The sequence below is a fragment of the Schistocerca nitens genome, chromosome 3 (genome assembly GCF_023898315.1).
Source record: "Schistocerca nitens isolate TAMUIC-IGC-003100 chromosome 3, iqSchNite1.1, whole genome shotgun sequence".
NCBI lineage: Eukaryota > Metazoa > Arthropoda > Insecta > Orthoptera > Acrididae > Schistocerca > Schistocerca nitens.
Window position 1 is genome coordinate 306,244,634 of NC_064616.1, and position 72,089 is coordinate 306,316,722.

Consider the following 72,089-nt stretch of genomic DNA (forward strand, 5'->3'; position numbering starts at 1 on the left):
CTCTTCGGTGATACATGGGATCCAACCCGGATCCTCCATGTAGAAGGCAGACAAAGTTTCTGCACAGCCACGTACTACGAAAAGACCTTCTTATTCCGGGACCTGAAATAACGTGCGTCGTCCTGAACATCGACATTACATTCCAATTCTGTGTCACACAGTTTTCGAACCTCTCCCTGATAGGTGAAAGGCGAGAACTATAATTAAGGATAACGAAACTGTCATGTCGGTATCGCAAGATCTGCACAAAGTACCTGTTTGTCTGTGAATTACAAATTATCCCAGGTACAGTTTAGTTGTAGAAATGATCATCGGGACGCCGGAATTTTTTTTTCTTTTTACTCTGGTAACCTGCCGAATATTTCAGAATATGCAATTCCCGGCTGACGAAGATTCAGACAGTCCATTAAATAAGACGGATACCTCAATAAACTGCCTTAACTATGATTGACACAAGTTTTTATTAAGAAGCCAGTTTTGTGTACTCTATTCTTAGTTACCAATAGGAAGAAAAGGAAATGTAGATTAAAATGAGTGATCAGAACAAAATTAGGAGTGAACTTCAATTTCCGTAGGTACCATGTGGAATGGTTGTTTAAAAACTCTCATTATTCATGTGATATGTCCTGCACTTGGCCCTACATTAATTCCAGCACCTTCGCAAGAGGCGTTTTAAACCATCATCATGCAGACTACAGCTCTCGAAAAGACGCTCTGTTCATCTGAGGTTTTGAAGTTGCTTAACCATTTCTACCGATTTCCATACTAGACACCACTATAGCTTCTTGATAGCAGGTAAAATTGTATTAGTTTCTAGCTTTCTCTGCATTATCCTTCATGCTTTACTTATAAATTGACACCCGCAACCTTTTTAAGGCTAACACATGTAGGAAGTGTTATTGAGCTACAGAATATCTCAATTATTTTGAAAGTAAGAATCACGACAAGGAAGAATTCTCTTATTTAATATCAAGCGGTTGTTAGAAATTCCGAAGGCTGCTTTTCTACTACATGGATAAGACTTGCTGCTTTCGCATGTGTCAGACTAGCCCATTAAGGAGGACCTGACCAGACGTCTAATGTTAAAAGCGCCGCACTGTCGATCCTCATAAATAATGCGAAAACCAATTAAAAGCGCCTCTAGCCATGCCTAGGCATGTGCAAGACCTTAATTAGCAGAGATTAGTTTTCTCGATGCGGGATCTACTGGCAGAAACCAAGCGTTTCCAGATAGCAAGACTAACCCTACCACTTTATGCTTCACAGTAAATCACGATCTCGAAATCCTGATTCACAATCTTGTAATGAAAGTTTTACATTTATAGTGTAATTCTGAGTGCCGAATCGCCCATTCAGTGCTACTCACTAATGAACAAGAGACGCTTCCTGTTTGTAATTAATACCGATTTGAACAACTTAATACTTCCCATGAACATACAACAGCTAGCCTACTAATTTAATGAAATATAAGAAGTAGACAGCATTAAGTTTTCGGGACAACAGATGGAGCACAACCTTAATCAGTAAATTCCCCACCCTAGACTTGATAAAGCCCCATCGCTGATACGGGTTCTCTAAAAATGAGGAAACTAAATTATTCCACATATTTCCTTTCACCAATGATTTATGAAACTCAGCACAAATGGAAATTATTGTCAGAGTACAGAAGTATGTTGTAAGAGTTATATGAAGTGGCTGCTCTAGAATACCTGTCGAGACCTGTTCAAAAAACTTTGTATTTTGACAACTGTTTCACAATACATTTATTGCGGTCACCGATGTTTCCTTTTTCTAAAAAGTATAATGCAAATCGAAATGCAGCACTGGGGCCAAAGACTTCGTGAGCTTAAAATTAATACAGAGAGGTGTCAGATACATGGGTAAGCATCTATCCAACAACCTGTCAGAGCAGTACTCTAAGAGTATACGAAATGCTTTATGTGTAATGTAGTGGAGTGTGAAATGGATATTTTAAATCACAATTAATATTAGTAAAGTAATATAATAATATGTCACGAAGTAAGTCATTTCAATGCACTAAAATGTTGTACGTCGTTGTCTTATTACTACATTCGAGAGACCGCTCTCTGCAGGATCCACAGAATACAGAAAAAAACCTATAAAGATTTTCAAAGAAAATGCCGTTGAAACATGATCGTGAATTTAACAAACAGTGTGCTTTCTGTAACGTGGTATCAAAGTTAATATTTCTGAACAGGATGTTTTTCTAGAACGTTTCCCCGGGGTTTGGCTACTGAACGTGAAGAAATTTATGAAGTCTACGTCCCTTAACTTACCAGACGTGTTTTAAAGTATTCAACGAACATCCTAATGATAAAAGACAGCTTGGGAAAGAAGGTGAAAAGGTTTAGTATGACGGTAAAGTGGATGAATCTCAGCCTGAGGGTGAAAAATTATGCTTTTTAAGATCAAAAGTATATAGATCTCTTTTTGGTCAAAGGCCTTACTGTCAGCGTGTCTACAGGCCATAGAGTCCAATTATGAAGTGGAAATCTGGAAGGTCTCATTTTTAGCTGCCATAACGTGTTCTCCAGCCTAACATTTATTTAGGTGGGGGTACAGGAGAAGCAAGAGGGTGTTAAATATGGAGAGTTTCCACTATCTCGTACTTTACATACGTTGGTTGTCATGTCTGTCGAGGCAGTTTTCATTTTGATAATGAAAGGTGATTATTTTTTCCTTCTGCAGTCGAAGTCGCCGCTCGCATAATGATTCAACTGACTGGATCAGAAAAATAGCGTAGTGTTTATCAGTATTTCTCCCATTTAATGGTAATCGATACGAAATATCCCTTTCACATCTCAGAAAACAGTGGCCATAACCTTCCGGAAAGGTAATTTCGACTTGGTCTTTTTTGCTGCAAAGCTTTCGGTTCCAGCACACAGCCTTAATTACCACTTCGTTTCTGATGTGCACCAGTATGAATCGTTTTAAAATTGCCCCAGCATTGTTGAAAATTACAGTTTTGCGTTTGAATTTGGATAACCGTTTCATAGTTACTGAAAATGAAGCAACTTACTGCTTACAAATCTTCACCAACTTTCCTTTGTCGTTAAACCGCCGAAAACCAAGATTTTTATCAACTTCCGCAATGCTGAAATAATTGCTTCCGCTAATCAGTGAAACTAAAAACCAGCAAAAGTTGCAAATTTAACTTTTATTATTAAGTGGATGACCAGTTCCCGGCCAGAACCCATTTGTCAAATCACTGTAAACGGTAGTCAAAACGATATTTCCCAATATGCAAAAACCATGTCAAAAATATATAGGCATTATAAAGTGCAAATGAACGTTACAGCGCATGCATAGTTTCTGCAGTTTCGGAAATATCATTTCTATTATCTGTTGCGATGATCTGAAAATGGGCCCCGGCCCGAAACTAATCATCGAGTAAATGATACTTGATCGCCACGCCTGCTGTCTCTATATGAAGAGCATATCGGACTGCAGTAGCAATTAAGAATATAATTACTACAGGATGGACAAATACAAGCTGCCCGGATGAGTGGCTAACTTCGGAGCGTTACATTGCCAACATTTAGAAATCATTTGTGAAAGTATTAACGAGAAAGAAAAAACCTGTAGTTACTTCCAACAGGATGGAGCAACTGCCTGCACGGCCGGCCGAACCTTGGAGCACATATACATAATCCTTGCGCCTAACAGAGTTACTAGCAGAGGTCAGTCTGGCCATCCAGGTCACGTGATCTGTCAGCGTGTGATTACTTCGTGTGAGGAGCCCTCAAGTCTCACGTGTATCCCAACAGCCCTCATCGTCTTCAAGAACTGCAGCAGAACATTCCGGGTGAGACTGCAGCAATTCCAGCAGTCCAACGTCGATCCGCCTTCAGCAGTTTGCTGACCAGGGCCCAAAAGTGCAAGACATGAATGGTGGTCACTTTCAACATCTACTGTAGAATGGTTAGAACTGTATTTCCTATCCTCTGCTGTGTTCCTTTGAACCCTGGAACTCCGTTCTATGGGTCACTTTTATTTATCGTACCCTGCGTTTCAGTAAGACTCACTTTTAAGTCTTCATTTCGGCTCTATCTATCAATTAACGTGACATTTTGTACAAAACCGTTCTTTAAAAACTTGTGCTAATCGTTGACTTTTATCTGGCATTCTTATTTTCCAGGCATATGGGTATTGTCGGAAACGTAGTTATTTTGCACCATCCAGCTGTTGGTTTCCGACACAATTTTATAAAAATCGAGACACTTGCAATTGGAAAATTTCTTCGTTTATGGTTCCAGTCTGCACTTGTTATTATTTGGAGAGCGGTTGAGTACAGTATACATGTACACTGTACAAATTTTTGATTAATAGAAATTACGAACAGCAGAGCTGAGAGAATAGAAAAAGCGAAGTGTAACTTAAGAAGGATGAGTATTTACTGTTCATTAGCCATGTTTTGGTAGTATTGCACAGAGCACCAAATGTTCTTCTGTACAATGGCGGCACGGGTTTAGCATACAAATATTTTTGGTTTACATTATTTCTGTTATTTAATAGCTACAAAATGTGATTAAATTCTCCAAAATATCTTTCTTCCTTTTTTTTTAATAATAGGTATTCCGAAGTGTGTCATATATTAGCTATATTTTCTCCCGACAATGCCTTTAACACAAGAAATACTTTCTTACATTCAGATTCATTCATCATTTATCGAATCATTGCCTCTCTTATCGTTTAGCGAATGATTGAGTCATGGGGTTAGCAGTTTGTCGCTGTAATGATAAATGAAGAAATGAAGGGAAACAGGAAGTTGTATAGAAGTGCCGAATGACAACAGATAGCTGCGGTACCCAGCGCAGCGTTTATATAAAGATCCCAAGTAACGACATCTCGCCGGCGTCCGTCATATTTATTAGTTGTATAGCTGTTATTAGCGTAGCCGAAGGCTCCGTAAAAAAACTACGCCGGGCGGCACATTAACGTTCCTGGAATCGGAGCCCGACCGTATATTATCGGTCATTACGTCATATCTGCCTGCTCGCGTCGCTTCTGCCTTGCTCCTAATAGAGCTGCTACTACACAGCGAGGAAATACCTCCTGAACAACTGAAGCAGTTACGTGTCAAATCAGTAGCCTCGTTGTTAACCTGATCTACGAGGATCCAAAAGCATTCGCCGCCGAATTCTAAACCGAACTCGAAACAATGCGTGTAAATGTAGTTAAACGTTTATAAGAAGGAGCTACCACATTAGTTCGCTTTAAGACCTTGTATCGTGATATCAGCTTCTCGTCATGTAGAGCTCAATTCCTTTCCTCTGTGTCCACGTCATGTATGTTACTGTTAGACGTACTCGCTTGTAATCTTATATTCGAATTTTTCCAGCTAAGAATTAAATCGCACGAATGCAGTGCCATGTATTCACTGTTTACCAACCCACAGAAGTCACTGGCTTGGTTCAGAAGTCGTTTGACTGTGGGTTTACATGGTCATTTTAAATTCTCGTGGAATTAATTTTATATATAAACGGTTAAATATACATAAAACAACACAAATTATAAACAAAGAAACACACAAAAATTTTATAGTTCAATATCTACGTCTCTAAACCAGTCCTCAGGTTGTTGTGTCACCAGATGCAACTCACTGATTTCACCAGGAAATTTCCGTAGCAAACACTATTCAATCAGATGCTGTGTAGTTTGCACAACAACCCCAGGGTGGCACGTAGGAGCACCTTTGGACTCTCATTCACACAAAGAGGCACCACAAATTCCACGCACTGCACCGCATCGATTCAGAGATGCCCATAATTTCCTGAGATGACCAAATTCATTCACATGTTTAGTAGGATCAGTAATAAGGCGAGAGTTCTCCACAGTAAACTTCTGCCAAACCTCCTTCCATTCTTGGCACGTACAGGGTGTTTCAAAAATGACCGGTATATTTGAAACGGCAACAAAAACTAAACGAACAGCGATAGAAATACACCGTTTGTTGCAATATGCTTGGGACAACAGTATATTTTCAGGCAGACAAACTTTCGAAATTACAGTAGTTACAATTTTCAACAACAGATGGCGCTGCGGTCTGGGAAACTCTATAGTACGATATTTTCCACATATCCACCATGCGTAGAAATAATATGGCGTAGTCTCTGAATGAAATTACCCGAAACCTTTGACAACGTGTCTGGCGGAATGGCTTCACATGCAGATGAGATGTACTGCTTCAGCTGTTCAATTGTTTCTGGATTCTGGCGGTACACCTGGTCTTTCAAGTGTCCCCACAGAAAGAAGTCACAGGGGTTCATGTCTGGCGAATAGGGAGGCCAATCCACGCCGCCTCCTGTATGTTTCGGATAGCCCAAAGCAATCACACGATCATCGAAATATTCATTCAGGAAATTAAAGACGTCGGCCGTGCGATGTGGCCGGGCACCATCTTGCATAAACCACGAGGTGTTCGCAGTGTCGTCTAAGGCAGTTTGTACCGCCACAAATCCACGAAGAATGTCCAGATAGCGTGATGCAGTAATCGTTTCGGATCTGAAAAATGGGCCAATGATTCCTTTGGAAGAAATGGCGGCCCAGACCAGTACTTTTTGAGGATGCAGGGACGATGGGACTGCAACATGGGGCTTTTCGGTTCCCCTTATGCGCCAGTTCTGTTTATTGACGAAGCCGTCCAGGTAAAAATAAGCTTCGTCAGTAAACCAAATGCTGCCCACATGCATATCGCCGTCATCAATCCTGTGCACTATATCGTTAGCGAATGTCTCTCGTGCAGCAATGGTAGCGGCGCTGAGGGGTTGCCGCGTTTGAATTTTGTATGGATAGAGGTGTAAACTCTGGCGCATGAGACGATACGTGGACGTTGGCGTCATTTGGACCGCAGCTGCAACACGGCGAACGGAAACCCGAGGCCGCTGTTGGATCACCTGCTGCACTAGCTGCGCGTTGCCCTCTGTGGTTGCCGTACGCGGTCGCCCTACCTTTCCAGCACGTTCATCCGTCACGTCCCCAGTCCGTTGAAATTTTTCAAACAGATCCTTTATTGTATCGCTTTTCGGTCCTTTGGTTACATTAAACCTCCGTTGAAAACGTCGTCTTGTTGCAACAACACTGTGTTCTAGGCGGTGGAATTCCAACACCAGAAAAATCCTCTGTTCTAAGGAATAAACCATGTTGTCTACAGCACACTTGCACGTTGTGAACAGCACACGCTTACAGCAGAAAGACGACGTACAGAATGGCGCACCCACAGACTGCGTTGTCTTCTATATCTTTCACATCACTTGCAGCGCCATCTGTTGTTGAAAATTGTAACTACTGTAATTTCGAAAGTTTGTCCGCCTGAAAATGTACTGTTGTCCCAAGCATATTGCAACAAACAGCGTATTTCTATCGCTGCTCGTTTAGTTTTTATTGCCGTTTCAAATATACCGGTCATTTTTGAAACACCCTGTATCATATTCAAGAGGCGCATACTACGTTGGCCAGAGTGGTTGTCTGAGTTTAAGTTTTCTGGCAGCTATATTGTGTGGCTGATTGTACGGAAGTTAGTTCTGATGAGTAGGTATACTTACAGCTGCTGCTTCTCGTCTAATTGATGATGGTGCAATAAATATTACATAATACAGACAGCCATGAAAGTGATGTTGGTTTAGTAGTGCCACTTATTATTCTCATTGATTGACTAAACTTTAAAATCAACTTTGAGTGCATGCGAATGTAGTAATACGAAGAATATATCCGTTTGCAACCCATTCTAATAATATCAAGTTTTGGTGTCCACTTTTATGCTATAATTTCTAAATGATTCTTAAAAGCAAGCGCCCATTGAAAATGAACTCCTAGTATTTTGGGAATGGCTTACGTTCCAAAGGAACAATTTCGAAGATTTTGATTTGTGATTAGGCCCACGGTTATTAAGACGGTAAAAATTTACCTCTGCTTTAGATGGTGTGGTTTCACTTTCCAATTCTTCAAGTAATCACGCATTACGCCTAAATCTGTGGTAGAAGAATCTTCATTATCTTCCAGCATTCCTGCTTGATAAGCTAGTGCCACTTCGTCAACAAATTGGATATTTTTAGTATTACTGTTGATCATATCGCCGATCTAAAGATTAAATAGCGTTGGTCATGGGACAGACCCCTGCAGTAGCCCAGCACTCAGCCTTCGTCTCCAAGGAGCACTTGAAATCGAATGATGCTAAGCATCCTATCGATTAAATTAATCAGGATTTTGCACGTTATGATTTCTGCAAATTTAAATAGCAGGTGTAAAATACAGCCGTAAGATCAAGAAATGCTGCTGCAGACTTTAGTTTAAGATGATGACTTGATACTATGAATGAAGGTAATGTCAGTACATGATAACAGCAAGAGCGGTTCTTTCGAAAACCGGCTTGTTGCAATGGAGTTAATTTGTCAATTAAAGGTTCTTCATTCTACCAGTTAATAAACAACAATCCTAGTGAAAGCAAATAATAATGACGTCGAGAACACTTACTCACGTTAGTATGAGCTGTAATTTGATTTTTGGATATAAAAGTACCTGCGGCTTCTCAAATTCATTAGTTTTTTAGACTAGTTTAAAGACCTACAGTAGCGATGGTAGGAAAGGCTGGAAAATGGTGTCGAGACTTTAGAAGTGACCCTACAACTATGCATGATGAGAAACAAAGCGACGATCCCACTTTCCACACCTACGAAATTGCACAATAAGTGGATAAAAAACTGCGATATAATCCATTGTTAACTATTGCTGCTGTGGATTATGAATATCCAAGTTTAAAATGCAGCACTATTTACTCGGGAGTCGAACAGAAGCTACGATATCGTCAATCCTTTCCAAGGAAAAGTGACCAGCAACTGAAGCAAAGAATGTCAATCGAGCGAAAGTTTTTGGTCGACTAATGACGAGGTAGAGCGGATTTTTGTTCCAAGATTGTTAGGGTGACGAGAGATTGGTATCCCACATTAATACAGAATCAAAACAACTATCAATTCAGTGAGACTACTCAACTTCGCCAAAACTGTAAAAAATCGAGCCAACGCCGTACTAGAGTTGGAAATCGGTGCGTACTGCTATCTCGGGCGTAGAAAACGTTGTTTGGGTTGGTTTCATGGAACGTGGGTCATCAGTTACAGCTGACGTGTACTACGAAATGGACACCAAACTGAGACGTACCATCGGAAATGGACGACGTGGGAATCTATCGCCTGGATCAAGGATAAGATTAAGTATTTGCTATGTGACCTTTTTGATCATTCGCCCTCCAGTCCCGACCTTGCACGCAGCTGCTATTACATCTTAATTTACTTCATGCAAGTGCCTAATGGACGATGGTTTTTAAGATGAAGAGGAACTGAATGCCACCGTTTACAAACAGTTCAATCACCAAACGAAGAACTTACGTGCAGAGAGGTTTAACAGCCAATGAAAGGAAAAATACATTCGAAGGAAAAAAAAAGGAGATAGAATTGATGGCCAATTCAATGCTGTCGTTAGACACATACCGGGTGTCCCTCCTAGCAGTCGTCAGGAGCCTTTCCTCTGCTGTTTTAGCAGAATTTTCAGTTTCGTTTATGCAATGTGTAGTTGGAGTCAGCTCAAACAAATACTCCACATAACGTTTTTAATATGACGCCCAGCGCCGACAGAAACGTTGGTTTGTTTCCCGTTACGAACAAATAATTTTTCAAGCGGAAATTTACGTGTCCATTTGATAGAGCGATCTCAGACTGGTCTACTGCAATATGCACTTTAGCAATATGTGGTAACGGAAACACTACAACACGAAGGATAACCAGCTCTCTGGTAGGGACTGGCGTGTCGCTCTGTCCGTGCTGATCCTAACGCCCTGCAGCAGCGCTGCTCGTCGCTGCTGGAGTATTGGTTATTCTTCGAGTCTTACTGTCCTGTTAATACGTATTGACATAATGAATATCACACTACAGTAATGTGGGACTGTTCTATCGAACGGACACGTCGAGTTCTGCTTTAAAAATCATTTTCTGTGTAACGGGAAACGAACTCTTTCCATCAACGCTGTGCGTCGCAAGAAAGACGTGACGAACAGTACTTGTTCGGGCTAACGTCAGCTACGCATTGAAAGAACTATATTCCAAATACCTCTCGAAAAACCAGAGAAAAAGCACTTGATGACTCTTAGGAGGGACATCCTGTATAATTATACACATACTGTACTGGCTTTCAGATGTGTTAGTTCCATTCTCTGGCAGGAGTAAATTCCTTTCTTCCTATCCGGCGGCCTTTATACAACCAACGCCGGTTCGGAACGGTTATGGTATTTCTCCACTTTTGCATAGGAACAATCACGCCTATATATATATATGCTATTATTTCTACGGGATTGTCACCGCCGAAGGCAGTTTAAAGCTACTAACAGCTCTCCCCAGGGGAGGAATCCCTTCTCTCTGTGTCTAGAGCAATCTCAAGATCACATGTGACATCGTTCCTTAGGGTGCTTGCGTATCATATATTTGAGGCGGGACGTCGTAACAAGTCTGGTATTTACCTGAGTGGATGTCGGAAAGCGCCTGAAAACCATATCCATGCTGGCCGCCACAGCAGCTCACGCTGTCAGTCTCGGAGGCGGAATCGATCCGGGATCGACGGTATTACCTGTGTCCTGGAAGCGGACTCTTGAACGCACTCCCTCTTTTCGCCTTGGTTGCCGTTTATTATTATTATTATTATTTTTAAAGGAAGTAGAGCGGTCAGCTTCAGGCCGGTGTACACAGGAGGGCCGGTTTGCGAGGCCTGTCCATGATGCTAGCCCCTTCTCGTCCCGGAACCCCCCCAAATAGTTTTTGTGCAACAGGAAGGAAGGTAAAAAAAACATTTTTAGTCGTACAACTGTGCCCTTCTAGGGGTAAGGACAGTATCTAAAAAGGAAAAACAAAATTAAAGCGTAAATACAAAGTAAAATCCGCCCTACCGGTGGACACTACATCCGCAGCTGGTAGCGACAAACGTCCGCGGATCCTTCTAACCCACCATTGAGGTCGGGCAAGTCTTCACAAAGAAACGTTCCGTATGGATTTGTTACTTCTTAGCGCTCTCAGCTATGTGGATGGGTAATAGGAAAGATTTAAAGTTCAAAAAGGAAGGGCAGATGACTCAGACCCCATGATGAGAGGGATCGATTTGTTGTGAGGATGAGTGAAGGCAACTATGAAGGGCTATTCGGCAAGGAGGGTAGGAGGTCCAAAATAGTACATCGGTAAGCACTGAATCTAGGATACTTTGTGAGTGATTTTATGTGTATCTATCAGGAATACTGAATATTTCGACTACTAAAGGCATTTCTGTTCAGAAATTCACCGAAAGGCTGCTACTTTTCGAATACGTCTCGTACTGTTCGTGTTCGTGAGGAAGTTCCTTTTCTCATTTATCAGTCCGCACTAATAGTGGGATACAACTATTGTAAATGTGTTAGCTCCTACGTGTGAACATGCGACCTTTTCTAACTTTTATATGCATCATTCCCGTTCTAAATACAAAATTGAAGCTGACATATTGAGTAAAAGGTATATGCGAAAACGTGTAGAAGCATGACGATGCTGGTTGTGGGAGTGAGAGGAGTAAGGAAGTAGCTGTGTTGTGTGAACGAGCGCCATCCAGGCCGAAGCACGACAGCGGATGTAGCTCCCATTGTCTGTCTGATTGCTGCCATTCATCTGTAGCATTACCGAGGCCGCACCGGCGTCGCTCCTAAGTGCTCCTACCAGTCTGTGTCACACACTCGCCCTACCGAACCTGCTGGCTACACACTAACATATACCGGATTCTCTACAAACCCCGCAGGGTAGCGTATGTCACATCGTTATGAAAAATAGGTCAAGGATCTGATGAAATCTTCTCAGGCCCTGCTCCGAGAGAAATCGTCTAGGTACCAATATCTTTTGAAAAGTTATCCATTTATAGGTAAGGAGTAAGAAATTCATTTCAATGTATTACAAGCGTGATAGATGGATAATTAGACTAGGAGGGAAATGACGAAGACTTGCTGAGCGTCTTCTTAGGGGGATTCATGAGGAGTCCCCCCCCCCCCCACCCGGAAATTGAAATCAAATGCACATATAAATCGTAATCTCTTTTATGTCCATTCCTAGGTCAAGTGTATCTCGGTTTTAGGCCAACACATTTCTCTGTTGTTGCCTATACACCTTCCTTTAAGTGACGGTCTCTATCTATTTTTGTATCTTACAATCAAGCAAAGGAGTAACTCGATCGCAATTCTCGCTTTATTAAATAACCGTTTTCGTATTGGAATTCCATGACTCATTTCCATACGTCAAACCCCGTAAATACATGAAAATATTTGTTACAGATGCCTAAGAAACTTAATTTTGAACTCCATATTTAGTTAACAACAGCGAACCATCAATTGTTTTTCGCTATTTTTCAAGTCGTTGCGTTCATCTGCCATGTGCATAAAACAGAAGTCATCAGCTGTTCCTACTATTTCGTCGTTGATCTGTACAATTTCCTATACTCTGGATCGATTATGTGGTCTGTGGTAAGATGTCGAAGTTGACAGATTGTAGGAAGATACAAGACGACTTAGACAAAATTTCTAATTGTCGTGATGAATGGCAGCTAGCCCTAAATGTGGAAAAATGTAAGTTAATGCGGATGAGTAGGCAGATCAAACCTGTAATGTCCGGATTCAGTACTACTAGTGTCCTGCTTGACACAGTGAAGTCGTTTAAATATCTGGGCATAACGTTGCAAAGAAATATGAGGTGGAACGAGATTGTGAGAATTGTGATAGGGAAGGCGAATGGTCGACTTCTGTTTATTGGGAGAATTTGAGGAAAGAGTGATCCACCTGTAAAGCACACCGCATATAGGACGCTGGTGCGATCTATTCTTCAGTACTGCTCGAGTCTTTGGGATCTGTACAAGGTCGGACTGAAGGAAGACATCGAAGCAATTCAGAGGGGGGCTACTGGATTTGTTACCGGTAGGTTCGAACAACACGTACAGGTAACTGTTACGGTTATGCTTGGGGAACTTAAATGGGATAGCTGCAGGGAAGGCGACGTCTAATCTAAAAGCCGTAAATTCGACTAAATACCTAGGTATTACAATTACGAACAACTTAAATTGGAAAGAAGACATAGAAAATGTTATGGGGAAAGCTAACCAAAGGCTGCGTTTTATTGGCAGGACATTAAAAAATGTAACAGACCTACTAAGGAGACTGCCTACACTACGCTTGTCCGTCCTCTTTTAGAATACTGCTGCGCGGTGTGGGATCCTTACCAAGTAGGACTGACGGAGTACATCGAAAAAGTTCAAAGAAAGGCAGCCCATTTTGTATTATCGCGAAATATGGGAGAGAGTGTCACAGTAATGATACGGGATTTGGGCTGAAAATCATTAGAAGAAAGGCGTTTTTCGTTGCGACAGAATCTTCTCACGAAATTCCAATCACCAACTTTCTCCTCCGAATGCGAAAATATTTTATTGACACCGACCTACATAGGGCGGAACCATCACCACGATAAAATAAGGGAAATCAGAGCTCGTACGGAAAGATATAGGTGTTCATTCTTTCCGCGCGCTACACGAGATTGGAATAATAGAGAATTGTGAAGCTGGTTCGATGAACCCTCTGCCAGGCACTTAAATATGATTTGCAGAGTATCCATGTAGATGCAGATGTAGACGTTATTTTCAGAACCACAATTAAGACAATTTATAGAACCGGCATTTGAAACCGACTGCCAACCGATTCTACTGCCGGCAACGTACACTGCGCCTAAGGAACATGAAGATAAGGTACGAGAAATTAGGGTTCATACGGAGGCATATAGATAGTCGTTTTTCCCTCGCTCTATTTGCGAGTGGAAAAGGAAAGGGAATGACAAGTAATGGTACAGGGTACCCTCCGCCACGCACCGTACGGTGGTTTGCGGAGCATCTATGTAGATGTAGATGCAGATTATAGCGTATTTTCGTTTTATTAGAACCGATTTCAGCCCTACCTTCTAACTTAGTCTGTTGAGTTAATCCATACGTTGTTGAAGTTCGTCTGCATTGCCATTCTACCGGTGGCCTTTAGCGCAGTCCATACCTAAAGGGTGTTACACAATTCCTATTGTAGGTTTCTTGGGGCTGTAGATTTGACTTAGAAGACAATATATTAGTGAGGAACCCATGTACGGAAACGTACCGTTTGGATGTAAGATATGATTGAAGATAGGATCACTTTCTAACCTCTCATCTCACGGTATGCACACAGACTCAGAAGGAGGCGCCGTCTTCAGTCCCTGTTGTAATTATGACATCACATACCATTATGGTCCGACTGCAACAACGGTTGCAAGAAACCGGTATGTTCGCAAATAGGAGGGTTAACTGTGGTGTCCCACGGACGTGACACGCACTCTGAAGAGGACGTCCTTCACCCGTAGAACAGAATCCGACGAGTGCTGGAAACACTGTCCGTGCCATGGGCTTCTATACAGCACACAGGTCATAACTCTACTCTCCGTTGTGTGCGCACTGTGAAGTGGAGTTTTTAAAAGCGATCCGACAATGAAACTTATTTTACATCCAAACGGTACATTTTCGGATATTGGTTCCTCATGAAAAGTTTATCTACTCAGTCCACTCTACAAAACTACAAGAAGCCTATAATATGAAATGTGAAACACCCAGTATACTTAAATTTCTTGACATTGTACTATTTGTCTCTAGTGTAGTATATAGAAACTTCCTGATTAATGCCACAAAGAATATGCACTGCGTGATCACAACATTTGGATCTCAAGAGGAGTGATAAATTTTCTTAGCAAATGACCGCTAATTTCCTTCACTTGTTACTATTTTTTTCCATTAACCTTTGCAATCCTCGAGAAACTATGGAAACTAGAAAGGGATGTATACGGGCTGTAGAGGCTGGTAGTAAAAACTCCGCAAAGCTCACCACAAACAAAATTCCCGATGTTTTTTTTTCTTTTTGTGGTACTCACCATATACTTTTATTCTACGTGCCTGCTTCAGTTGTTGAGACAACTGTAAGCTGAAGCCGATTTATGCGTCAGTAATAATGCTATGCACGTATAATGACATCATGTCCTGCACAAGTGAAATTTTGGAGAACTGGTAAACAAAAATCGTCAATATGAAATGTCTGCTCCCAAATCGTAGCATCAATCTTGCCTACCGATCCTCTGTTAAATTTGGTAATTTTCTGTCCCGACCACCACTGTTAATTTTCTTGTTAGTGACTGAGGTATTCATACTTAACTTTTTAGGCTCAGAGGTTCTACAGTTAATGCCCACTGATGTAATATTTCAGGTATTTATATTAGGATTAGTGTCTGGACCTCACAGGCGACGACACTTGCTATTCCGTTCAGTTTTATAAATCTATAATTGCCGCCATTCAGTTCGCAAAAAATTTGGAAGTCGTATGTTCCTAACCAAAAACAACGGTTTCGGCGTCACGCAACATACGTTGGCAGTCACGCCGCAATGCTGCCGCGGAACTTTCCTTCGAGGTCACTTACTGTACTATGAGACGCTTGAAGCACTTTCGAATGCATTAAGCTGCGCATCTAAAGAAGTATAAGAACTTCTGCAATGCTCTCTATAAGTCATTACATCGTGCATCGTAGATTCCCCAAAAAAATTGAATAAAAAATAAAAGAGATATTTTCAAAATTTGTTGGCACCGTGATCATATCAGCAACGACCGGTATTAAAATGAAGTCGGAGATGACTGTAGATTATCCACCACCTTTTGATCAAACATCTAAACATTTTCATTCCTTAATTCTTTAACTCGGATCTTGACGTTCGCTGCAAAAGAGTAATTATACACTGAGATCCCACATGTATGCCTGGGCGAGACCTCGGCTTTTCGAGGCAACGACGCAAAATCAAGCTTACGATGTCATTATGAAATACCGCTTATATACTGTTTCATCTGGGAACATTATGCAGAACTCAAGAGAGTGACAGTATTGACTATTCATAGTAAGCAAGGGTACATATCAAGTGTCCCGTTGTTTCACCTCGTGTGAAGTATAGCAGAAAATTAAGTACACTGACATGGAAAATGAGCTTTTCTAAAACTTCAGCATGGCAGTTGACTTTAAGTTTTACAGATTCTACACGAATTTGTATAATACGGTTAATCTTTAATATACATTATTTACTCTGCACATTACGCTTACCTTGCATTCTGTGGTATTCACAGTGATATTGGGAACAGGGAGCATGTCAATACGGCAGTTCTTGTCTGGAATCATTCATAATATCACTTTCAGTAAATGCGGTACATTCTTCCTGGGTCAATACCGACAGTCTCCGCGATCTTGTTACAAACAGGGTTAAACATATTGTGTTGTGGAGGGGATATTGTAGCATCCTGTTCTCTTAGTGTGCACTTGTCAACAAGTTTTTGCCTGAGGGCTAAGAGAGAGGAACTCATGGGAGATATGCGATAGGTTTTGATGTTTCAATCATTTGGATTCAATAATAAATCACAAGAACAAGTTCTAGACATTTTTATATTAAAAATTTACCACACGTTCTCCCCGAATAGTGTTAGGCGCTATTCGAAAAAACAGTCGTAGGTTGCACAACTACAAATGGTAGCAACAGGGTTGCTGTACCACCAAGTCAAGATGTAATGGCATAATTTTTAGCATCAGGTGATATATTTCTGACTTATCGTGACCTATTAGCAATCATGTTTTGCTTTTCGTTTGGAAAGGTAATCGGTGATTATAAGTAGTAAGACAGTAATTGCTTAGCAGTTCGATGTAAGAAAGTAATACTATCGAATCCTCTTAAATACAGTGCTACGGTCGCAGGTTCGAATCCTGCCTCGGGCATGGGTGTGTGTGTGATGTCCTTAGGTTAGTTAGGTTTAAGTAGTTCTAAGTTCTAGGGGACTTATGACCTAAGATGTTGAGTCCCGTAGTGCTCAGAGCCTCTTAAATACAGGCTGATTTTTCCAATTAGGAACGCACTGCGTGGAACGATCCCTGAGAGGATGATAAGCAGAACTGGTCATATGGACATATGACCTGAAATGCGTTCCGATTGAAGTACACCCACTTGAAAGGTGGCGATAAAAGATCTTTGACTGTGACCCCGGTATCAGCATAAGGCAGTTGGCCCGCCAGTACGGTATAAGCCAGACGATCAATGTGTATGTCCATATCACGTTTCTTGCTCCTTATCCTATCTAGCATCTTTTCCTGGAGTTTGTCTCGATTTAGGAAAAAATACCCTTTGTAATATTGCTAAAATCTTTTACAGGGTAACGTATACTAAAGTAATGATTGCTCTCGTTTGGTAATCTAGAGATAGGCTTTTTAGTGAAAAATATTTGAAAAGCACTCGCACGAACCTATGAGAAGCTCACTAAAAATTACATTGATTTAATTGTCGTCAAAACTGGTTGCTATCCTCTGATGGATTTTTTTTTTCACATAAGCAAAACGGGTACCTGCCTTGCAGTGGCCATGACGCGAGATATGAGGGCGCGCTTTTTTCGACTTTCTATCTCTAGAGGACCTTACACGAATTATCACTTAGTACAGAAGCATACTACACGCCAAAATAGAGATCTGATTGCTGAAATGTCATGTAGTTAAGATGAAGTCAATCGAAACTTGATCCCGCAAACGTACCGCATAAGGGTTGGGTTGTTTTGGGGGAGGAGACCAGGCAGCGAGGTCATCGGTCTCATCGGATTAGGGAAGGAAGGGGAAGGAAGGGGAAGGAAGTCGGCCGTGCCATTTCAAAGGAACCATCCCGACATTTACTTGGGGCGATTTAGGGGAATCACGGAAAACCTAAATCAGGATGGCCGGACGCGGGACTGAACCGTCGTGCTAACCATTGCGCCACCTCGCTCGGTACCGCATAAGGAACTTATGTGGAGCTTCCTACGACTCTCTAAGGAAGCCGTTGGTCTCAGCTGCACTGATAGTTAGACAGATCTGTGCAGAAATAAGTGAGTATATCGTAGAATTCCGGCAGGAATAAAATAAAATGAAAGAATATATGAACTTTGCCAAAAATGAGGCATTTCTTCATTTTTTTATCATTTCTGTCTATGAAAGCAAACCACACGACTGAAGAATCGATCTTCACACAGAAAGAAAGGCAAGGATAACATCGATTCCCGTCTTCGACAGGATCATTGTATAATCTGAACTGGTCAAAACTTCTTTACTATACTTCCTATACCTAATTTATTTCATAATCTCTTTTAAAACTAACAGCAATCAATTCTGTAACCCACGTAGGTGTAGATCTAGTGTGTTTTAAAACGTACACCGTTCCCCTGATTTTAACAGCCTATTTATTGTAGCCAATATTAAGATATTTTCAGATAATAGTGGTACTCAGAAACTGGCCGAATAGTTTCTACCTTCAAAACTTCCAGGCTGAGGTGTCGCGTCAGTACATCAAAGTATTTCCTGACGTTTCGTCTCCGACTGCAAGAGGTATCTTCGGAAGTAAAACGGCTTTGTAAATCCGTCACGGCATTACAGCTGGAAACTTTCAACTGTAGTAAACACCGGCTACATTGTATAATTTTCCGAGAAATTGGGTTAAAGTCGGAGTTCAAAGGAAGTGTTAAGAAAAAAATAGATCTTTGACGTAAGGGTTTCCATTGGGTGACTTTTTACGATTTTCGTAAAGATATAACTGTGCAATAAACGCTGGATTAGTTTCGCTCAACTCTGATTTTTCGTTGTAGTCGTGTTTGTTGCGTCAGCGATGAATTTTGTGAAGGTCGACCAAAATCTGTTGTTGATCCAAAAATCATACACGCTGTGGACGCCGTGATTTAAAGGGCTCGGCTTGTGATTTTCCGTGAGGTTGTGGCATCCTTAAGTATTTCGGATACTGCACTGCATTCCAGTCTGGATGAACATCTAGCTCTGAAAAACGTCTCTTCTCGATTGATTCCTTGCCATATCACCGAAATGCAGGCTTGTTTCAGTTGCTGTGAACAAATGCCGAAGAAAATTAACTGAAGAAATGGAAGAACCGTATAAAACAAGTGAAACTTGAATATCTTCATACGAACCGGAAACAGTTCTTTTTGTGTTCCAGCATGAATTGAAGCCCTCAACAGTACTTCGTTCATGAAGCACTTTCAAGAAAATGATCACTTGTTTCTTTGGTTATGCTGGACTTACCTTAGAGGATCGAAAGATAATTATTCATTATGAATGTTTTAAATGGCTCTGAGCACTATGGGACCTAACATCTGAGGTCATCAGTCCCCTAGAACTTAGAACTACTTAAATCTAACTAACCTAAGGACATCACACACATCCATACCCGAGACAGGATTCGAACCCGCGACCATTGCGGTGTCGCGGTTCCAGACTGAAGCGCCTAGAACCGCTCGGCTACACCAGCCGGTTATTCATTATGAATACAACAATTTGTGTACCACAAGTCATCGATGAAATGGGGTAAAACAATCGGACATATGGAACCATTCTTCATCATGACAGTTCTAGTGTTCACACACAACTTCAAAAAGTAAATTACTTGACAGACAAAAACAGCGAATTAATGTCTCACCGACCGTGTTCAGATCCTTCATCGCTTATTGACTTTATTTGCTCACTTATGTGAAAACAAACTCAGTAGACAGCGATTTTCAGCACCACAAGAATCTGTGGAATCCTTCCAAACGGTGTTCTTGAGGTACCAAGCTTAGAGTGAAAAAATATTTCAAGAACTGGTTCTAATGGACACGAAAGTATATGAATTTTAAAGGCTAACGTGTTGAGAAATAAAACGATTTCATACCATAAAACTTTTTCTTTCATTGTTATAGTAAAAATAAAAAAAAAGCTGCGACAGGTCGTGAGTGGTGTCATGAACGTAATCAAAAACTGCTTCCGTGCAGATGAAAGTAGAAAAAAGTTGCTTAATCCCGACATAGCCGATAAATTAAACAGTTTGAATTTTTTACTTCATCTATTGTTGTACCGAATTCTCCACAGCAAACGGACAGTAAACCGAAGGAATAATGACGTTGTTGCATTTCTGGGCAGAGAATAAAGAGTGTTGCGTAACAGAGACGCCAGCCCAGGGACACTGCCACAATCATCCCAGAGACAGCAAGTACCTATTGGACGTATTTCTGCCCGTAGGTTCTCCCAAGTGAATTAGAGCAATGATGAATACTTTTAGTGCCATGTTTTGGTCACAAGTGGTGTGTTATCGTTTCAAGCAGCCGTCGGTGAACTCCTCAAAACACATAAACGCCTAATGGCTGCGTCCTGCCACATTATGCATGACAATAGATACTAATATGTATGCTTGGCGAGATGTGACTAAAGTGCTGCAGCGTGAGTCAAGACAGGAACGGTTTTAAATGCTCCAAGGTGATACTGACTCACACAAAGGCATAGCTGTGTTTGTAGTCTTCTGATTCCGACATCACCTGGCAGACTCCTTATGTGGCTCGAAATCCTTGGTCCTACAGAATAATTTTTTGAATTATGCTGAAAAAAAATTGCCTGTTGGCTTCTACCTCGGGATCCTCGGCCAATGTTTTTCTCATAATTTTTCTGACGTCTGGCCAGCACGAGTGTCGAAGTCCCACTCTCCAATACCGGTGGCGGAAAAACATTATTAAAAAAAATATTAAACCAATCTCGGGAGAAGAACCATAGACAGAAGCCAACAGGCAATTTGACAACAAGCTGCCAGGAAAGCTTTAAAAATTTTGTGTGATGGAAACAGTTAAGCCGGCCGCGGTGGTCTCGCGGTTCTAGGCGCGCAGTCCGGAACCGTGCGACTGCTACGGTCGCAGGTTCGAATCCTGCCTCGGGCATGGATGTGTGTGATGTCCTTAGGTTAGTTAGGTTTAAGTAGTTCTGAGTTCTAGGAGACTGATGACCACAGCAGTTGAGTCCCATAGTGCTCAGAGCCATTTGAAACAGTTAAATGTAATTATTACTAGAACAAACGTATCAGAATGTTTTTTAGATGTGTCGTGTAAGTCTTGCGACATGTGTCGGAAACATTCAATGAAAATAGTACTTTATTTGCTGAGTGTTTTGATAATTTCCGTATGTGTTTGTTCCAGTGCTGAAGTAAAATACTTCATCTCCCTGTTCATTTGATATTTAAAATTATTAATTATAGGTTAACCTAAGTAAATCTGTAAAAATGGACATTCTTGTGAAATATTCTCGACTGTGTCGAAAATTCATTTAAGAGTTTTATCTATGACTGCCGAAAAGTGTAAAATTTATATCAACCAAGTGTGTACAGGTGTGTAAGTCTTCTAGAAACACGTGAAGGCTACGGCAATGCTAATAGATGTTTTTCACCGCTGCAGTAAGTATACTCGGCCCTAAGTTTGAGTTACTTAGCAATATTAGTGGAATCCAAACCAAAAGCAAATAACGGTGTTCCTTAGTGTCATCATTATTGATCTTGTTCAAACGAAACTATTGAAAAGTCGAAGTCTGTCTAATATATCTTTTTTGCTGATATTGATATGTTGAGCTGTTTGTGTGCAGATTTGGACCAAACTAATTTCTTTTCTGTTTTTAAAGAGATATTACTGTAAAGGCTACATTATTGTGAATGATTTACAAGTGAAATAGAAAAAACAACGACAAACGCTTGTGATAAGCCATAATTCAGTGAAGACATCTCTTCAAAATTAGTGAAGTATTTCGTTGTAACATAAATATTGATGGAATCTGTTGGCAACAACCTGTTTAATTATCAGGAAAGGTACAGAAGAGATTGAAATTTTCAGAAAATGGATTACACTGTAGATAACACAGTTTCCAAACCATTATCTCTAAAAAACTGTCACTGCATTGTCAAAGAATTATTTCATGTAATGTAAAAAATGCACATGGATTATTTAGTAATTCAGAAAACTGTCGTCGAAGAAAATCTGTTTATAAAAGAAATTCTACCATCGCCGTTTAGGTACATAATAGAAAACGTTTAGCTGTTATCCACCCAAAACAGGCTTGTTTGGCAAATTTTCTTTCTTTTCGGAAATATGCAAAGAAATCCATTCATTCAGTATTAAAATATAAAGATTCTGATAGGTAAATGATTGCAAGGAACAGAAGTATATCACAATTGATGTTATATTTGTATTTAAACATTTAACACAACTGTCTTCGCAACACTCATATTTTATCGTATTCCTGGAACGATACAGTAAATTATAAATTGTACTCAACATGCATTGCAAACAACTCCATGAAAATGTAACTTCTTTACATGTATTTACATTATACTTAACACATGAATAAGATGGCACTTACATGATAGCGATTGACGTCCTTATGAAGAAAAAAATCGTAAAATTTCACTGATGACATATTTCAATAACAACTAGCGACTATTTTACTAACAACTGTTATGTCGGTTTGGTAACGGACACAGTCGTGTAGATTTTATTACCATAGTATGTGTCTCAATATAAATATCTTAAGCAAGAATACACGTTCTGTACACCAGAGGATGTGTCCTAATAACAGTCTGATACCAACGCTTACAGTCTAGGTAATCGATCAGGCACTTCTGGCGTATGGACGTCATCCAAACACTATTCACGAATACGGAAGCCGAGTCAAATGGAAATTCGCTGTATTTATTAAATTAAATAATGTCTTCTGTGCTGAGAAATTTCCATCTCTCCCTGGCTACCTTTTGTTTCCACTGGCCAGAGTAAACTAGTGAGCTGATGGTGCTTAGGAAAGCGTCTTATTTATTTAACTAAACTTCCAAATAACTTGTAGCATTACTGGGTGAAATAAGAAAGAGGAAACTAACTCCGCTGTCAGTTCCAGAGGACTGCACGATGCCGACGGGCCTCTGAGTGCCTGTGCCGAGGTCAGACATCAGACTGGGGGACTCTGGGGTAGTAAAACACCCGCCGGCCGGAGTGGCCATGCGGTTCTAGGCGATACAGTCTGGAACCGAGCGACCGCTACGGACGCAGGTTCGAATCCTGCCTCGGGCATGGATGTGTGTAATGTCCTTAGGTTAGTTAGGTTTAATTAGTTCTAAGTTCTAGGTGACTGATGACCTCAGAAGTTAAGTCGCATAGTGCTCAGAGCCATTTTGAAGTAAAACACCCTTCCAACCGCTCATATTGGTTTCCAAAATAGGAGTCACTAGTGCTCCTTCAATTAGCTCATCAGTTATCCTTCAATATTTCGCTAAACGTAATCGATAACCAATCATTTCACTGCTTGTCAACCACACGCAGCACACGAAAAAGTCCCGAAAATTGCCATTTTTCTAAATTCAGCTCCAAGCATGGCTCAGGATAATTTTTACTTTCAAGTATAAAGGAATTCTTGGAAACCAGCACTAGTGGAAATTGTTCATTGTACTCAGAGGTAGCTTAGGGCCCGGGCAGCACAAGAGGCCGCTTGGAGTGCCAAGATGAGAGGGGCACCCAAGCGCGAGATCTGTATACGATGGGTATCACATTTAATAACGAGAACTGAAACGGGTAGAAATGAACGACAGACAAAAGGGAGAAGGGGAATGGGTAATCACAAGCCGCTTGAGTGGGAAAAAAATGGTTCAAATGGCTCTGAGCACTATGGGACTCAACATCTGAGGTCACCAGTCCCCTAGAACTTAGAACAACTTAAACCTAACTAACCTAAGGACATCACACACATCCATGCCCGAGGCAGGATTTGAACCTGCGACCGTAGCAGTCACGCGGTTCCGGACTGAAGTGCCTAGAACCGCACGGCCACCGCGGCCGGCGAGTGGAAAAATGTTCTGGAACTGGCCTTACTTCTACTTTAGTAGAATGTTTTACAAATAGTTGAAGTAAGCAGTTAGTACGAGACGAAGAAAGGAAGAAAGATTATAGTTTAAATTACTGTCAACGGCGAGGTCATTTCAGACGGAACACAGGAAGGAGGATAGGGGAAAAATGAGAAAGGAAACCATCTTGTTCTTTTCAAAGGAATCATCGTAGCATTTGCTTTGAGCGATTTAAGAGAACCACGGGAAATCTAAATCTGGATGGCCAGATGAGAACTCGAACCGATGTCCCACCAAATACGAGTCCAGTCACTTATGACTAAGCAACATCACTCTTTCAAACAGAAACCAGTTTCATGTTTCTTGCCTCGCAAACATTGTGTACAACACAGTGGACCTAATACGATTCTTTTCCGAAAAAACAAAGGTCGCCTTAGGCTTTCAACTTTATTATGAAAACAACAGGGCATGTCTTGTTTTTAGGTATTTACGACACGTGTTCGACTTTTCTATTTGACTCGACCGTCCGGGTACTTCATTTTGTAGTGCAGATATGTACAGTATTTATATCAAAGAAATTCTGGCCTTGCTGACTAGTTTGTCACTAACGACGAGAGCGGTGGCGTCGACTACATGGTCATATGCCTCTTCATGTGCAGCGACAGGTGGTCGGAGCGCGAGAAGGCGCGCTCGCACAGGCGGCACTGGAAGGGCCGGTCGCCCGTGTGCTTGCGGTAGTGGCGCGTCAGCTCGTCGGAGCGCGCGAACTTCCAGCCGCAGCCCTTCCAGCCGCACTGGTACGGCTTCTCGCCCGTGTGCGTGCGCAGGTGCGCCTTCAGGTGCGACGACTTGGTGTACGTCTTGCCGCAACCCGGGTGCGAGCACGTGTGCACGATCACCTTGCGCCGGCTCCAGTTGCGTCGGCGCCGCGGCTTGGGAACGGCGCCGCCGGCCGCGGTCGGCGCAGGCGGCTGGGCCGGCGGCGGGGGCGGCGGGGGCGGTGCCAGGGGCTGCCGGCCCAGGAAGGGCAGGTGCGGCGATGACGGCGGCGTCAGGATCTTGAAGTGCGGGTGCGGGTGAGGGTGCCGGCCGTGGTGATACACGTCGCTGTAGCCGGCGGCTGGCGCGTGGTGGTGGTGCAGGTAGAAGCCGGGGCAATTCTCCGGCGTAGCGGGAGGCGAGATCTGGCCGAAGGGCACGTGGCCCGAGGGCACGGCCGCGGCTGCAGCTGCGGGGGAGGGCGCACCGTACTGGCCCGGGTAGGCCGCCGGCTGCGGGAAGTGCTGCCCGGGGCCGGTCCCCGACGACGAGGACGTCGGCGTCGAGTAGGGAAAGGCGGCCACGGGCCGGTGGTACGCGGTCGCGGCCTCCTGGTGGTGGTGGTGGTGGTGGTGATGGTGGTGTGCCGCCTCCAGCTTCACCTTGCCGGACGCGGGGGCGGCAGGCGGGAAATAGAAGGACGCGGTGTCCGGCTTGGCGGCGTCGTCGTCGGCGGGCGACGGGCTGGCGTAGAGCGCGCCCGGGGACACCACCGGCACCTGCTGGTCGCGGCCCGCCTCCGCCGCCCCCGCAGGCGCGTAGCAGTCGGCCAGCGGCGCGCCCACGCCCACGCCCAGGATCACCGTCTCGATGTCTTGCCACATCTGCCCACACATGCACCAGTGTCACCTCACCGTATCACCACAGCACACTAGCAGTTACATGTACACTTAAATACTACTCGAAACCACATTCGATGCGCAGCCTGTAACCGATTACACGATTAGTGGGGAACATCTGGAGCATGTCCTCTGGTGCAAATATTTATGCATAATAGCAAGAAGCGATATCAAATGGGACGAATATACAAGTCCTGTAATGGGGAAGGTGAGTAGAATGCTTAAATCTGTTAGTACGGTACTGGGAAAATGCAGTGCACATGTAAAGTTTATCCCATATATATGCGACCAATTGTAGAATACTGCTCTAACGTTTAGAATCCTTAGCAAGTAGGCATGATAGCAGAGCCGCGCGGGATTAGCCGAGCGGTCTCAGGCGCTGCAGTCATGGGCTGTTCGGCTGGTCCCGGCGGAGGTTCGAGTCCTCCCTCGAGCATGGGTGTGTGTGTTTGTCCTTAGGATAATTTAGGTTAAGTAGTGCGTAAGCTTAGGGACTGATGACCTTAGCAGTTAAGTCCCATAAGATTTCACACACATTTGAATTTGAATTTGAACATGATAGCAGAAATGGCCCGAATTCATGAACGTACTTCTATAATGGAAACGGATTGGTATATAGCCCATAGAAAATTGTAACTGAGATGTTCTGCAAATTCAGATCGGATTCTTTGGAAGAAAGGCGACCCCGTTTTTGTGAAGCCCGTTTGGGTAAATTTAGAGAACTGGCATTCAAGGAAGACACTGCGTCCAACAAGATACAAAATGCGTACGTTTCATGAAAATAAGTTAAGTGGGGCTGTGGCACTTACAGAGATATAAGAAATAAATAGTGCCACACTCAGGAAATGAGCGCAGGGGTAGTAGATGCAGGAATCCTGCACAGCCGCCCATGGTTCACTTCATGAAAGACAAGGGAGTGGTTTGGAATTTAATCCATAACGTCGGCTGAAATATTGGTAATGAGAAACTTCATGCCGCGACCTCTACTCTTCTTGTCGGCCAGATAATGCCAGTGAAAATCTTATCCACCGCCGGGATTACAACTGGCTTCCTTCCGAGTGAGCGCTACGAACAGGCGTGCGTTATCGCCTTCGACTACGAAGGCGGATTACAGGGATTTTCCCACCACTCTCTGAGCGGATGAACAGGACAGAATTTCGCTACTGTTGGTACGTTGCACTCTTCCGGTATGCACTGTCAGAGGCTTGCGGAGTATACGTGGTGAACTGATCTTCACCCTTAAAATTAGGCCTTACAAACGAACCCGAGACATTTTGACGGCAGAGAGGAAAGTGTGCACACTGTTGCCATTAGAATGCACCGTGAGTTAATGCTACAAGTTTGTTTCCAAACAAGATACACAGGTCATATCGTCGACATTTGCAGTGCACTACAGATAAAAAGATAAATGAGAGTAAAAAATCAAACTCAATACAATTACTCTCCAATCAGCCACCAGAGTAGACAGGCTGTCACTTACGACAAAACATTCAGATGATCTCCCTGAAAAACTTACAATATTATGTAGGACGAGCTGCGGTTAACTTTGATGAACTTTCTCATCAGGCAGTAACTAGTTCTCTATTACATGTTATAGGATTTTAGGAAAGCGAATGGTCGAATACGGTTTATCCGGAGACTTCTGGAGAAGTTTAGTACACCTACATAGGGAATCACGTATAGGAATTTGTGCCCCTATTCTTAAGTACTATTCAAGTACTTGGAAACCGCACCAGATCGGATTAAGAGGTCAGAACGAAGCAGCTGAGGTGCCTGCTGCTATTCCGTTACCCGCCGGTTTAATAAGAAGCAGAGCTTAGATGCAAATTCAGGAAGGGAAGAAGAGGACCTTCTCGCAATATCACATTGAGAAAGAATAGCAAACGCAGGCATCGCCTGCAAGGGATACAGTGGTCTTTAAGAATTTTTATACAGGGAAACCGTTCCAGTCCCCGTATTATTTTATTTATTTATTCTTATTTTCTCTCGTCGGACGCGAACATCTTCCTGTATTCATTGCCCTAATGGTAATCCGTTACAGGTTTAAAGCTACGTTCAGCACAGTCGTCAACATGAAGTGGTGTGAGTTGGATGCGCCACTAAGACGCTCGCGAAACTAGTAATGAATTAAGTAATACCCGACCTGTGGCAGTTTATCTGTATATCTATTGAAGAAATTTAGAGAACCAGTGTCTGCGGCGCATTGAAGAACGGTTTTACTGCCTCTACGTTTCATGTAATGTAAGGATTGTAAGGACAAAATGAGCACGTTAAAGGCATACAAGTAATCATTGTTTCCTCGCTACATTTTCGGGAGGTATGGGAAAGAGAATGTCTAGCTTTGGTGTAAATATCCATCACCATTCACTGCATCGTGGTTTGCGGAGCATGTATGTTTACGTAGATTTTTTCTGCTATGGACGTTATAACAACAGTTCATAAGTAAGAGATAGAGCGGTCCTTAGTTCAAAAATTGGTTTGGACACATCATTGCTGTCCTGTTGCATGGCTGTATTGAAGGCAACATTCCCTAGTTTTCTTGGGGGTCTTTAATTGATTTATCCACGTAATTATATGGGAGACTAAAGTTTAACAAAGACTCCGCAATACAGTGCAGCTGGACAGTTTTTGAAATTTTTTTTAGCCTAGCTAATTGAAGCACTAACGGTGGAGCTGTGCTTTGAAAGGTACAATGATGAATAAAATATACTATTGAAAACAAGGTAGGTGGACTTTATAATGAAGTTTTTCATTAGCTTCATTGTTTTGGTTTCTTTCTTAAGAGAGCCGCTGTAACTACCATGAGGAATAGTTTAAAAAACTCATTGGCAGAGGTGAGAGAAAGGATCCAAGGAACGGCTGGAGACTTAAGATATATTTTCTGTACAGATGTATTTATTCTTATTGACAACAACTTTGAGACATCTAACAATCTGAAGATGAGAATATATAACACACGATTGTATAATTTTCGAAATGTGTATTAGAGTTAAAAATTACGTCGACGAAGAATTCATTAAAGATAGTACCTAAGTTTGATCGTTTGGAAAAGAAGTAAGTCGTGTCCCTTTCAAAGGTAACATATTTTTCATAAGCGATTCAACGAAGCCGCTGAAACGAGGACAGCCTGACGGCGATTTGAAGTGCACTGGTACCACAAAAAAGTAACCTTCCGGAACGTAATCAGAACTTCAGAACTCCACTGTCAGTACTAGTGGAAGTGATGTTCACAGAGGAACATTATCGTGAATCAGTAGTGATATCGTGTGAACGGTTATAGGCTTTTTGATCCTGTAACCATAAATCGAAATGGAACGTCATATGTAACTGCCAGATTTTAGAGGGTAATCAGCACTCCGTCTCTTCTAAATGAAAAGTACAGCAATGGCACTAATAGCATCCTTAAAAATGTCTGAGAGGGAAGTGAAACACAGATGCCAGAAACTTATTTAGCCTCTGACTAGAGGATTAAGTATATTTGAAACAAAGCTGGGGCTAGTGACTGCATACAAATGCGTGTAGATATTAGCGGGAATCGTCACACAATTTCTGTAGTATTTACAGAAAGTGGAAGCTTTCACAGGTACGATATATGGGACCAGCACTCGTTCCACGAAAGAAACCTCTTACAATAAATTTGTACGACATAGTCTGAAATAGAGTAAGAGCGTGTAGGACCCGAAAGACGTTAGGCTAATGCACATTATCAAGCGTATAAAAAGAAAAAAAATTAAAGACGTCACTTATGTCACAAGAAGGTTTTCTTTTTTGAGGAACCTTACAGAAATTTTAAAAATCTGGAATGGAGAAGACAGAAGGAAATGTCGATCATTTCATGGAAATCCGATTATGGATTTTGAAGAACCAATTTACAACGAGGAAACCAGAGCTACACTGCGGAAACCTATATGACGCACACTAAAGGGAAAAAAAAAGTTGTAGACTGATACAGCAGCGTAGAAGCAGGCATTACCTACGCGTTACATCCCAGCAATAGCGCGAGAAATCTTTAATATGTCCTAAAACATCAGAAGTACCATCCTTCAGGAACTGCTGATCTACAGTGTATACATCTAAACATCGATGTGGACGTAGATGAACGTTTAAGTGGTTGTACACCGAGTTTCTTTAGGTACGATGAATTCTTTGATCTCTAGTCAGTCTGGACAGTTGTATTGTATTATTATTTACTACAAAAAGTGAAGATATCGTGTATTACACACACACACACACACACACACACACACATACGTGTGTCTCTCCTTAACGTCGTCAGGTGCATTTTCTGTAGTGTTTCGGCAGTTATTAACAATTTCATTATTGCGGTGTATTGCTCCAGTCAGCCCAAACAAACACCGATCATGCGACGCCTCAAACAAAATGGTTTTTAAAGCGGCATTTTATGTGCTCATTCGATAGAGAGGTCTCAAATTACTCCTCTGCGATATTCATTTTATTGATATTTATCAACAGAAACAGTAAAACACGAAGAATAACCAGTACTTTAGTTGCGACAGCCCAACCAGCAACTGCAGGAGTACTGATTATGCATCGTGTTTTACTGTTGCTGTTAGTAGATATCGATGAAAAGAATATCACACTAGGCGAATTTAGGACCTCTCTATCGAATTGTCACGTTAAATTAGTCTTTAAAAATAGCTTTGTTTGTAAAGGGAACAAACTTACGCTTTCCGTTGAAATTGGACGTCGCGTGAAAGACGTGAGGAGTACCATTTGTTTGAGCTGGCTCCAGTTACACATTGCACAAACGAAATTGCAAATACCTGCCAAAATACCAGCTAAAATTCGCCTCACGTCTCTTAGGAGAGACACTCTATATAGCAGTGGTTGTACAGCAGTGTGTGTATTGTACAATACAATTTTATCATTACTTCCCATATCAAAACTCTTATTAATTCTTGGTAACTACGATGTAGAAAAGTATTTTATAAGAGGCTATCGAGACGTTTCTGTTTGAGTGCATTGCTGCAGGGTATATTCAACCCAGCGCGACTCAGATGCCGGTGTATAAGCACCGACATGTAAGCAAGGATTAGTGTCGCCACTGAACGGAAACCTTTTGATCACCTCTTATGTGTGTGAAATCCTGGTCCGATATAAAGTATGGTATGATGGTCAAAGCTGATAAGGTGAAATAAATAATATGTACAAACGAAAACCAGGAATACAATTGTGTGTTACCCAGAATCGGTTTGTTAGCCTGCGAGAAGGCAGAACACAGTGCTCTGTTCATTTTTGTTAACGATTTCTTAGTTTAAAATCTTAGAAGTTAAATAAGCCTTATTAAAATTGATTACATGTATTAAGCTCACGACTTTGAGACACTTATTTGGTGAGGAACTTCCACAGAAGAATATGCTAAACTAGCTTTTTTTAAGGAATGAAAACCAGAGTATTTCTCGCTAATTAATGTAAAGTTCTGATCAAATGGAACAGTGCACATCAGGTTTCCGGACTTAACACTGTAACCAATGTCTCACACAGATAAATCACATTACTCGTCATACGCTTTTTATTTTGAACTTTATTGCAGGTATAACCAATGATTATTTACTTTATTCTCTGAACTTTCTTTCCATGCGATTCTTCATTAGCACATTCTGTTCTGTATAACTAGTCACCTCCCTCTCCTATGTTTCACGAATAGCTTAGTAAGTGTTAACCAGAGAACGTTACTTTTTATGTGTCTCACACCACGGGAAATTCAGAGGACATATATTGCAGTGCACAGATTTGTTGGTTCCGAGTAGCACAGCGAATTATTTGAGGAAATAGACTTGAATGGAATCGATAATGCAGACAGTCCTGCTAAGAAAACCTTATTATAATACAATATGTTTCTCTGCTAGGGATAACACAAGCATCACCAAATGTGCTACCCCTGCGAAGTGACAATTCGTAAGAGAAAATAACACGAAAGGTCTTTCTACCACACAATCTGTGGCAGACTCACAAATTTTCCGCCAGCACGACATACGAGTACAGACGATGTTCAAATGGTTCAAATGGCTCTGAGCACTATGGGACTTAACATCTGAAGTCATCAGTCCCCTACAACATAGAACTACTTAAACCTAACTAACCTAAGGACATCACACACATCCATGCCCGAGGCAGGATTCGAACCTGCAACCGCAGCGGTCGCGCGGTTCCAGACTGAAGCGCCTAGAACCGCTCGGCCCCTGTGGCCAGCACAGACGATGTAGTAAACTATGAAGAAGATTAGCTCGTAGTTGCGGTTCACAGAAAGACAACATGAGCCCATTACAGCGAAGAAAGTTCGTTGAACACCGCACACAAAAAATTTACATTGGGAGGTAGTAAGATACATTAATATTAGGAACAGTAAACATGAGCAGCAATACGGGATAGGAGAGGCGGAAAAATAGTCTTGGCACAGTAAGCGCTGAATCACTCCACTCGTCTGAAATTCAGCTCGCTTGGAGAAGGGCTATCACACCTGTTTCTTTTGAAAACCCTTTGATCTACAGAAGCTTGACAGAAGCTTCAAGTAAGAAGAGTAATGCTTCCGAATATGTGGCTCCTAGATTCCCCCTTTTCAGTGAATCTCTGTCACCCAAATGTTCAGAGCATAAAAGAACTATCACGCCAGCTTGTTGGAAGAACAACTTATATACGGTAGATAGTCGACTGGTTCAGCAAGTGTGAGGGAAACTTCAAGATAATAGCAATAGAGTTCCCTCTTTGGTGAGCCGCAGGTATCAAACTGGACCCGCACCAGAAACAGCTAGGAATAGCCACACAGGGTGCAGAAAGAAATTCTAATACTTTTAATTCATGCTGATTGTGGAATCCAGCAAAAGCTGCCAGAAGAAAAACGCTCGTATATTCATTGTTGTCGAACTGCGGCCAAAAATCCGAAAAAGAAAGCCGAACAGCAACGAGGACACGAAAGTGTGTGCATTTAACCTAACCTTCCCTACCTACTACTTGATATGATAAAATGCGCACATACCGCTTACAGTAGTTGAAGGTGCTAGTTTAAGCTAAACCCTCAAAGCTGGATGAACTTAAAGTTCATATTCGCGGTTGGTTACGTTGGGCCCAATTTTTCTACGCTCTTATCTGGGTAAAGTTTTGCTATTACACCTAAATGAGCTCCGCTAGGAATACCTTAATTCCTTTAACATGTCACAAAAATAAGCAGCACTACAGTACAGTCGCAGCAGTAGAGTAGTCGACATGTGATATTGTAAGATGTTGTGTATTTAAATTATATCTAAAGGCCACGTGTTTTAAATTTCGTGTTGTACATTGAGCCGCAACTCAGTAAATGTAAACTAACATACTGATGAAAATGGAAACAATAATTGAAATGTGAGCACATATCTTTCAAAATACCATTTTATACAATAAATGCTCGTAATACCTGACTACAACATCACTACAAAGTTGACTTCTTCGACAAGTAATTGACTAAACCTCTCGAAAATTCCTTGTCTGTTGCGAATGATTGTTGGGGCCACAAAACGCATTACAACTATCACTTCACGGATGTTGAATTCTGCGTTCTCGTCGCCGATTGGTTGCCATTTGGTGGCAGCAGCTGCACAACAGCGTGTTGCTGACCGGTGGTTATTCCAAAAACTCCGCTCCATTCGACGCCCCCTACTCTGATCTGACATTATCAAAATTTATTTTCTGCACTCTATGTAATCCCCACCACAAGTTTCGATTATGCAGTATGGTAGCAGAAATGTAATGTGACTCTGGTAATGCTAGTCAAACGTGATAACAAGCGGCAGAAAAAAAAAACAATCAAATGACGCAGAAATCGTTGTTAAGAATGTTTGTCAAATACATGACAAAAAACATCGAACGAATTTAGAGACTCGCCGCTAGGTCGGTATAGCCCGTGAAAAGTGTACTAGATATGCTCTGCAAATTTAAATGGGAATCCTTGCCATTCCATGTAGTTCTCGCGAAGTCCAATTGGGTAACAAAACCCGTATTCGAGGAAGACTGGAAGGCCGTTATGTTGTCGAAATCGCATTTCTCACATAGGGATCATGGGAATAACATAAGAGACATTTGGACATGTGCAGAGGCTCATGGACAGAAATTTTTCCTCTGCGCAATACGCAAATGGAAGAGGAAAGGAAATCAGTTATTGTACGATGTACCGCCCGCCATGCACTGTCACTCTGAATGCATTTATTCGAAAGCGATGATATTCCCGTCTCATCGAACTGTAAGGTTACGTCATTAACAGTATCACAAATCTTGTGCGCTCCGAATTACTGCTCGTTGTATGCAAATGATATTACATGTGCTACAGCGGGTGCTCATTCTTTTTTCACATTTCAGTCATGTTAAGTGATACTAAATATTACCTCATGATCAAAATATCATATTCTGAGGTATTGTTATTATTTATTTCTGTTGATTGATGAGTTTATCACCCACACACACGCACACACAAAATCTTTTTTTCCTCTCATATTAGTACTGAGCTGACCGCGACACTGAATGCCACTTGTTGGCGCTGCGCTGCTGTAAGAAATGCACACAAGCGGAGCCGAGATGAAAAGGGAATCATTCTAGTGACGATACGGGCTACAAATGGCGAAATCCACGGAAGTTAGCGACTTTGACACAAGTCAGATCGTTATGGCCAGGCGCTAGAACGAGCATCACGGAAATGGTGGCTCTGGTTGGCTGGTCAAGTGCTACTGTCGTGAGCGTCTATGGAAAGTGGTTTAATAATGGTGGAACCGCGAGTGGGCGGCATTGATCTTTACTCAAAACAGTATGTGGAGGCTTGCCCTCTCTGTAAAGTAGGACAGACGCCGATCTGTGGCAGACGCGACGACAGAGTGCAGCGCTGATACAGGCACAAGTGATCTGGACAACATCGTTCAGCGCGCATTGCTGAGCATGGAACTCCGCAAAAGACAACGCGCACATGTTCCATTTTGATTCAACGATATCGTCGAATATAATTATAGTAGGTGCCGGTTCATCTGGATTAGACTGCAGGTCAATAGACACGTTGCGCATCACGATTCTCTTACACCTGGACGATGGTCATGTGCGATAGATCATCATACAAGCGATAGGCTGGTCGAAACGTGTACCGCGCCAAGGGCGCAGGCCGCTGGGGACAGTATTATGCTGTTAAAGACGTTCACTAGATTTCGTTGGAGGCTGCAGTAATAATCAAAGGCAACACGGCAGCTGTGAGTTCCTGAACATTATTGCGGACCACCTACTTCCCTACATACTTGATCTTTACCCAGACGGCGCTGTCATCTTCCAACATGATAACTTTCCATGTCACAAGACAAGACTCGTGTTACAGTGGTTTGAGGAACATGACAGTGAACTCCCGGTGATGTCTCGTCCACGAAGTTAGCTTGGTTTGAACCAGATGAAATACATTGGGGCAGCAGGGTGCGCCGGCTCCGCGTCAGCGAACCTAAGCCTGTACTTTGAATGACCCGTGTATAGCCATCTGGTGGTACGTACCTCTTGAGACCTACCAAGTACTTTTCGAATCCACGCTACACAGAATCGCTACTGTATTGAGCTCCAAATATGGAGCAAAATGCTACTAAACCGGTGTTCATAATATTTTGGCTCATCAGAGTGTGTAGATCTTGGTATGGAACCCCGAAAAGTAGCCTATAAATGAAAACAGCCTTCATCAGGTTATGAGGAAGCATTCTGCAATGCGGTAGCGTCTTCATAGACCAGTATCTGAGAGTCACGCGTCAGAACCATTTTATGACATACTTAGATCACTCAAAGGAGTATTCAGCTGAAATTCATGGCATCACTGTGGTAGTTGTCAACGGTCTTGTAAAACAGGCGCCTCACGATCTTCCCGGTGTCGCGCGCACGTGAACGTACTGTGCAGTGTTCTCCGCGAACACACTGGACTTCTGCCAGACATCTGAGTCACGAGCTTTTTATCTCTGCTCATTTATGGGTGAAATACATCTATCCAGCAAGTTACCACCCCACTGCAATCTGTAACTAAACAATACACAACAACACTGCACAGAGACTAAGAAGAAAAAAAAACAAAAAAAACGAAGCGTTTCTTTCCCATTAACCTTTGTGCCTGCGATAGCGCAGCCCTGACGAACAACCCGGCCGCCCTGGGTTTTCTCGCCACAAAGTGAACCTGCCTCGGTGCCTTTTTTTAAAAGTCATTCTGTGTCACTGTATCCGTTAATTGCGTTGGCGCTTTTCCGCCTAATGGAAACTGGACACGCAGTGGTCGTGGGTGATATATCTGAAACCCCGGGCAGTGCTAATAAATTCCGGCCGCCGGTCGCGTAGTCACAGTTTCCCCATTCAAGCCGGCGAGTTGAATAAATGGCGGTAGCGGCGGGCCGCACGTGAGTGACATGTGAGAAGGCTGGCAGGCTGGCAGGCTCGCCTTACACCTCTCCACCTCTCCACTGCGCTCCTGACAGCTGCGGCCGAGCCGCCCCCGCCCCCGCAGGCGTAGTCCCTGGGAGGGGGGGCCGTGTTCCCACGTCTCATCACGCAATTAATATTGTGCTTAAAACTCAGTATTTACCACAGTCACAGTTGCGTTTAAATACAGCTGACTACTGGTCACAGCCAATAGGGGTCAGCTTCAAATCTGTAAGAAATGGCAAATATACAGAAATCGCCAGGGCATCCTGCTGTATAATTAAATGCATCAAATCGCTTATGCCAACTGGGTGATCAAAAAATGTATTTACAAACCTTGGGGCCAGGCACCTTACAGCAAAACTATAAACGTATCAGAAAATAACACGCCTAAAAATGCTTAGTTTTTAATGAAACTTCGCGCTGAACACATCAGTTACACACCGTCAACTTGAAAGTGTCATCAACTTGAAAACATACAATAAATGTTCAAAATGTCTTCCTCTTGCTTACACACAAACTTGTGTTCGCCGAATCATAGTCTTTCGCAGCCTTTCAAATGCTGGCTGGTGGTGTAAAATGGTTCCGCAAGTTTCCACGACGTGTCAGTTAAGAATTTCTGCATCATTGTTGTCTGCTGCATAAGCAACTTGTTTATGGTACGCCCTTCCCCTCCCCCCCTCCCATAGTTTGACCTTGATGTCGGAAGAAAGAGCAGACCATGGAACTTGTCCTCCTCCACCCACTCATCAGTCAATGTAGATACCACACATGTTTCTTCTTACTTATACGGGGACATCTTTTAGTGACTTTTCGAGAGTGCTCTCATCAAATTTGAGATGCCCCTGGAAAGCCGCTACCGTAATTTTTGATTAATAACTTGAAAACGACGGATTTTCGGACATTATACGAGCTGCGTTCCTTGTTTTAGTGTAAGGAATCTGTTCCAGAAGTTTGTAAAAGTAATTTTGAATCACCTTGGATATATAAAAACTAGATACTTTCAGCTTTGTTACAGACTAACACGTGACCTCCGTTGTTGTGAATAATTGCCTCAAAATTAAAATACTGGTAGTAAGGAGGTGGGGGAGGCGCGATGGATATCCCGAAAGACAAGCATTACCAATAAGCTGCAGCACTAGTAGAGTGGGGCGGTAGATTGCGAGGGTTAGGCACATGAAAGTACCACTCGCCAGTGTGCGTTAAGGTAAGCACATTTTTCATAAAGAGTGACTAGCTAAACAGTAAGAGAACAATCACAAAAAGGTACTCTAATCTACATCTTTGAAAAAAATTTAAAAATCATTTAAATGCAATATGTTATCGAACACAAGTTCGAAAATGAAAACGCCTCAGTTTTTAGATTTCAGATTTTTGTGAATGAATGACTTTATTGTTCAATTTGTCGGTAACTTTTTGTCTGTTTCCTCCAAGGCCCTCATTCCCCCCTCCCACCCTCCCCCTCTTTCCCCCCTTTCCCCCCTCCAACCCCTTTCCATGTACAGTTACGTTGCCATGTTAAGCTTAGCCCAAGCTAAAAAGTACTTATATCTCAAACGTTTCTACATATTTACTCTTACAGTAAGAACCCTTCACGGTTTCTGCATATTTGTCATTTTTGTGTAGTTTTTGTAGATCTAATGATGGCCTCCAGCGACCTGAACAGATAATCAACTGTATTCCATCGCAATTGTGACTGTAATCAGTATTACATTTCCAGTGATTGCTTCATCTCTTGTACGACAGTAAGTTTGCCTTAATAACGCTCTGCTGGTATTCTGCAAAATGAATCAACAGGCACAGCGCTACCTCAGCAGCAACAGCACGTCCGTCACGTGGGCTCGCATTCAGCACTGTTACCTATTTAGGATTCAAGCCAACTAATACTCTTATTTTAATCTCCTTTGTTATTCTTTCTGTACGTGTAGCAAGCGATAAATATAACAAAGCAGAAATTTGAAAGAAATTTAAGTTCAGAAAGTGAAATTAAAATTGTAAGGCTTACGAACAACAATGTAACTCCGTCAGAGACGGCAAACGACTTGGAAAATCAGTTGAACGGAATGGATAGGTTCTTGAAGAGATATTATCAAAGGAATATCAGTAAAAATAAAATAATAATGTAGTGGAGTGTCGTCGCATTGAGTCAGGTGACAATGGAAGAATTACCTGGTGACCAAAAAGTCAGTATAAATTTGAAAACTTAATAAACCACGGAATAATGTAGATAGAGAGGTAAAAATTGACACACATGCTTGGAATGACATGGGGTTTTATTAGAACCAAAAAAAGTACTGCTAGACGCGTGAAAGGTCTCTTGCGCGCTTCGTTTGGTGATGATGGTGTGCTCAGCCGCCACTTTCGTCATGCTTGGCCTCCCAGTCGGTGCTATTATTGGCTTTGGGGTTACTTGAAGTCGCAAGTGTATCGTGATCGACCGACATCTCTAGGGATGCTGAAAGACAACATCCGACGCCAATGCCTCACCATAACTCGGGACATGCTTTAAAGTGCTGTTCACAACATTATTCCTCGACTACAGCTATTGTTGAGGAATGATGGTGGACATATTGAGCATTTCCTGTAAAGAACATCATCTTTGCTTTGTCTTACTTTGTTATGCCAATTATTGCTATTCTGATCAGATGAAGCGCCACCTGTCGGACATTTTTTGAACGTTTGTATTTTTTTTTGGTTCTAATAAAACCCCATGTCATTCCGAGCATGTGTGTCAATTTGTACCTCTCTATCTACATTATTCCGTGATTTATTCAGTTTTCAAATTTATACTGACTTTTTGACCACCCGGTACATTAGAAAATGAGAAGCTGAAAGTAGTAGACAAGGCGGCGAAGTACCTGATGACGTCAGAAATCGCGAGGATATAACATGTAAACTGCCAACAGCAAGAAAGAGCTACATGTTAAAGTTGAATATAAGTTTAAATGTGAGAAAATCATTTCTAGAGGTATTTGTCTAGAGTGTAGCCTCATACGGAAGTGAAACGTGCACGATAAACAGTTAAGAAAAGAGTACAAATTTTTCAAATATGATGCTATAGAAAATTTCTGAATATTACATGGATAAATCTGATAACTAATGAAAAGATACTGAATGGAATCGGGGAGAAAAATGTTTACTGGCACAACATGACTAAGAGTAGGGACAGGTAGACAGAATTCTCACTAAGGTATCAAGCTATAGTTAATTTTGTAATAGATGGTACGATGGGTGGGTGGGGAGTGGGGGGTACTAATTGTATAAGGGTATAAAGTCGTGAATAAAAATGGTTCAAATGGCTCTAAGCACTATGGGACTTAACATCTGAGGTCATCAGTGCCCTAGACTTAGCACTACTTAAACCTAACTAACCTAAGGACATCATAAACAACCATGCCCGTGGCAGGATTCGAACCCGCAACCGTAGCAGCCACGTAGTTCCGGACTGAAGCCCCTAGAACCTGTCGACCACAGAGGCCGGCAGTCGTGAATACACTAAGCAAGTTCAATAGATGTTGGTTGCAGTAATTACACAAAGATGATGAGACTTGCACAAGGTAAACTAGGGTTGACAGTTGCGTCAAACAAGTCTTCGGGATAAACACCAGCCCACCGAGTCGTAAGTGGACTAAATGATCTGAAATCGTTTATCTTCATTATTGATAACACAATAAATTTAAAAAAAATGGATATTTGTCGCAAGTGTCCTCACCCACAAGGAGATTTTTTACAGAACTCTTGAAATAGTTCGCCTCTATACGAGTCTGGCAAATTACGGCTAGCGGAAGAGTGCAAGCGATAGAGAGAGAGAGAGAGAGAGAGGGAGAGAAGGATTCTACGAAGAGATGCATGGTTCTGTTTGTTATTATTTATCCATTCTTGGAAGATTGGGGGAGTAAGACCTTCTCTTAAATCTAACAGGGAATCTTCATATTTTACAGTATTTTCATTGTGACACACGTTTTATAAGAGGTCTTATATTAGTATGGAATCCAGTACTCCGAAATGATTATGGTATCAGCAGTGAAAACAGTAACAGGTAAAACAGAAATTTCTTCGTGAAAAATAGAATAATATGAATAAATTACTGGCAAATAAATTGAGACTGTGGGTCCTGGTATCAATAAAAGCCAGAGTGGAAGGAAGAAAGGAAGACAAAGAGGTATGTGATACAACACATAAAATGAAGAGGTAATAAACTGACTGAGAAACGAAAATAGAAAGAACCACAACTGGGAGATGAGATATTATACCACTTAAATCAACTGCAGGGGATATGCAACGACTTGCTTAGACAGGAGTTCTTCTATGAACTTTGTTCTATTTTTACTTTCATTCATACATTCATACATGAATCCTAGGCAAACGATTATTTGTCGATGGCGCACAAAAATCTGGCTTTAGTCTTACAGGTAGCAGTATGAATACGGTTAAGCCACTTTTATTTCTTCTAACGATCGAAATACCATTGAATTATTCGATCTAGTATTTACAGCTGTTGCTATTATAAAACTGCCGTTTACTCATTCGTGTAACATTGCAGTTGCTTAGTTTAAGAGATATCTGGTAGTCGCTACACAAACGACTGATTTTTCGCACGTTAATAAAAAAGGCGTAACAGGTTGTACGAAAGATGTAAGCAAGATCAGGATTTAAAGTCCCGTTGACGACGAGGTCATTAGAGACGGAGCGCAAACTTAGTTGTGGGAAGGATGTAAATGAATTCGACTCATCCTTTTCAAAGGAACAATTCTCGAGTTTGCCTTACACATTAAGGAAAACATCCGGAGATCTATATCTAGATGGCCGGATGGGGATTTGAACTGCCATCTCACAAATGCCAGTTCAGCGTCTTACACTGAGTCAACTAACTCGGTCGTTCTTAAAAATAAGTCACCCCTCGGTATGGTATGCAGATCATTATACAGAGCCGATGATATTACGACCTAAGGAATTTATGAACAATGTGCACAGGAGCGATCCTGTAGCACTAAACTGCGGTACGCGCTGCTTGTGTTCAGGTGAGCCTAGATTATTGTTCATACCGAGTTCTATCTCAAACTGAAGCCTCCATCCGTTTTCATGTAAGATCGAATGACTGTAAGCGGCATCCATATCGAATAAACGATTGTGCAGAGTTTGTGTAGCCTGAATCAATGACAAATGAAAAATTCGCAACACCGTGGCGATTACTTCTCTCCTTTTTCCTTACTTATAAATTTGTTCATGAAATGTACGCTTGGGCTAAAAAAATCTATGAAACTTAAAGAAGTGTCTCAAACCTGATATAGGGCCTTTTTATGAATTGTACCGAAAATATAAACGAAATTCCAGAATGTTATACTTGCTCGATATTCTTCATTTGATCTCCAGTTTCTTTGTTGCAACTAACATAACGTTCATCACAAATCTCTAGTTCACTGAATATGATTCATACCCGACATAGGACGTTCCGCTGCCATTTTCTCACTTTTTCATTTTTCACAGTTTCAATTGGGTTTAGCTGGAGTAGATCAATGAAGATACCTAATTTATTTGGAAACACTAAATAATATGTGAAATTAAGCACAAGGTATAACAAAGGTGAATAGTGAGCTGATCATTTGTTAAATTACTAGGCGATAATTTAAAGCTATGGACGTGTTTTCCAAAAATATTGATACGATCGCTATTTCAGTTTCAGTTCGTCGTTTAACAATAGATTAGGGCGATAATATTTACTTACATGAAGTTTACACTATCAAAATTCGTTTCTACGTAATCATCAAGTAATTCTGGAAATCTACCCCACTGTCAGCATTTTTGAAGGCTTGAGAATAAAGAAGTATTATCCTTTCACAACGTTGCAACTTCCTCGTTAATTCGTAGATGGGACTGAAGCATACGATTTGACTCCTCCTTCATTTTTGTGACAATTAAATGAAATTGCTCATATTTCATAAATAGTTATGTTTGAAGCGGTAGGAGCATCGCAGTTTCATTCTAGTTCACGTTTCAGAGAAGTCCAGTTACTCGAAGAAGTGACGAGAACTGGGCCGATTTATGGGCCGATGCTTCACTCGGTGAGTCCTTACTTGGTTACCAGCTTCTAAATTTTAGTACTCACAAACAGAAGAATTCGATAAAGAAAGTTACCTAAACGAATTTCGGTTTATAGCAGGGTGGTTCCTTTGATAAGGCCACTCGTGATTCCCACCCCTACTTTTGCCTCAGTCTCTAATGATCTTGCTAAAACAACTTCAGGTGTTTCACGATTAACATTTAAGCAAAAAGATTTCGCATCCGCTAACGTGGCCACATTTCGTTGTCCTTAGTAAAGATTGAGTCAGCTGTGTTCACTTAACTTTGATTCTGCGTGAACATCAAATCACATTCAGAAAAATAACCAACGCATAGTAGGAATGTGAAGTCCATTATATTAATTCTATATACAGGCATATAAAACTTTGATACGATACAACATCGGTTAGATGATAATATTTGTTCTTAGATTAGTTAGGTTTAAGTAGTTCTAAGTTCTAGGGGACTGATGACCTCAGCAGTTAAGTCCCATAGTGCTCAGGGCCATTTGAACGAAGCTTTGTACAATGCCTACTCCTATATCTGTATTAGGTTAGCTGCCACACGGTGTTTGGCAGAGAGTATATATTTACTTCGTTAATTTACCCTTATCCTACGCCACTCATGTATGCTACACTGCAATAAATATATCGGCAACTCCGTAGGTAATCTTGAATTTCTTTAAGTATACCGTCGTTCTAATTATACGAGATGTTGATGGTAGAAGTAATATGTTACTTGACACGTTTAGGAATGTGGACACGAAGAATTTTGTGAGTCAGGCTCTATCCGTTCCGTATATGGAATTCCACTAAAAAATTTTGAACGTTTCTATAATCTTTGATCAAAAAACCACGTGACAAAGCATGCATCTCTTCTTTGAATCTTCTCTGCCTTGCTATTTGTGCTCCTTTACAATGAAGGTGAAGATCATTTCACGTACTTTGTACTAGATACTCTAACCAGTTCTATTACAGTTCGAAGCAGATTGTCTGCCATAAGAAGAATATTTTTCCCCAATGACTATTTCTACACTACATTGCACTGTGTACCAGAAATAGCAGTGTATATCTATTACGAATCTGTGTGAGTATTATACGTTGGCATGTAAAATAGAATAAAAGCACGGGTGTCCCTGCACCTCAGTTGAAACTTAATGCGTTGTTTTCAGTACTGTGTCCCATATATAATTCTTACTGATTTATTTGGATAATATTGTATATTATAAATTACAGTCGAGCTGAAGTTCGTAAGGTATTTCCACTAATCTAGTTTCGTAGCTGACGCCACTAATAAGGTGAAAGCTGAGCTTCCAGCGCAAAGTTCAGGATCGCTGTTCAAGTCCTACATTAATTTTTAAACTTCTCCGCATTGTCTCATGGACTGAGGGAAAATAACAATGTTGATGATGATTCCCTATTTGGATGAGCACTTTAATTTCAGCGGCCCCTTTGGCGCCTTTCGAAAAGAATGTGCTACGTGCAGCCACTCGGTTTTCCTCTCTGCCTTTCGTCGACGTAATCAAAAACAAATAGAGAAAGCGACACAACGTGGAAACTCATCACAATCACATACTAAGCTATTACACTTGAAAGATAACAATAATGATTCGAAACGGCGAATGCCCCAGTGTGTATCTGGAATGCTACGAAAATTCCAGGCCACGTATGCTATATGTCATTTACATTCATCACCTTTTCTGCGAGTATAGTTTCTTCTTCGGACATGCCTATCTTATAGATTGTCAGAACCTTCCTTTTTATAGTTATTCGATCATTTATTACTGGATTTCGTCATAAAAACAACTGTTACCATAGTTCTGCTGATTGGTCGTTAAGGCGAAATGAATATATTTACATCCGTAACTCCGAGCATTAAACCAGTTGCGAGTATCCCTCGAAGTATAAAGAGGGATTTATGCACATAAACTACGAAGGGTTTGTGGGAAATAAAGTTTCATTAGCAGCCTGATTCTTATATTTCTATATTCGGTGGTGTATCGCCGAAATTTCGAAGTTTTATTAGAAATTAAGCTTCTCAAGTTGCTGAGAAAAAGTGGACATGTGCAGGCACATTCATTGAAGAGCAAACCCAGTTAACCAACCGAATATGCTACATTATTTATCCTGGTGAGTGATGTGAAAATGTACCACTTGTATTTGAAAATCGGTTTCAGTATAAGGGGAATCTCAGTGTAATCCCTGAGCCTACCGCGTATTTTTTCACATTTGATAAAATACACGGAGCAAAACCTCAGCACTAGCAGATGTTATTAAGTGACCTTTCTAGTTACATAACGTCTAATGAAAAAAAAAAACAATAAATTACAGAAAATTATTATTACATACCATCTGACTGAGATTTTACTTTAAGATATGCATACAAAAGCAGTAATAAGCGGGAATTTTGAAATATCTCTGATTTTAGGGCTTTTCTTCCAGATGGATTCCAGACTGTAGCAATTTGGGTGCACAAAATAGTCTCGAAACAAATTTTTAACTGGTAACACAGATAGTTTCATCCAGTCCCGGAAGAGATGCGAAACAAAACAAATAAGCAAAACAGAGAATGGTTTTCTGACTTGAGAAAGTTAACTTGCAATTTAGGGTTAGGCGCGGAAACTAAGTTTTTAAAGAATTAAATACTATTTTCCTTGTAAGAAGGAACCATGCTATAAGCTTCACCACAAGGAAAAAGTAAGAAAAGAAGCTTACATCGTACTGATCATAGGAAGACGTCAAAGACGCCTCGATCCCAGGATGCAATCGTGATCCACCGAAGAGGCCTGGTGGGCACCCAGGATGATAGGTCTCTGCAGCTCTCATATTCTGTTACGGCAGAAAAACACCAGCCAAAATTATTATTTACTCGGTGAAACGACAATATGCATTAACGTCGCCTACCGAGAACTTCTTAAATTTAGCATTTGAGAACCGAACAAAAATGAAAACGGAATAATCTTTTGCCAGTTACTAGCTCTTTTTCCGGATGATCACTTCTAACCTAATATGTGAAAGTGACGGTTATTACTCTTCCTACAAACTGATTTTAAGTTTCCAATGGCAGCCATGTACACTTTAGGTATCCTTAACTGGAACAGTGAGCACAATAAAAGCCACTGTATATAAAAAAATTACACCCCTTTCTGCCGAAACTAATGATGAACTGAATAACTGAAAAAAATAATACTTCGTCCATAATGGTTTTTTTTCCAGGGCAGCGACTGAACAGGTAACACAAAGGAAATATTTCTATTTATTTCTTCTGTCAATTTTTATTTAAAGTCCATTACGCGTTTAGATCGGTATAGCATTGTCATCAGGTACAGGTAGAGTTAGTTTTGTTCACATCATAGTATATACATGTCGCTCACACACGTGTTGCCTGTTTGCCATATAGCAATGTGACAATAAGGGTACCCGACGTATTGCACTAGTGAAGAAATGTTATCGTTACTGCTGGGTTTCGAGGCAGTTTACATATATCTATGCAGTAAGTACAGCCTCACACATGTTCAGAGCTATGTGAAACACTTTTCATTTGCTTTAATAAATAGTAACATGTCCTCACTAATGCAATACTATATGCAAACTTCTTGTATAATTGATGTCTCTCAATCTGACGTTAAGTCAATTCCTCGACGTGAACAGATTGCAATCCACGTTGTTATGATGGTATGACCGTCTAAAAACGCCGTGAACTTTAAAAAGTGAATGAGGCACTAAATCTATGTCCTCCTTCACGATCAATCAATGTCACACACGCCCACATACACACAATCCTCTATTCTTCTATAGATGAACAAACTGCATGTTATAAAGATTATACAGATCTGAAGTGTGTGTCAGAACAGAAAATGGGATTAATTCGAGATGTCACAAGCCAATGCCATGAAACACTACACAAAAAGTTAATATGTAGTGCTGTTATTCTTAAATAGTACCTTTATTTTTATTTAATTAATTAAAATAAATCTTGAAAATAAAAAATATTGCATGGATGCCACCAAAGAACATTATGAACGTATGTAACTGTAGGATTTACTGCACACGGAGCAGTTAACGAGTAGAACATCATTCGATTTGATGAAAATTCTATAGCAGCTTTATTATAGAAACTTTCGCTGATGAGTTACGTCTATCTGTTGAGTTTTGATACGTAACTAAATCCATATATGTACTTCGTGTCTATGCCTTCTGATAAAAATTCACCGAAACACACAGTTCACTAAAAATGGGACATTTCACAACATGATGATATTTGATAATTAACGTATCAATTTGTTTCGAATTATATGAATGTAAATAATATTAAAAAAACCTGTTGCTACTTAAAATAATTTTCTTACTTTCAATAATTTGTCGAACGTGGACCAAGATTATTATTTCTCACTACACTGAAAATAAGATTTTCAGCTCGGTATTTGTTTGTATTATTACTAGAATAGCACATCGGAAATAAATTACAGTATTCAACACTTCATCGATCAAAAGTATTACAATTATTTGATTACGGATAGCAACGAATTCGCTTCAGTCTAAAAAGGCAGGAAAGTGTCATCTTGTTGTAGCTTCTTCAAAAGTACTTGAAAGTCTGCAGGACGGTAAGTTATTAAAATATAATTGGGATTCTTTGGAGCTCTTGAGTTATTCTGAAATTGATTAGCTATAATTCGCGTGCTTGACCCTTTTATATGCTGAAAAAAAGTTTCCCACACTTAATGACACCAGAAACCATTTCGTAAGCTTGGTCTGGAAACAAAATTTGTGACTCGGAGCCAGAGGACTGGAGATTCTGATCCAACTTCTCTCATACCTACTTAGGTAATAAATGTACAGAAGGATACCTGAGCACATCAGCTGGGATTACTCGAAACTCTTTGCCGTATATTCGTCAGATATTTGTGAGCTACGAATATTTTCATTTCGAGCAGAACTCCAAGTTCCAATTACGTAGGAATTCTAAGCTGATAAATGTGATAACTCGTTTTATTGTGTTATCGTTATCAATATAGTATGTAAATTCTTTTCCTTTTGGTTGATTTGCATTATCTCTCTCTCTCTCTCTCTCTCTCTCTCTCTCTCTCTTTCTTAACGAAGAAGAGACTGTTGCCAGTGGTATGTTTCGTTCCATGAAACGTCACATTGTACAAAGTAACATTAGTTATTTGGGACTAATTCGATACGTTCCTCACTTTCGTAATACTGTGTAACTGAGTCCTTCCGAAATCAAACGCAAGAACTACAGAAAATGAAATTTCTCTGCCAATAATGGAGGAGAGAATTTAGCTACATCTTTCAAAAAGGCTATCTCACTTTCTGGCAATTTTCCTGACTGTACACCAAATTCTCTGCTTCAGCTTCCTGAACTCAATTTGGATATCCTCTGTTTTACTGCTTATTGCAGCGTGCAAGTCTAATTTGGTTGACGAAGGAACGTACGGACGTCAGTCAGTAAGTTACACACGCCGTCCCACGCTAAGAGCATTACGCAATAAGAGTGGCGCATTATTAGAAGAGAGTACATGTTTCCGGTATCCTGCAGAGACGGTTTTGTTGCGGTACGGATACCAGGTACATCACAGCGTGCGAGTGAAACGGCGCGGCTACTGGGAACATAATCCGAAGTTGAAGTAAGCGGGACTATACGACTCTTGTGGACAAAAAGTCTAAATTTAAGATCCACAGAAAACTTCTGACGATATATGGACCAAATGCAATGTCGAGTGCAGCCGTGAAGTTGCGCCAACAATTTGACCAAAGTCGCACACAAGAAGGCGATGTTGATCCACCATACAGTCCAAGTCTTGCACCATGCGATTTCCATTTTTTCGGCAAACTGAAAGAATATCTGAGGGAAGGAGAGTTTCCAACGATGGGGACGTTCATACTGCGGTTCTCGAATGGTTTCGTGATCAAGAAGCGGATTACTCTCGTCGAGGATCTGAACGATTAGTAGGACTTTCGGACCGTTGTTTATAGAAACTGGGTTACTATGTTGAAAAATAGTGTCACGTATATGTGTCACTTTGAAGTATAGTGCACCGCTGAATTAAAGCTGCTTGGCATGGCATGATAATGTGTACCTAACTTTATGGAGTCTCCTTGTATATTACAGTTTTGTGCAGTACAACGTAGTTCTGTTGTAGAAAGCTGAACATTACTGTGACAGAAACCACATATATTTGTAATTACTTGTCTGCATTCGGAGTCAATGAAAACCTTTGCCGCCTGAGACTGGTCTCATGTGGGCTTATAATCCGTGCGTGGTTGTGGACGCAAAGCGAAGGAAATGTTTTTATTGTAACATCTGGGAGACATTGCTGCTATCAGCAAGACGACAGTTGATGACACAGAATTGTAATTAAATGTAATGTAATTTATTCTAATCGAACGATTTAAGTTGTAGATAATCGGCTACTACACTTTCCAAGTCGTGCAATCCCATTTATGTTCGATACATACTAGAAGGACCTTTTGCAGTAGACGCTGTCATTCACAGTTTATTGTTTCCAAAATTTTATTATTGGTAGCCACAAATGTCTGATTCGATTTCCTGAACTCTACTCCACTAATAGTTTCCTGGTAATACCAATTAATAAATATGGAGGCACGCGTACTTATTCCACATTCAGCCGTTGATTGCTGTGGCGATAAATATCAGTGCAGGTTGGTTGGTTGGTTGGTTTGGGGAAGGAGACCAGACAGCGTGGTCATCGGTCTCATCGGATTAGGGAAGGATGGGGAAGGAAGTCGGCCGTGCCCTTTCAGAGGAACCATCCCAGCATTTGCCTGGAGTGATTTAGGGAAATCACGGAAAACCTAAATCAGGATGGCCGGACGTGGGATTGAACCGTCGTCCTCCCGAATGCGAGTCCAGTGTCTAACCACTGCGCCACCTCGCTCGGTCAGTGCAGGTTGCGTAGAGCTAATATAAATTTCAGTGTACAACGTAACTGCGAAATACTGTGCCTGCTTTTTATAGAGATGTCTTTAAAGGTGAATACCAATCCGAGCCATGAAAATGAAATACTACGCGAGTGGCGCAGTTGACCAACCTGAATTTTATGAAAATAAAAAATTTGGGCTTTGATTTTTCTAATGCCAGCAACTGGAAGCTTAATTATCTCGACTTACAGACATTTTTTCAAACCAGAAAAATTTATCAAAATTGATATTGAACACTCTAAGCAATATTTCCGTCACTGCTTCCCGTCGTTACGGTTTTTTATTATGATAAATCTGTCATTTTTGTTATTATCTAAACTATTAATAAAGCAAGGTGGGGAGAATATACTGCCAAGAAATTAGTTTTACATGAAGAGAGTTATCAGTGCTTCATTGATTTAAAAGGGAGCGAGTCCCCAGCGACTTTGTCATGTTACAGTATTCTCTCCTTTTTTCGTTTTTAAATTATGTCAGAGGTTCAATAACTCTATTCTTCCTAGTCTTCGCCCCTTTTTTCAGAGCAGTAAGTGTGCTTTTGTTGCTTAAAGAATACATTTGTTACTATAACATTCAATGTAGCAATCTGTTTCATACACGGATCTCTTTTTCGGGAAACACGTGGACAATAGAGCCCTCTTTTAGACTTTGCCGTAAGATTGTGTAAATCGAGAAAAATCTGACTTTCAAAAACTTTTTATTGTTAACGTCAGCGTCCATGCCCGACAAAATTGTTGTGAGAAGTATAGATGCTAGCCATGAGATGGTTGACTCGATTGCAGCGACATTACAAGGACCTTCTTTAGTGCAACGATATTCCTGACATTAACTTCTGCAACAGCAGCTGAACAGGACTGAGTATGACGGGGTATTATACCAATCAACTATGGCAGAATAAATAATTATAACTGAATGTGTAATTCTGTAGATGAGAATCATCATTGTTGCAAAGTAAAAATAATTTTATGTCTTGCAACATTATATGCACTTCGGCTGATTCATAGAATTATGAAAATAGGAAGAGCTGCTTATGGTATACCTGAGTTTGTAATAAACATGAGCTATTATTTGAAACAAGTAAATAACTGTTTTAAAAGTGAATAAGTAATTAAAATGAAATACTCCTTTTCGAAGAAGTTCGTATTGTCATGCATTTTCTTCGATTACTAGAAAGTAATTAAAACCGATACAACTGTTGACATAAATAGCAACCCAATTTTCTTCTTTCAAAATGTGTAAAATTATGTCATTGCATCCATAGACAGTAGAGTGCCTGTTTTTTCAGATGAGCTTCGATGAATTCTAGACATTCACCGTGTCCTGCGCACAAAGCTTCTATTCTTTGATACGTTTTTCGTCGCGGAAACATCATATGCTCAACTTCGCCGTGTACACTGTTTCCCAGTATATCCATTTGAACTTATGATAACTCTTTCAGCCGAGAATGATACTTGCGTCTCCATAATGGCGACGTTCACTTCACGTTTATATTTATTCGTACTAGAATTTTATTAAGTTTCATAACAAATATTTTAATTGCACTTTCTCTTATGAACGGCAAACATGTATAATTATGCGTGGTGGAATAAAAGGTTCACAAAAAGCGATGTTGGCGGTGAACTTATATAAAATTATATAAAATATTTTTTGTTATTGCAAAATACGTTTCAAATTCTGTGAGACCATTTACAGATCCTGGTTTCATCATAGCACACAGTGATTTTAGTCTTTTTGTCGTTTCTGTACTGCGGATATTTGTGGCTTAAGTTATGAGCTTTCTTCCTCGCACAACACTGAACGTATACATACGTCATTTTACCTATAACGACTAGTCACCGTAAGGGTGCTCTACGCAGTACAGACAAGAACAAAAACCTAGTTTAAAAGGGATTGTCCGAAGCACCTTATCGTTCACCCAAAGGGTACGAAATTTATTGTGTATCAATAAAAACGTATCTTTTGCCCGTAAGCGGGTTTTATTCAGCAATCAAATGTATGAGAAAGTCATGTTTCATCATATATAAAATGAAAAAAATCATTACCAAGATCACAACACGTGAGTCAAAGATTCTCCTGTTCATATCATGGAGACGATCACTCATTCTAGAGTTGGACTCTAAGTTCAGTCCGACGTTTCAAAAGATGTTCACATGGAATTATACTCGACAAGCAGTGTAAACCTAGAGAAATGGGTGTCTGAATTTTTAAGAAATTTACTGACGATGAAGAGGAACATGCAACCATGAAAGACGAATATATCTGATGACAATGATGAGACTACTGAGACAACCACATATTACACACTCGAGAATAAAGTTGAATTAAACAGAGGTGCTAGCAGATACCACAAAGATACGGTCACTTGCTACAGAGTTCTTGGCGGAAAACATGAAAGTTAGTTTATTCTTTATGTCATTTTTTTCTAAAAGTAATTTTTCAAAGAAGTTCCTTGTTTGTCTCTCCTTTAAAGACTTTTCTTGCCGGAAATGTTGTTCTGAACATTTGTAAATTACGTGTGTGCAAGGAAATACAAGTAGTAAACTCTACATCTTGTTATCATACTGGTGACACAAACATCATCCAACCTCTCTGATTAGTTTGAGAGATCCGTCTGAGTAACGCATTTCTAAATAACAGTTTCGAATGTACAGAGTAAATCTATTGGTCACGGCGTCAGTGTTTTCGTCAGCTTACATCGTGAACTTCGGACACTACAACTAAAGAAAAAAGTAGTATGAGGTAGTTACCATAAGCATAAATGCCACTCAGTTAAAACTGTGCTGCGACTCTAATCATTTCACACGTAACGCGCCACGGGGGACGTGTTATCTGGTCTTCTGATCGCCTCTGCAGCACAACGCACTGACAATACAGCCGTGATAAATTGCTCTCGGCAAGGGCGAAGTATTTCATACTTCCATACCGGTCATTACATGGATCGCAATAGTTAACTATATCGTGAATAATTAATCACTACGAAACAGAAGTTGCAACATTATGTGACATATCTGGCTACAAAAATAGGTGTATCTAATGGAACATTTATGACGCAGTGCAAATGAGAGAGAAAGAGAGAGAGAGAGCTAGAGAAACACAAGAATTCCTTAAATTCAATGCGTCACAGAAACACCACGTCACTGTCCACATTTATTGCCCCCAATTAAGTGACAGACTCCTAATATTCTCTCAGAACTTCACCCCGCATCATAGTGAACAAACATAATTCGCAGCAATATTTATTCATGTTTGCTTGTTCGTTTAATACCATCTACAAAACAAACTGTCAAATTTTATATTCGTGTTCATAGTTAAAATTTCTCACTAAAGACCATAAACAAAACTTTGGCTGAAAGGATTGTCTGGTGATCCTCTAGTCTACGAGAGCAAAGTGTATCATTGCTTTCAAATGTAATCATTGACTGATACATGAAGCTAATATCTCAAGTGACGAAGGAGATTATTACGAAAGAAACGTATTATGTAATAAAAAAAACTGTAAACAGAGGAATTTGTCTATCATTTAAAAAATAAAATTCCTGAAATGTAAAATCTGTTCTCAAAATATTATTGCGTCTTACTTCACTTCGAAGGGACACAACTCTTAGTGTCACGTTATTATGCAATGTGTAAAAATTACCGTTTTTAGCAGTAAAAAAATGCAGTGGTTGCTACCTAATTTAGTATTATTCTTCATGTTAGTTTCCATTATGAAATAAAATTAGCTTAAAAGAAACAAAATCGTTAATTCACTCCATCGCGTGCTGCCAAACTAGCACCATCTCACGGTCAGTGTCTTGTATGTATATCAGGTCGCTGGCGCGGAACTACTGCATACATGTATGCAATCATTGCATTCCTTCACGACGTGACGTAGGGATCCATAGTTTTTCAGTATTCAGGATCGTCCATCACAATCATAAGGGTTAATTTTGGGGCCTCACCAACAACAAACAAAACTATGATAAGGTAAGCAACGTGCTTAAATTTCAATCGTCCCTCAAATTAAATAACTGACTTGCTATAGACTGTCAGACACCGGCTAGGTCCCAAAACGATCAAAATATTTTGTGTAATAAATAAAGCTGTATTTACTTTAGGTCGCCGTAAACTTCACGATTCTTTTATACCCTCGGCGTATGGCTGAGGGTACGTGAGCTCTGATGAATCGCTTAACAAAATTTGCCTGACATTCTTACGAGCTTGTAAATTGCGTAAGTTATTGTAGCTGGTGCAGCTTTACAGGTATGCTAAGTCACAGAATGTAAATAAGAGGTGATGATTGATTTTGTTACTCAATAATTACTGGCACTAAAATTTTAAGAAGCTCGACCGTTATACGGTGTATTATACTGTTGGTCCAGTAATATGATTTGCATACCGGGCCGGATTATCATTGGGGGACAATCGTTCATAAGACAACTTGCACCAGGCAGTAGGGCCGGCTGCTGCTAATACTCCTCCGGTGATAAAATACAACATAGGAAAGTGCAGATTGAACACATGCTCAAACACTTACAGCGGACTGACATTGTGTCGTCCTGTGCCATAAATGCGTGCCACACTTATATCCCCACACATTATCTGATGTCAACAATGTTCCCGAAGCGTTTCTTCCTATCATCGAGTCAACTGCAATAATATGTAAATGACGGAGCACGTTTTGCGGGCTCTAAATGCTTTTACTATCATTGAGCTGCCCAGAACACTAGTAGAGGTCCCAAAATTGTCTTTTACTTACATAAATCGTATCGTCCACTCTGAAACACATCATCTGTCTTCGCTTTTTCGATATAAGAAGTCCCCTTCAATTTGTTACGAAGGCATATTTTAAATTTTCCAGGTTTCAGTGCATTGACATATCTTATTTTTGTAGTCATAAGTATTTCACAGCAGAAAAATGAGAAAATCGTGATTGGCTTAATTTTTATTGAAACGGGTTCCGCCTGCGGATGAGTAACTACTATCGGAATCTCTGCACAGTACTCTAGACACAACGAAGAAAACTGTCTTTTTAGAATACTGATCTTGTAGATTCCACAACATGCTCAGCAGCAGTTCAGAGGACAGAGATTAATCAAATTAAAAGTATTTACAGATGACGGACCCCTTATGCCGAAAGAGGCGTTCACTGATCTTCGGCATATTCATCCTTTAAGCGTGACATATCACGTCCGAGATACATTTTTTTTTTTTTAAACGAAACCTCTTGTGGGAACAATAGCAGTTAAGGAGACCAATTTCATATTTTGAGCGCGCAGTGATTGACATATTTTGCAACAGGAGAACTCACAACTATCTAAACCAGCTGTCGTTAGTATCAGCCGCACTTTCGTTCCGCTGCCTGTAGAACTGGTTATTGAAAAGTCTGGACTGTGGTACTCGTGTTAGATTGCTCGTACTTCATCGTGCTGCAGTTGATAATTTATGTAGCACTCGCATTGTCTGCGGTAACTTTTAGTAGACGGCATGAATCGAGGAACGATCATTTTATAAGGCTGGAGAACATGGCTTGAGGGACACCGGCAGGAAGCCGCATGCTGCGCCGACATCTATATTAATAGCACGCTTTCCACGGTGCGGGTACAAGCACTGCAACGCTGTCGCGCCACACATTTTATTGGCTGTGTTGGAATTCAATCGCCCGGACTGCAAGCCCCGATACGGCCCCCGTTTTATGAGCTGGCACTCGGGAACAACGCGGCCGTAATTTTCGACTTGCAATGAATGTTTATATTTTCTTCCTTTCATTTATCGGTTGTATTATCATTCCTGGCGGTAGCAAGAGCCGTAGTTTGCAGGAACATGTGTTAATAATGCTGTACTTAGCTTCTTTGCTTCTAACCTGGCACACAACTTTTACACCTTCATTTGGAACGTGACTTTACACGCTGCTCATTAGCAACAATGCTTAAACGAGAAAATAATTCGGCAAGAATAAAATAAGTGGTACACAGAACTACACGACAGGTACTCAGATATCAAACACTACAAACGTAGAATGGAGAACAGTAAAACGAGTTAAGGCCTTATTCCGCTGTCTGTAATACTAGTCTAACGAATACTGCTTATTGAGAAAATGTACGCAGTACATCTCACACCACTCGAGGACCTAGCGTTAGTTTTCTCCTGAGTGGGAGAGCACTGTACATACTCCGTAGTATCACCGACCTACTGGCAGAAGTTACACGTTTTCAAATGTTCTACACCGAAAGAAGCTAAAAAATACCTCCGTGCAGAGCGTGCGATTTCACGTGACAGCGGAACAACACTAAAAGCTGCGGTGGAAACGACAAGGAGGTTCCGTCCGGCAAGTCACACGCACGGAAGAGCACTTACCTCTTGGAAATCAGCCATCCCATCGGGTTGGTGTCACTCCGGCAATGGCAACGGCAGCCCACATGCACGCCTCCGTCTCCCGGCGCCAGGCGTCACGCTTAGAGTGCCTCCGCGGGAACAATAACACCTGTTCTTATTGGACTAGTTTTGAAAATCACTTCGGAAAGCACAGCCAGCCCGTCTTGTTCTCCTGCGCAGGCTTGTGACGTCAGCAGCGACCAATGGGACGGAGACGCCGCGCGCCGGCAGCCAATGAGCGGCAGGCGGGTCGGCCAGGAGAGGGGTGCCCGCCTGACATTCCTCTATCAGCTGAGCGCGAACCTTATGCCGCTGCGCTGCATTCGTCGGCTCCCCTCCGTTCAGCACGTGCGCCCGTCTCCGTAGCGTCTTTAACAAAACGCGTAAAGATGTTTTTGTTCTGTACATACGGGGATTCTTTGCTACTAACACAGGACAGTGTCCTTGCTGATGCAAAAGTGTATCTCCTGTGAGATGCGGGAAGCGTTTATCATCTGGTAGTAACTTCTACACAGATTCTAGGCAACACGAGCAATTTACATACCATAAGTTCTCTTTTCTATAAAAATTTCTTTATTTTCATTAATACCCACTCCTTGAAGTCCTACAACACGCACTGAGAAAATACATACACCACAGCAGACAAAAATAAAGCATCAAATACGCGTCATGACAAACAAATGAAGTTAGAGATTGAATTACGTTACTATCATCGTGACGGTCTCTTGCTCTTTTCTCAAGCACTTTCCCTACTTAATAAATTAAATGGGTAGTTCAATGTTTTGTCATAAATGACTCATGGCATCTGAGTGGGTCTACTAGTTTTCAAACGGACAGAATATGGTGGTATAAACTGGTTGCTGCATAAAGAGTAAGTTCATTCGCAACTGTATGAGAGTTACTGTTCTACTCCTGCATTGAAGTCTCCAAAACATGTTGGCGTTTCGTGAACGGAAGTCCGTTTTTATCAAGTGCTGTCTTCCCTTAACGATTATTTTATTCTTTTTGTGGTTACTTCCTCTTGGAGGAAGGGAGGAGGCTAAAGGAAGGATAACAGTGGGGAAGGTGGACAATATTCAGAGTTCCTTACTGCGTTCACGAGTAATGGGAAGGAACATCGTTAAGTTTCAATTATGGTAATACATTCCTATACCTTTTGCTATTCCGGTACGCAATACGCCAACTAGCAATAAAAATGGAAATATGTCAACGATGCTACAGAAGAACTGAATTCTCAAATGTTAAAATTTGTGTGAATTCACAAGGGACCAAACTGCTGAGGTCATCGGTCCCTAGACTTACACACTTGTTAAACTAACGTAAACTACCTTATGCTAAGAACAACACACACACCCATGCCCAAGGGAGGACTCGATCCTCCGGCGGGAGAACTGAAGTCTACACTAGCCATTTCAGTGAAATATATGGCAGCTCCAGAAATATTCTTCGATCTCTCCCTTACTATTACTTGTTGTTCATGTGTACCTAGAAGTGAGTTAGCCCTTTAGGTCGATGTATGCTGTTTTTAAATTAGTAACTGAAATTTAAGGTGGCTGTCTTTAATTAAAATAACAAAACGCAACGAATATCCATGATAAAAGTTTTAATTCGTCATATATTTCATTGGTACATGTACCTGACGTACTGTTCTGCCCTTGCATCGAAGTCTCCAGGATCTTCTGACTCATCTAAATGTATTGTAATGTCTATAAAGCTCCATATAAACCCACATACATAAATCACATTGAAGTACATTTCTAAGGGAATTCATCCCATTTTCAATGACTTTCTGTTCCTCTGATATCTCATATGGAGCTGGTGCAAAGTGACTGCCTATATGCTTCAATACTGACACCAATCTCTCTTAGTTATTCTCATTACCTGTACCTACGATGGAAGCAGTAGACTCGTAGCACAGTCTTTCTCAAATACCGATTATCTCGAAAGCAGCGTCCCGTCTCTCCGAGCTTCCCCGTCTCAGTTTCGTATGGCTTGTACCATCATTTGTCGATCTTTTACAGAGCGTCTCTGAACTTAAGAGATGTCTGTTGTCATGCCTATTTGATAACGATTTCAAACACTGGAACAATACTGTAGAGCCGGCCTTTGTGACCGTGCGGTTCTAGGCGCTTCAGTCTGGAACCGCGCGACCGCTACGGCCGCAGGTTCGAATGCTGCCTCGGGCATGGATGTGTGTGATGTCCTTAGGTTAGTTAGGTTTGAGTAGTTCTAGGGGACTGATGACCTTAGATGTGAAGTCCCATAGTGCTCAGAGCCATTTGAACCAATACTGTAGAAATGGTTTCATTAAAATTTTGTTTTAGTTTCCTTAAGAGATCCACTGAAATTTCCCAGACCTATATCAACAAATTTAAGTATTCATCTCGTAATTTCACGTGTTCATCCAACTTTGTAATGCTTCACAGTATTTCTCAAGGTTAATTAAATGAAGTTACAGGTTCAAGACTTTCACCGAGAGAGATTGTACAGTGGTTATCACACTGGACTCGCATTCGGGAGGGCGACGGTTGAAACTCCTGTCTGACCATCCACATTTTAAGTTTTTCGTAATTTACCTAAATCGCTTTCGGTAAATGCTGGGATGATTCCTTTTAAACTGCACGGACAATTTTCTTCCTCATCGTTCCCTAACCTGAGCTTGTGTTCCATTTTTAGTGACAACGTTGTCGACGTTGCATTAAACAATGATCTTCCATTCTTTATTCCTTCTATACTTTAAGTGGTAAACTTTTCCCATAATATTCGGTTTTCTCTGTACGTTGTGGGCGTTTATCCACATTGAACAGCAGCTTCCTTCATCAGGCAAGGCGAATTACAGCCCAAAACATTTCGAACTTCCCTACAACTATAAAATTCATCCAGTGGTAATAACTTATTTTAAACAACAGCGTCGTAAATGAGCAAGGTGAATGTGCTGACAGCCACATGTGACAAACCATTTATACACTAGTAGGGCCTATACTGAGGGCATTACCGATTCCATCGGGATTTCTTAAGGCAGAACCCATATTCTTTTGTATCAACTGAACATTTTCCGTGAAGTGTAACTTACTGGAACCTATTAGTTAGTAATAATTAGAGTAAATCCCATTTTGTGAAGATGCTCGGTTTGATCGTATCTTGGTTATAACTGTTTAATGCGCTGCTATGGAACACCCTTGGGAAATGGAGGAGGGCGAAATCCATTTGAAACTCAGGATATACTATTAACCCGTGCTGATTTTTTGAGATGAACTTGCGTTGTTCCTGGAATACGATAATGTTGAGTGCGTATTCTATAGTCTTACAATAGTCAGGTCATTTATATCTACAACTAAATGATTACTCTGCAGTTCACACATTTTTGTATGGCAGAGAGTTCCTAGAATCACTTTCAGACTATTTGTCGTTCGTTCCACTCTCGAATAGCACGGGGAAAAATGGATACCTACATGTTTTCGTGCGAGCTCTGATTTTTCTTATTTATTAAGATGGGCATTTCCCCCATGTAGGTGGAAACCAAAATATTTTAGCATTCGGAGGAGTATCTAAATGATTGAAATTTTTTGAGAAGATCTCGCCGCCACGAAAAACGCTTTCGTGTTAACGTTTACCGCCCCAACCCGCTTTTCGGATCCGTAACACTCACTCCTGTTTCTTCATAATACACGACGAGCCATCCTTGTTTAAACGTTTTCGAACTCCTCCGTCAATCCTATCATGTAAAGATTCCATATGGCAAAGCAGTACTCCATAAGAGGGCTGACAAAAGTAGCATAGGCAGTCCCGTTAGAAGATTTATGGCATCTTCTAAGGGTTCTGCCAATAAAATGCATTTTCTGTTTCGCCTACCCCACAACATTCTTTTTTGTTAAGGTTCCAATTTAATCTCTTTGTAATTGTAATCCCTAAGAATTTACTTGAATCTACAGTCTTTAAAATTGTGTTGATTATCATGCAACCGAAATATAAAGGATTTTTTATACTCGTGTGGAGGAGTGCACATTTTTTAGTGTGTTGGGTCAGTTACCACTATTTTCACTATGCAGATACTTTGTCGAAATAATTTTGTAGTTCGTTTTGATCTTCTGCTTAATTTTCAGGACGGTAAATGACAGCATCATCTGCAAAAAGTCTCAGTAGGCTGCCCAGATCGTTTGCTATATCGTTAATTAGACTAAGAAACAGAGCGCCCATAACACTTCTTTGGGGAACCACATATATCACTTCGGTTTCACTAGTGCACTTTCCGTCAATTCCTACGAATTGTGACCTTACTGACAGGAAACTACAAACGAAGTCGCACGAGTGATACGAGACTATACTGACACACAACTAGATAAGGAGCCGCTTGAGAGGAAAGAGACTAAATCAGCAGAGTAGTCAGTGCACTTTCCAACACGGATTTCGACAGCGTTTGGTGCCTTGTTCACTGTGAGAGATGTATTCGTAAAAGTTTTTCGTTTATTTCAGTATAAGAATTTTTGCAGTGAGCAGTGATGACGTTTGCTTGAGCAGAGATGAGGTAAGGCGCAGTGCGCGGCGCGTTCCGTTACGGGCTCTTCCGGCCGATCTGAGCCGCACGGCGCGCCTGCCGGATGCACAAGTGTCACTGCCACCGGAAGCGAACCCACGGCTGGAAAATAACTGTGTTCAGCACTCCCCTCCCGCTGGACACGCGCCACTGCATCCACTCCTCTAAACGCTTCTCATAGCCAAACTTCCCAACCAAGTGCGTTCCATTTTCTCAATTACGCCCGAAGAGTGCGTTGCGTGGATGAAAATGAGTTCCTTCACAACACAGGCTGGTGTCTATTATTTTTGCAACCGATTATGGAAGTACTAATATTTCGTACAAAGAGTCTTTCATAATATTTTTGGTGGCCTGCATATGTCGACAAGCTCGCAAGTTGTTTTTCCTTTCAAGCCTTTTCTTTTAATAAGAACACGAGATAGTTTTCTCTGTCACCCTCATAATGATTCCCTGAAAATAAATAATACGCAGGATGCCAGAAAGAGTGTGAAATGTTTGTAAAGGTGTTGCAGGGTAGAAAGTGCTGAGAAATAATAATAAATTCTCTACGTTGCGCAGTTTCCGAGTTAATTAGCATCAAGTTTGCCAATCAGGCCATTACGCGCGCAAATTCAAGCGACGCGCCAGGTACAATAAGCGTCAGTTTTTCTCACAGCGTATGTGATAGCGCACGAGACTGATCGCCCTTTGGCTCGATCCTTACTAATTTTAGTGTTGTTCTCTTGTCCGGTTATAGAAAACCAAACGAAGATCACGCTTGGCGCACCGTCTCTGGCGGACTGCCTGAATTTTGGCGCGCAACGTTCTTTCTGGCTAACTTCAATGTCAATAAACCGAAAACGGTGCAGCATATCGGATTCTTTTCTTAAAAACTATTTCCCAGCACAACCTACCCTGCAATACCCTTACAATCACTTCAGACTGTTTCTGACCACCCTGCATGGCCAGTTTTTCCTTTGCGAAACAGTAAAGCAAAATTACTCATAATCTCTGATATACAGTTCTTGCTCCTTCATTTCTCACTCAGTCACACAACTTTCTTTTCCCCTATGTTTATTAATCGTGTTTTATCACGTCCCCTCTCTCTCTTTTTTCCACGTCTGCTCTCTCTTTGGCTCTTTAGTTTCAGTCTACTTTCCTGTAACTTTTCTCTACTGTTGCCCTCATGGAAGAATGTAAACTGTGGCTTTTTCTTTTTCTGAACTACAGTAATTACTAAACGCCTTATAATTTTGTATATTTTATATAATTTATAACATGACCACGGTAATCAATTTAATGCAGAATACGTAGAATGCCTGGTTAGATGTAAGAGAGGGCCTCATAGCCCAATTATTGCTAAGTAAACTAAAGCAATACGTAAGTAAATAAATTAGTGCTTAAGTAGTTTGTAGAATTAAGTCTTGCCGGCCATGGTGGCCGTGCGGTTCTAGGCACCTCAGTCCGGAACCGCGTGACTGCTACGGTCGCAGATTCTAATCCTGCTTCGGGCATGGATGTGTGTGATGTCCTTAGGTTAGTTAGGTTTAAGTAGTTCTAAGTTCTAGGGGACTGATGACCTCAGATGTAGAATCCCATAGTGTTCAGAGCCATTTGAACCATTTTTGAATTAAGTCTTGAGACATCCTTGTCTGACTGCGGAAAGCACTGACTGCTTTTCGGAAGCATATGTAGATTTAATACTAATTTTATGTGTCTTGATCTCGAAATACAGTTCAGAGGACTAATTTCGCCGGCCGAAGTGGCCGTGCGGTTCTAGGCGCTGCAGTGTGGAACCGCGAGACCGCTACGGTCGCAGGTTCGAATCCTGCCTCGGGCATGGATGTGTGTGATGTACTTAGGTTAATTAGGTTTAACTAGTTCTAAGTTCTAGGCGACTAATGACCTGAGAAGTTGAGTCCCATAGTGCTCAGAGCCATTTGAACCATTTTGACTAATTTCGATTGCTAAACAACCACATCCAGATCATAAAAGCTTCATTACAGCAGGTAACATGTCTCAAGTGGTGTCTGTAAGCACGTACTATGTCACTGATCATGTACCGTTGGAGACCTGAGCCGTGATAAAGGCGAAGAGTAAACGTGCCACATGTTAATGTTCACTAATAGGTGTCCGGATTCTTGTGATCAAACAGTGTAGCTAAGTGTTTAGGATTTGGTGATGATGGTTTAGCAACCTAATTGCTTATCAGAATTGTATTTTGCAGTCAACCTCCATAACTTGAGCATGTCAAGATTTATAAAGTACGTAGAACTTCACACAGCTTTGTAATGTATATCCGTTGTTGTAATTTCTGTATTGTGTTGCTTCTTTAACTGATACTACTACTACTAGTACAATTAATCACAATAATAACAATAACAATTCTCCCTTTCCAGGTTTAGACTGAGATCAGCCTGTTCTGATTTCTTCATCTTGTTTTCGGTTTGTACACTGATCTTCTGCCCAAACGTTTATAATGTAAGGATTCTTTTGAGGTCTTGGCTTCAGACATACGCAGAACGTGCTCCTTCCATTCCTTTTATTCTGTGCAGATCGCTCCTTTATACAGAACAATAGTAAAAGTGATAATAATAATAAAAATAATAGTGATCAGGTCACTCTTGCTCTCATCTGCTCCGTATAATATACCATTTCATTATACATCAGTACTAACTTTACCACAAGGAACGTAGCAAGGATTACCTTAACTTAGAATAATATTCTCATCTGGGCGTTTCCAGCACAGCCGTGTTGTCACTAATCGGTTACAAGCAGTTCCTAGTTGGCGGCATTTCGGTACAGCGTTAGTGTGGTAACTCTACGTCTACGATCCGTGAGCTACCTCATGGAGCGTGTTGGAGGCAGCACGTTCATTTTTCTCATCGCCGTCCCATTAGCGGGTGGTGCGTAGGAAGGCGGATTGTCAGTAAACCTATGCATGAGCTCGAGCTTCTCTAATGTTACCGTCATGTTCGTTTCGCAAATGTTACCTTGAAGGTACTAAAATATTACACCACTCTTCCCAAATTGTAAGGATTGTGGAAGTGAAACTGTCCGAGTTCCACAACTCTTCTCTTGCAGCGTTTGTCGCTGGAATTTTATAAGAAGCCCCGTGAAGCCCTCGTTCCTCCTAAACGGACCCAAGGTGAAACGGATCTTTTCTGTGTTCTCTGTTAATCCTGCCTTGTGAGGGTCCTAGATTGACGAGCAGTAACCAAGTATCGGTCCCACGAGAGCTTTGTGAGCTACCTCTTTCGTGGGTGAATTACGTTTCATTAGGGTTCTTTCACCGAGTCTCACTATGGCAACTGCTTTTCACACAGCTATACTATTTGATCAAAAGCAGACGGACACAATTATGAACATTAATATGGGGTGCTTTCACTCTTCACCTTTATAACGGCTGAACTCTGCTGGGAATATGTTCACTGAGGTGTCTAAATGTCGGTGGTGGCATGGCAGCCCATTCTTCTTCAAGAACCGAAACCACACAGGATAGTGATTTTGGACGCTGGCGTCTGGAGCGAATTCGACATTATAACCCATCCCTAATTATAGCTCATCCCTAAGGCATCCCATTCGTATCATGTTGGGATTCTAGGCGGGCCAAACCATTTCACTAATGTTATTGTCAACAAACCATTGCCTCATAAATGGTACTTTGTGACAGGGTGCATCATCATGCTAATATTAGCAATCTTCGTCTCCAAACTATTCCTGTACTCTACACAGTTCACAGTGCTGTAAAATGTGTTCATATTCTTCCGCATTTTCTTAAGCACAATAATGGGACTACACGATAACCATAAGGAACATCTCCCCAATGTAACGCCAACTTCCCGCACGTCGGTATTGCAAATAGTGACAGGTAACGTTCCCCAGATATTCGCCAAACCCAAACCTTTGCACCAGATTGCCACAGGATATAACGTGATTCATCACTTGAAATCTCCCATTTCCAGTCACCTACAGCTCAATAGCGTCGCTCTTTACACCACCTCAATCTTTGCTTAGCGCTGACTGCCGAAATGTGTTGCTTATAATGAACTGCTCTACCACTGTACCCTACTCATTTTTTCTTCCTACTGCCAATCACTGTGCTAGGTGGACTTCTGGTAACACTATGGAAGTCACTCACTTTAGGACTTTGTTAGATCAACATTCCGCAATGCTCGATGGCCCATGTCCGAGAGCACATGAAGTCCGCCTGGTAGTAAATGTTCAAATGTTCAAACGTGTGTGAATTCCTAAGGAGCCAAACTGCTGAGGTCATCGGTCCCTAGACTTGCACACTACTTAAACTAACTTATGCTAAGAACAACACCCACACCCACGCCCGAGGCAGGACTCGAACCTCCGGCGGGAGGGACCGCACAATCCGTGACATGGCGCCTCAAACCGCGCGGCCACTCCGCGCGACGATAGTAAATTAGGAGTGGTTCTTTCTTCGTGATTCCACTTCACAATCATCACCAACAATCGTCTTGAGACGCTCCCGAGAAGTTCAAATTCCGCTGATGGATTTGCTATCCAGGTGACATCCAAGACTAATCCACATTCGAAGCCACTGAGATCTCCTAACTGATTCAATTGCTGGTACTGATTCTCTACAAACAACATAACACTCACCGCATCGTGTTATAGTGGCGGATCCGCCTTCGGTGATATCTTGCTGTCAGTTTCGTATTACGTAGGAGTGTCAGAATACTTTTGATCACATAGTGCATTTTCATGTGTATGTTCCTCTTTAAATCAAGACGAAAGCACACCACTAAATACTGTACAGTTGTTACTGCTTCGAGTAATTGATTGATAATCTTGGAATCGATCGGTTATGTGTATTTTGGACTATTTATGCGCAGGGTGCTATATTTATTTTTGTTTATTGGCATATGTTATCGCTACTCGAAGCATCATCCATCTATAGGTCTTTCTACATCTCGATACAATTTTCCGGCGTTGCAGGGCCCCTTTACACAACATCAAGCTCTACAAATAGCATCAGTGTGCCTCCTCATTGATGTATTCGTATACAGTAACAAGTCTGTAATACTCACTTTTGAAACACCTGGAGTAAATTTCATATCTGACGACTTCTAGCCCATTAAGGCGAACATCAGTAGAAGTCAAACACAAGTAATGGAAAGTAGCCGAATTACATGAAGTTTTGTTGAGAGATTTAGACTAGGAAATGAGACACTGCACTTAGCAGTGAAGTTTCCATATTTGAGTAGTGAAATAACTGACAGTGGCGGAAGTAGGGAGTATATAAAATACAGACCCGCAAATCAAGGAAAAAATTTCTGAAAAAGGTAGATATTTTAACATATAACATAAACTAAACTGTCAGGAAGTCTTTTCTGAACATATTTGTCTGGAGTGCATCCTTATACGAAAGTGAAACGTGGACGATGAACAGTTTAGACAGTAAGAGAATGGAAACTTTTGAAATGTGGTGCTACAACAGAATGCTGAACATTATATTGGTATATTGTATAACTAATGTAGAGGTACTGAAACAAATGTAGAGAAGAGAAATGTACGTCATAATTTATCTAAAATAAGGGGTCAGTTGATATGACACCTCCTCAGGCATCAAGGAACAGTCAGTTTGGTAACGAAGAGTTTTTTTTTTCTTTGGGACGAAAATGGGGGGAGGGGAGGAGGCTGGGTTGTTAAGGAGGCCTCAAAATGTAGAGGGAGACCAACGTTGACTACAGAAAGCAGTTTCAAGTGAAGGTAGGTTGCAATACTTATGCAGAGATGAAAAGGCGTGCACAGAATAGACTGGCGTGGAGAGCTGCATCAGACCAGTCTTCTGAACGAACGATCACAACAACACTAGGTTTGCGTTCTAAGTTTCATCTGCAAGGAACTCATCAGCCCTATCACATAACTGATCTGATACCTTGTTGAACTACTGCACAACTAGTTCCATCATAACAAGAACTCAAATTTTATTGACATTAGCTCAATCTTTGTGCTAAGCCGAGAAATTTGTACGATTAATAGATTCAGCTTTATTCTGAAAGCAGTCGTAATAACTGTGTATGCTATAAGCTTGCTGGTGTGTGGAACGTAGTCGAAGCTCGTCGCGTTTTACTGTCTTTTCATGCTATGTCTTCGTAATTCAATGTGGTTCTTAAGATAATTAATTGTAAATCCATGTAATTTATTCCTTTTGATTTGAGTATGACATTGATTTCGATCCTCTTGATACTAATGACAAATCTAGTCATTTATTTACGTGTAGCATCACCCGGCAGAGTAGCTAAATTTTGTGTGAATATCTTATACACAAATGTAGAACAAATCCTGCATGTCAAAGATATGAACTGCTCACTTATGCCCGCACAGTGAAACGATTCCCCTCACTATATTTTTCAACTATTATACTTTCAACTTGTTTCCCTCTTCTACATTCTTAACCATTACATCTCATCATACCAGTTACTACATAATTCACAAGCACCTGTGTTATACATCAAAATGTTAGTCGTTCCTAATAATTTTCACCAGACACTTCTATTTGCATTGTCCGTTCCTATGATAAGAGTTTTTCAAAGATATTGTTTTCTGTTCTCCTTAATGGTGGCGACGTGGATGTGGCGATAGCGCTCTGGAGGGCCAGTGTCCAAATCTCCAGCCTCATAGACCTATGTTTTCTGGAAATTTTCCTACATAATCTAAAGAAAATTATGCGATGGCTCCTTTCAAGACATCACAGCCGGTACCCTTCCCTATCCTTGTCCAATCCGAGCTTGTGCATCGTTTGTCAGTTCATCATCGACGCGAGGTTAAACCCTAGTATACTTCCCTTCCTTATTCTGGCTAGTATCTCTTCCTTTCGTGCTCTCCATACGGCAGTCTACCATATGACTGCAGCTGACAAGTAGCCCGTTATTATGGACGTTCCAATCGGATAAATGATGGAAAATGAGATAATTTTGAATGTAAACATTGCGTAACTAAATACAGATGCCTCAAAGGCAACTGGACAAATACAAAAGTCAGAATAATCAGAACTCAATCACTGCACACATTCACATGAAGTTGTTCACATTCAAAGTGCTCCTTACTGTTAAGGTGAAACTTATTCAGTCACTAAGATAGTACAAGCACCAAGAATACAATCTGTTTTATATTAGCATATTTATGTCATGTTACGTAGTATTCAGTACGATTATTTAATATTTATTCGTTTATTCAGTATTGGTTGGTTGGTTGATTCGGGGGAGGGGACCAAACAGAGACATCACCGGTCCCATCGGATTAGGGAAGGATGGCGAAGGAATTCTGCCCAGCCCTTTCAAAGGAACCATCCCGACATTTGCCTAAAGTGATTTAGGGAAACCACGGCAAACCTAAATCAGGATGGTAGGAGGCGGACGCGGGTTGAACAGTCGTCCTCCCGAATGCAAGTTCAGTATGCTAACCACTGCGCCACCTCGCTCGGTATTCAGTATCGTTAAGACAATTTTTTTACCTCTGACACTATTATGTTAACTAAGTCTCTTTATATTAATAAAACATGTATTCCACATTTTAAGGAAATTTACGTTATTACTGTCAAGCTTGTCATTTAGCAACTTTTTACTATGTACAGTGTCATGAACGCAAATTTTCAGTTATTTATATAAGTCCATTTAGTGCCCTTGGTCCATTTTATGTAATATATGCAGATAATTCACGATATCTTTGAGTGGGTGGCCAGCGTCTTTAATGTGAATGCACATATGAAAAATATTGTAGCCTACTCTTAAATCGTATTACCACCTTAACAGCTGAAGTAAGTTTTATGTTAGGAAATATCGGACTGTTTACGGTAGCCTGGTTCGCCGATCTGGAATCCTTACCAAGATGAGTACACGGAAGAGACGGAAAACATTAAAAGAAGAGTTGCTCGACTATTCACTGATTAGTTTTGAGAGTGTGGTACATATTTTCAGCAGACTTTAGTGGGAGGCGTTACAAAAATAAATAAATAAATATATAAATAAATAAAAACGCGTTGAGCATCGTGGACAGCCTTATTCAAAAAATTCAGAGAGATATAAAAATTCAGCCTCGCCCATAGAGGTGCCAAAAGCCCTTCCTCCGGTGAAACACCCGCTGAGTAATGTTAATGTATACATTATGTTCCCCCTGCCATGCACGGTAAGAACCTTGCGGAGCGCATATGTAGGTGTATGCCACCATACGGAGGTACTGTCAGTTTTTTTCCTTCTAAATGACATTGAATTCTGATCAAGTGCTAAGAGCTATGTATTTTTCACCTCTTTTCCGTTGACAGGGCTTAATAGAAAAACCAGGTAGTAGCGCTAAGGGGTCGCTTGTTTTTCTCGCAGTTCGCAGAAAATGTTTACGCTGCTTCTTCGTAGAGCGTTCTCTACCGCAGGCGACGTTGTGTGGGTGTGAGCAACACCACCAAACACGGAGACAAAGGCAAAGAAGCAAAAAGACTTAGCTGTGACACATTACGTTGCAGAAGCATGGCACGCACTGTTCGCCTGCCTTCCGTGTCGAGAGTATGACTGTCCCGAACGTAGCTACCGTGTGGTATTATTTAAGGCAGTCGCTCCTGCAAGGACGCAAAGAAACTACCCGATGCGAGGAAAAAAGCCAAGAATTTCTCGGCGTGTGTGTGAAAGGTTTATGGGGGACTGATAACACATCGTTGCAGCCGGTGTCAAAGAGGCAGTATTTATGCGTTCCGGTGCGCCTTGTAATATGTCTGCTTGAGAGATGTTAGGCTTTTGGCGTTGGTGGTCCCCACTTCGAGCCCTGTATAAGGCGGCCTGCTTGTGCTACCGCTGGAGATTTCAGATTGCAATGGCGATATAATCCTGCTTTATGACAGCGCACACTCGCGTGGGCTCACTCTAAGTTCATTCATTGTTTGTGTAACCCTTTCCCTCGCAAGCGGCTTTCTCTGCCACTTATGCAATGAACAAATTACTGCATTAGCTATCTTTGCATAGCAACAATCTATAAGGATACATAAATCTGTTACTCTTTAGCCTGCCTGTAGGTATTGCGGCATGAATGCAAGAGAAAGAAGTCTTTCTAGCCAGCAGAATTTATGCTCTTAGTTCTACAGAAATACCAAATCGCATTTGTTTCGAAAAATTCTCACATAACAAAAAGGTGATGTATCGATTCACCATGAATTGGGCTGGCAAATTATAAAAAAAAGTTATTCTGAAACAGTTCCTTCTCACATTAGAACTGTATCAATGATATGAAATCGAGATTGATGACTTCGATAGCATCCCACATCCAGTGTAGAGCGAGGCCAACGTAGATGCGAAAGCCAGGATTTTCAGGTCTTTGCGGTTTGGTCACTATTTATTGACTTTTATCTGATGTTGCTTTGAGCTATGCAGAGACTACACCACGATACGGAATACAGATAACTCTAGTCCAGTGGGTGCTCTTACATATCATACGTTCAAATTGACAACCGAAAGAGTTAGTAAAAAGACAGATATGGTGAGTCAGGAGGAAAGCTACATCCTTTGAGGGATGACAGTATTACTGATTCTTAACGTAAAACTTCATATGGACATATGATCTATTCCAAATGGTTTCCGAGATAGAACACATTTGATATCACTTTTTTACGTTTTTCTTGAATAACTCGAGAATCGCACCTTCCAGCGAAAACGAGCCGCTGTACAAAATTAAACTACATTAAATTTTCCACAAGGAAACTGATTCTTTTTTCTCTTGGACTAGCAGTATGCTCCAAGACAGCTCGATATCACCAAAAATCTCGCTCGACGCGTAAGTGCTGTAGTGTAGGTAGTTTTTGTAGGGCAATTTGAGGTAGTTTCCCTTCCTGATACACTACAAGCGTGCTGTATCAAATTGTGCGTCTCAGTTCCTTTCCACTATTGTCGTACATTGTAAACAATGACAATATTTGAATAATATAGAAAATAAATAAGAGTGTATATTAAATGCGTTGTAGCTCGGAAACCATTCAGAATAGGGCATAAGTCCGTACGAAGCTTATTTTTTTTTAGAATCACTAATACTGTCACCTCTCAAAGTATGTAACTTTCCTCCCGACTGCATCTTTATAACTGCTGCATACAATTTTTCTCCATGAGCTCGTGAATACGATGTGTCCTTTGAGTTAGCAGCAGTTCACTTGTTTCTTTAGTAACATTTAGTAGCAAATAGACTTGTATCTTCACATGTATGGAAGAACCAGAAGCCGGGTACGACAAATGCAATTATATCGGTGCTGCACAACTGAATCTCACTTCCTGTCTTAAGAGAACGTCTTGTTCACTGAAATTTGTAAAGAAAAAGAATACCTTTACCTAGATGTATCATGAGTAAAAGCAAGCATATTATAAAAATATGCTGTAGTCAGTATTCCCTCGTTGCACAACAGTCCATTGATATTAATTTCAGAAACTAATACCAACATTACATATGTGTTCACTAACATCGGTTCATTTAAATTCTTACATCTCTTGCTTTTACTTCAGTATTGCGACGTTCGTCTTAAAAGCTCATTAACAGGAAATGTATGCGGTTTCTTCTGATTTACTGGAGTACTGAATGTATGACCGCAATGAACTAGCATTCACGTAACACTGGCCCGCTATCCAGTTTGTGTAAATATCTTGGTTTAAGATGTAAATTGAAACCAGAACCTAAAATTTTTTAGGCTATACAATAAATTTGTCATATTACGTAACTGAAGTAAATTTTTACTCGCAAGTGACCACGTGTTTCTACTCTTCCTGGAAAATGAACAAAAATTTCTCGCAGTTGAGAGATTAGCTTCCTAAAACTGCTGTGTCACTGCAAATGAATATCAATGGTGCAGGAAATGCCAAGGGAACCGATCACCTCCGCTAAAATTTTTCACTGTTCTTATACATAACTGGCTTTTAGCCAGAGTCATATTTTCAGGTGTTCTGATGCAACAAAGAGATGCGTACGGAATGCACTAACATTCCAGGAAGCAAATAAAGAGCGCTCTCTCCTCCCCTCCTCCCCCTTCTACGCTTGTCCCTTTCTCTCTCTCTTCCTCTCCTTGTCTCTCACTCACTCTCCCCCTGTCTCTCCATTTCCACTAATCCCTTCACTGTAGACTATCGAAATTTTACTCAGTTGGAAAGAAGAGGTCATTTTTTGCAACATTTAGTGGCAAAAATGCATACAGATACTTCCGCTTTGTACATTTTTGGAGTGAACATTCGTCACGGCGATATTGTTTGCTATAACTGCTGTCTTAATGGTATTCTTCCAGCAGTATGTACAGCATTTGATGTCCTATGTTTATGATGCTTTCTTTCATTTAGCACTGCTAAATATCACTAACAAATATAACAGCTGTTGGATAGTATTATAGCTACTAGTTTATTTTGTTTATTTTCTGTTAACTCGAGTTAATCCTCTCCTTTGGAATCAATGTAGTCGGTACTTATTGATTATTGCAGTGGTGATAGGTATAATGATATTAAAGAAATATCGCATACGATGTCAAGTAAATTACTACTTTTTGCGTAAAGAAATTGAAGGAAGGAAGATTAGTCTTGAGCGTCTCGTCGATGATGAGGTGCTTAGTGATGGAAAGTGAGCTCGTATAGAACAAAAATGCGGAAAGAAACTGGGCACGTTCTTTCCAAAGAACTATCCTAGCATTCGCTCTATGCATTCAAGGGCACAACTGTAAATCTAAGCCTGTAAGATCGTATTTGGATGTGAAACGTAGTTTGTGTTTTGGGCTATATGGTTTCGTGCCATATTCGAGGGTCACTTTCACAGCAGTAGGGTCTATATTGGTGTATAACGTATCCTAAATTATAGATAAGTGGTTTACACAATTTTAAAGTTGTTAAGTCTACCAGATGAGGACATATGGTCGAAACTAGTTGGACCACAATAAATATTTTAGCAGCTTGTGTTTAAGTTCATAAAACTGTAATTCTACAACAACCCCGTTTGTGCCCTGGTGCAATGACAAGTGCCTTACCTTGTACAACCGAGCGAGGTGGCGCAGTGGTTAGCACACTGGACTCGCATTCGGGAGGACGACGGTTCCATCCCGTCTCCGGCCATCCCAATTTAGGTTTTCCGTGATTTCCCTAAATCGTTTCAGGCAAATGCCGGGATGGTTCCTTTGAAAGGGCACGGCCGATTTCCTTCCCAATCCTTCCCTAACCCGAGCTTGCGCTCCGTCTCTAATGACCTCGTTGTCGACGGGACGTTAAACACTAACCACCACCAGTTACCTTGTACAGTCACTGACTGAGACGCAAATCCTCTCTCGATCCATGTATCTTAATGCTACTGACAAAAAAGCTTGCAAAGGTGTTCATTTCTCGCCATTGGCGG

At 41.0% G+C, this 72,089-nt stretch overlaps 1 protein-coding gene across 2 annotated transcripts; it reads right to left on the reverse strand.

Annotated features, from left to right (window-relative positions):
- Positions 1-22,289: 22,289 nt before the first annotated feature.
- Positions 22,290-55,330, reverse strand: LOC126249578 (Krueppel-like factor 2). 2 transcript variants are annotated; one of them, XM_049951242.1, is made up of 3 exons: positions 55,196-55,330; positions 44,630-44,743; positions 22,290-25,430 (listed from the first exon to the last, which is right to left on the reverse strand). In XM_049951242.1, exons 1-3 carry the CDS (start codon positions 55,211-55,213, stop codon positions 24,417-24,419), a joined length of 1,146 nt encoding a protein of 381 aa, XP_049807199.1. In that variant the 5' UTR covers positions 55,214-55,330; the 3' UTR covers positions 22,290-24,416. The 2 variants fall into 2 exon arrangements, with proteins under 2 accessions (XP_049807199.1, XP_049807200.1); XM_049951243.1 differs by lacking the exon at positions 44,630-44,743 and having other exon boundaries at positions 55,196-55,319.
- Between the last annotated feature and the right edge of the window lie 16,759 nt (positions 55,331-72,089).

Excerpts from the sequence above, each read along its gene's own strand:
- LOC126249578 (XM_049951242.1), bottom strand. Across the intron at positions 25,431-44,629 it reads CTTCCTATGATCAGTACGAT|ATGTGGCAAGACATCGAGAC; the intron begins GTAAGCTTCTTT and ends ATGTGTGGGCAG.